Source organism: Diceros bicornis, chromosome 26 (genome assembly GCF_020826845.1).
Source record: "Diceros bicornis minor isolate mBicDic1 chromosome 26, mDicBic1.mat.cur, whole genome shotgun sequence".
Taxonomy (NCBI): Eukaryota; Metazoa; Chordata; class Mammalia; order Perissodactyla; family Rhinocerotidae; genus Diceros; species Diceros bicornis.
Window position 1 is genome coordinate 13,013,051 of NC_080765.1, and position 67,395 is coordinate 13,080,445.

At 59.8% G+C, this 67,395-nt stretch overlaps 3 protein-coding genes across 8 annotated transcripts in view; 2 read left to right on the forward strand and 1 right to left on the reverse strand.

The window, feature by feature from the left end:
- Positions 1-10,389: 10,389 nt before the first annotated feature.
- INTS1 (integrator complex subunit 1) lies at positions 10,390-47,215 on the forward strand. 2 transcript variants are annotated; one of them, XM_058569430.1, is made up of 47 exons: positions 10,390-10,647; positions 11,306-11,596; positions 14,078-14,274; positions 14,439-14,576; positions 14,883-15,042; positions 15,200-15,305; positions 15,449-15,635; positions 15,764-15,909; positions 16,003-16,144; positions 17,257-17,433; positions 18,089-18,197; positions 18,842-18,962; positions 19,471-19,548; positions 20,299-20,456; positions 21,315-21,411; positions 24,383-24,474; positions 24,690-24,750; positions 26,650-26,847; positions 27,176-27,305; positions 27,600-27,779; positions 27,878-28,027; positions 28,488-28,667; positions 28,745-28,849; positions 29,938-30,105; positions 30,189-30,300; positions 31,528-31,689; positions 32,483-32,629; positions 33,009-33,107; positions 33,399-33,523; positions 35,106-35,360; positions 36,008-36,167; positions 36,496-36,636; positions 37,063-37,237; positions 37,315-37,438; positions 38,355-38,485; positions 39,117-39,204; positions 39,310-39,536; positions 39,764-39,887; positions 41,225-41,358; positions 41,967-42,159; positions 42,970-43,097; positions 43,488-43,600; positions 44,470-44,583; positions 45,636-45,706; positions 46,208-46,299; positions 46,490-46,599; positions 46,777-47,215. In XM_058569430.1, exons 1-47 carry the CDS (start codon positions 10,590-10,592, stop codon positions 46,890-46,892), a joined length of 6,570 nt encoding a protein of 2,189 aa, XP_058425413.1. In that variant the 5' UTR covers positions 10,390-10,589; the 3' UTR covers positions 46,893-47,215. The 2 variants fall into 2 exon arrangements, with proteins under 2 accessions (XP_058425413.1, XP_058425414.1); XM_058569431.1 differs by lacking the exons at positions 10,390-10,647; positions 11,306-11,596; positions 14,078-14,274; positions 14,439-14,576; positions 14,883-15,042 and having other exon boundaries at positions 15,254-15,311.
- Positions 47,216-58,342: 11,127 nt separating this feature from the next.
- On the reverse strand, positions 58,343-59,003 carry LOC131422915 (basic proline-rich protein-like). Its single transcript, XM_058570541.1, has 2 exons — positions 58,640-59,003; positions 58,343-58,524 (listed from the first exon to the last, which is right to left on the reverse strand). Exons 1-2 carry the CDS (start codon positions 59,001-59,003, stop codon positions 58,343-58,345), a joined length of 546 nt encoding a protein of 181 aa, XP_058426524.1.
- Positions 58,807-67,395, forward strand: part of MICALL2 (MICAL like 2) — a 24,858-nt gene continuing 16,269 nt past the window's right edge. For 3 of the 5 annotated variants that reach the window (XR_009224060.1, XM_058569433.1, XM_058569434.1), the window contains exons 1-2: positions 58,808-59,144; positions 67,231-67,279. Coding sequence is in view for 4 of the 5 variants with exons in the window: in XM_058569433.1 (XP_058425416.1) it covers positions 59,002-59,144; positions 67,231-67,279 (192 nt within the window). In the remaining variant the exon portion in view is untranslated. Of the gene's footprint in view, positions 59,145-67,230; positions 67,280-67,395 lie in introns of all 5 variants that reach the window. The other 2 variants (XM_058569435.1, XM_058569432.1) reach the window with 2 other exon arrangements.

Here is a 67,395-nt window from a genome sequence, read left to right on the forward strand (position 1 = left end):
CTCCTCCAAAGAACCCAGCAAGACAACTTTGGCATCTCCAAGTTAAGGAGGATCAGAGAACCAGGACGATAGCCTGGATATTTGCATGTGGGTGAAATCAGGTTCACGTGAAAGGCCGGCACAGGTGTTTATTCTGGCCTTATTCATGATCTCCCAAACTGAAACACCCCACGTATCTACCAGCTGGCGGGCGCAGCTCATCCCCCGATGTTTGTGGTCAGTGGCAGGCCAATAGCCAAGTCACCATTTCAGGTCTGTGGCACACTGTATTTTCCAGAGATGGCTGTGACAGTGTCTTCCCACCAAGAGGTGGAGTGTGTGTCCTCTCCCCAGGAACCTGGCCAGACCTTTATGACAGCCTTGGCCAACAGAGGACAGTGGAAGTGACGTCAAGTACCATCAAGGCTAGGTCATGAAAGGTTTTCCCAAGCACCAACCTAATTCTCCAATTCTCCGATGCCAACTTGTGTCCTACAATTCAATTCAATTCTGACACCAACCCCCGGAGTTGGCGCAGACCCCACAGGGGAAGGGCTCAGTCCCATAAGACTGCCCCCACTTCAGATGGCAGTCGCAAGTCCGGGGTCCCAGGTTACCCGCACTTCTGTCTGACTTGGCTACACATTCAGAGGGTCCCACGCACGACCCCCTCTCAGGTTCAGTAATTCCCTAGAATGACTCACAGAACTCAGGAAAGCACAGTATTTAGGATTACAGTTGTATTACAAAGGGTACCACTCAGGAACAGCCAGATAGAGGAGATGCTCAGGGCAAAATACAGAGAGTGAGGGGCGCAGAGCTTCCATGTCCTCCCCAGGATGTCACCCTCCCAGCACATCAGTGTATTCGCCAAACTGGAGGCTCCCTGACCCCGTTGTTTGGGGTTTTATGTGGGGTTTCATTGCACAGGCATGAGCGATTGAATTACGGCCATCAGTGATTGAACTCAGTCTGCAGCCCTTTCCCCTCCCTGGAGGTTGGAGGGAGGGGCTGGAAGTTCCAACCCTGGAATCCTGTGGTTGTTCCTCCGGCAGCCAGCCCCCCTCCTGGAGCTGTCTAGGCTCTCTCCCATCAAGTCACCTTGTTAGCATGAACTCAGGTATGGCCCAGAGGGCTTATTATGAGTAAGAAAAGCCACTCACATCACTCAGGAAATTTCAAGCATTTTAGGAGCTCTGTGCCAGGAACCAGGGACAAAGACCAAACATATCTTTCTTATTCTGTTGTATTTACTTAGCAACACAGCCCTGCCTGGCTCTGTCTCCCGGGCCTCCTGCTCAGGGAACCCAGCGCCATACTGTGAGGAAGCCCAAGTCATGTGCAGATGCTCCCTGAGGTCCCAGCCGAAGGCCAGCTGTGAACAGTCGATAGCATGACAAATGAAGATTTGCACTTGATGTCAAAACACCCAGAAATTGGACCTTCCTGTCCCTCCACTGGCCTTTCTCCAGCCTGATAATGTCACATTGGACTAATCCAACCTGGGAAAATGCCCCTGACCATAATTTCTGAGCCAAAAATTAGGACACACAGTGTAGCATGAGTTTGTGGCGGTATGTCTCAGTGAAAAACATCCACTGGGAACTATGATGAGGACACGGGTTGGAATTTCTGGGACACTTATTTATGTATGTATGTATTTATTTTTAAGAAAAGTGCATGAGGATATTTTTCTAATTTCAAACATAATATATGCTCTTTGCAGAAAACTTGAAAAGCCCAAATGAGGAAACAAAATCCATTGTGGCCCCGACAGTGTCGGGGGCATTCAGATGGTATATAGGGACAGTAAGGCAGAAGAGGTGAGATCGGGACTGCTCTGGATAGGGCAGGAGGGATGTGGCCATTGCTCCAGTGTCCTCCCTTCCCATCCCCCACCCAGCCTTAGGACAAGAGAAAGAAGGTGGGGGTGCAGGCTGAGGGGTTGGGTCTGTTGCCCCCAGAGACCGTCCCCACCCAGACCCCCTTTCAATCCCACCTGATGTTGGCTGTGACCTCCGGCCCACCCAGCCCATGCCCTTGACCTCTGCCCTCCTCTCCCCACCATAGCTGACAGGTCATAAGGTGCCCCTGGGGGCTTCCACCAGCCACCAAAACAGAGAAAGCCTGTACCTCTCCTCAGCCTCAGCCATTCCAGGCAGACTTTTAGAATTTGGTGAGGTACTGGTTGGGAGTGTGGAGTTGGGCTATAGGATTCTCTACTCCTGAGCCATAGCCTCCTTGTACTGGTTCTCAAACTGTGTTCCCCGGGACCCCAGGGTTCCAAGGAGCTGGGCTGGGCAGAGGAGTCCAGGCCCCCCAGTCTGGGGCCCCCAGCTTCTATCTGCCCTGCTCTTTGTGGTTGACACAAGTGTCCTGCCCCCTTGCAGTCTTTCAAAGGTGCAGAAACCACAGCCGTATCAGAACAAGGTGGAATACACTTCCTTCTCCGATGCCTTTTCTCCCTGGAGCCCAGCAGAGGGCCCTGACCTCAGCCCAGCCTGGGTCCTGGAGGCACGGGCGCCCAGTGTAGGGGTCTTCAGAGACAGGGCTGCTGAACTCTGCAACATCAGAGTGTGACAGGCCTTCAAGAGCTGCTAGGCTGACCCTAACTGAACAGAAAGGGAAACTGAGGCTCAGAGGAGGTGACCCAGCCGAGGGGGACATAGTTGTCAGATGGGACCAGAACATCTCCCACCCCCAGTCAGTTCTCTGTTCAAGCATACCCAGGGCCTGGGAGGAAATGCTCTCTCCGAGACCAGCTTTTCCTCCTGGCAGCTCATCTGGGAGAGTGGCACCTGCCCCCCAGGCCTGCTTTCTCGGTTCCATTTCCCCAAACATTTGGGATGGCAGCGGATGAGAAACTGGACGACTCAGGGTCTCTCGGGGTCAGAGACCTTAGACTCCCCTGCCTGCTAAGCAGTCTTCCTGCTCCCACTTGCTCCCTTCCCGTGACGGGGTACTCACTTCCTCGTGAGCTGGCCTGTTCTATTTTCAGACAATTGTTGGAAAGCGCCTCCCTGCCTCCAGCCAGAGGCTGCCTCCCTGGGGCTTCCGCTCACTGGCCAGGGGCTGCCCAGCAAGGTCTCAGATATCAACCCCCAAGGGACCGTTTCAGGCCCTGGGCTACCAGGGCAGCAGCCTTCCTGGGCACTGGTCGACAAGAGGCATCAGCGCCTTCTCCTGCACTGCCAGCAAGCCTCACCCCAGTAGCCTCTCACTGGCGGATTCCAGCCTGAAACGCTCTGCGTAGGAAGGTCCATTAGCAGAGGAAATTCTCGAAACCACCGCTTGAGCGGAGATGGGCTCCAAGTTGCCCCTGCCCAGGACTTGGGCATCTGAGTCCTAATAACCGCTGACTCACAGCTTTGAAACACAGTCACCAGGCTAATGGGGCTTCCAGTGTGGGTGAAGCAGTTTCTAAATTTAGTGGACAAGGTAGTTGGGAAAGGACCAGCCCCCCCCCCCCCGGGCACCCTGTGGTCACTCCACGGAGTATCTCATCTCATACGACCCCCCATGAGTGCTGGGAAGTGCCAGGCCTGGGCTGGGGACACCAGACCCAGGCAAGGAGACCTGGACCCCAGGGAGACATGGCCCAGGTCGGGCTCAGCTCTGGGCCCGGGCCACGCAGACAGGAGCAGCTGCTTCCTGGCCCAGAGGCGGTTAGACCGCATGCAGCTGCAGACCTGCCAGCCTCACCCCTCTCCCCTCGGGGGACCTGGGCAGGTCCCTGCTCACCTCTGTCCCCCACCCTGTTGGCCGCCCCAGGTCCTGGCATTGGCGGGTTCTGGGAGGGGCCACCCCGGCTGGTTCTCTGCTGCAGGCGCCCTCCCTTCTTCCCTCAGCAGTGCCTCGGGGGGGCCTAGTGGAGGCGCGTGTCCACCATGCAGTCACTAGGTCAGGGCCTGGGGGTAAGAGTTCTCATGGTGGATCTGGGGTCACAGCAAAGAGGACCTGGGACTGTGGGGGTCAGAGTCCTGGGCTTGCCAGCCTGACGTATCCCTGCAGGCTGCACCCAGCTCCCCACAATGATGGCTTCTCTAGACGGGACCCTCCTCTGTGCCAGGGCCTCTACACACATTGGTCACTCTTCCCGCCCACGTTTGCTGGGCATGACGTGCGGCTCTGGATCCAGCAGGAGCCGGGCAGACCAGGTGCTGCTGGTGGCTTACATCAGGCAGGGAGGCAGGCCATAAGGAAAGAGACAGATAGGTAAGTAACAGGATTTCAGGGTGATAGTGTTCTAAAGGATGGCGTTAGGGGCCAACCAGGTCCAGTGGGGGCTGGGACTGTGGTTCTGGGGCAAGGGAGGAAGACCACGTTGAGCAAAGACCAGATAAGGGTCAGGAGCCATGGGGGTGCCTGGGGTTCCTGATGCAGAAATAGCACCAGTAGAGGGCCTGAGATGACAGCCAGGTGTATTCCAGAAACAGCGAGAAGGCTGAGGTGCTGGGATGGGCAGTGAGAGGGAAGGCGCAGGTCATGCTACCTGGTGGTCCTCGGTGTAGATTGTAGGGGACTGAGGAATGGCACCACACACGTCCACCTGGACCCTCAGGATGGACCTTATTTGGAAATAGGGTCTTTGCAGATATAATCCAGGTCAGGATCTCAAGACTAGATCATCCTGGGTTAGAGTGAGCCCTAAATCCTCTGACAATAAAGGAGGGGACACAGGCACAGAGAGGAGGAGGCCGTGTGAAGAGGCGGCAGAGATGGAGTGACGCAGCCACAAGCCGAGGCCCGCCCCAGGGCCCCGGGAGCTGGAAGAGGTAGGAAGGATCCCCCCACCAGAGCCTCTGGAGGGAGCGTGGCCCCGCAACACCTGGATCTCGGACTTTCAGCGTCCAGGACTGGGAGGGAATAAATGTCTGTTGTTTAGGCCACCCGGTCTGTGCTATTTGTCACAGCAGCCCCGGGAAGCTAACGCAGCGGGGTCTCAAGGATGTCAGCGTCTGAGGGGAGCCTGTGGAATTCAGGTTCCTGGGCCTGCCCCAAGCCCCCTGGACTCAGAGTTCTGGATGGGGCTGCCTTGGTGTCCCCCACCCCGCTGCCCCCTGCAGCCTCTTCCTCCTTCCTGGGCCCCGCACAGCCAATTCCCCGAGTGGCGGACAGTCCTTCAGAGCTGGTTGTACAATCTGAGTCTCTGGGCTGCCACTGTCCCAGAATCCCAGGAAGGAAAGCTCTGTCCACCTGACCCCATGACCTCTGACCTCCATGACCCCGACCCCAGCATCTTGGGCTTCTCCAGAATGTTCTGGCAGGCAGTCTTTGGTCTGCAAGGGCCAGGCACTGTCCCAGAGAGGCACTGCCCTTGAGCACAGCAGTACCAGTGCACGATGTGCTGTAATGGGGGCACCAGCAGAAGACCAGCCACTGTGTGCCCGGGGACAGGAACCCCCGAGGACTTCACGGAGGAAGGAACTGAGCCAGGAGGCTGGGTTTTGAAGGAAGAAGAGGAGGTTGTCGAGTGTGAGAGCGAATGGAGGAAGCATTCCGAGGAGGGGCCAGTGCAAGCTAAGCGCTGGCCTGGACCCGCCCGTCCTGTCCTGGGCAGGGGGAGGAACTGGAGCCTGAGCAGAGGGGGAGTCTGGGGCCCAAGTGGCCTCCTCGGGGAGGATCCTGTGACAGCCTCACGGACAAGTGCGCTCTTCTTCATTTCCTAATGGAAACTCTTTTTTCTGGGACATTCACATAATTGCAGAAAGGAAACACACAGAGCGGTGGCTTGTAACCACGAGGAACCACTGGGTGTATTATTTTCCAGACTTTTTCCACTTTTAGATAGATGTGGTCACTTCCTACGTACTGGCCCACGCACCACCGGTTGTGTTGTTTCATCACGGACGGCTCCGTATGGTCCTTTTGCAGCAGCTTCTGAGAAGCGCGTTGTCTGGACACCCCGTGTCTGCACTGACCAGTCCAGGTCGCTGGACACTGGGCCTCCATGAGGGTCAAGCTGCCACTGCACATTTGGGGTCAAATCCTAGGAGTGTGACTGTGTGGGAGGGCAGGCACAGCTCACATTCTGACGGCTCTTGCCAGCGTGTGCCGCCCCCGGCCCCATGCTCGGGAGCTCACACAGCATGCGGAGCAGCTGGAGGCCCCGGGGGAGAACAGGCATTGGGCAGTCTTTGCTGAAATCTGGCCCTGGTTTGATGGCTCTCTGACCACTGTCTTCCTAGAACCCTGCCATCTGCAGCAGCCAGCAGCTCTACCGCCCCCCACAAAGGTTTGAAAAGAGGGTCTTCTCCAGTGTTAGTTGGGGCAGCCTTGATGGGGCAGGTTGGGGACAGTGGCAGGAGTCTGATGCAGGGGGGGCATTTCTTTACCCATTGACCCAAACTCATCCCTCAGGCTGTCTACCCATCCCTGTGTCCCTCCACTCGTCTGTCCTCTGGCCACCCATCTTCCCCTCCCAGGTGGCCCAGAACCACCTTCCACCCACTGACTCACCCTCCCCAGCTCCACCCGTTCATCCATCCGTCACTCTTTCCATCCTCCCGCCCAGCCATCCATATCACTTATTTATTCTTGTGTAACAAACAACCTCAACACTTAGTGGCTTAAAAAGTAAGGAAAGGGAAAGAAAAACAAGCCAAGACATGTTTAAAGAATGATGGAGTCATGTCACAAGAAGACAGGAGCCAGCTTGGCAGGGCCCCCACTGACCAAATCTAGGACAATTTGCGCATCAAACAAGCAAAGATAGCAAAGGATTACAATCTACTTAATAAAGCAAGAATCCACGGGTCCATATTGTTTTCCAGTGATGGAAAACAATAAATGAATAAATGGGGAAGAAGGGACATCCCTTCCTGACGTTAGAATGCCACGTCAGAAACGCGGAGGGAAGTTGCCCATCATCATCAGAACTGATTCCAGCTTGAGCCATCAGGAGCTGAACTGAGCGGTAAGTTTGAGAGGATACAGGACACTTACCTAGTCTCCAAGTACGTTCTACTTATTTCTCATACACTTCATCACAAAGGTGGATGGTAGCTTTACAAGGAGACATCGGCAGACACCACCATAACCAAGTAATCAAATTAACTTTTCCAGTAATGGGACAAATTAAAGTTAAATTAAAATCACGTGCCGTCTGATAAGATGCACTGAGAAGAATTTAGCATCAGTGCGATATTCCTGCCAAAAGTGCATAACCTGAACCTCACCAGGAGGCGGCACTGGACAAACCCGAATTGAAGGGAATTCTGCTAAATAACAGGCCTGAACACTTCAAAAATGTCAATGTCGTGAACTACCAAGGAGGCCTCAAGATCTGGTCTAGAGGAAAAGGTACCAGGGAGATATGGGAACAGAATGCAGTGCAGGATCTTGGATTGTCTCTGCCATAAAGGATATCATTGGAACAATTGACAAAGTCTTAATAAGGCCTTAGATTAATGAAGAGTATTGTTTTGATGTTCGTTTCTTGACGTTGATAATTGTACTGTTGTTAGGTTAGATAATTCCTTGTTTTTAGGCAACACACTCAAGTGTTTAGGTATAAATGGGAATCTTCTACACCTTTTCCTTAAATGGTTCAGGAAAAAAATCTGAATAGAGAGAGAAAAGGATGAAACAAAAATAGTAAAATGTTGACATTTTGGGTACAGGGCGAAGGATATCCAGGAACTCTTTGTACTATTCTTGCAAATTTTTCATAAATTTCAAATTATGTCAAAAGAATTTTTTTAAACCTTAGTGACTTAAAGTAACAACATGCAGCATTTTGCTCACCAGTCTGCAGGTTGGCAAGGATGGGCAGGGGCAGCATGTCTCTGCTCCATGCTGCGTCAGGTGGGACAGCTTCCAAGATAGTGCCCTCACACGGCTGCCCAGTTGGTGCTGGCTGTGGGCTGGGAGCTCAGCAGGAGTGGCAGGGCCTCAGCTCCTCTCCGAGTGGGCCTCACATGAGGCTTGGGCTTCCTCAAAGCATGGCGGCCACGTTCCAAGAGGCACCGTCTCAAGAGACAGGAAGTGGAAGCTGCCAATTCTTGAAGGCCTGAGCCCAGAAATGGGCACAGCATCATGTCTGCTGTGTCCTGGTGGCCAAGCACTCGGAGGTACCAGATTGAAACGGAGGTGAAGAGACCTCACCTCTCGATGTCAGGCATCTCAGAGAATTTTGCAGCCATGTTTCAAAACCATGTGCCATCCAAATGGTAACTATGGGATGTGAAGGAAATGTTAATTAGTTAGTTTTTGGTAATCATTTCACAATGTATATCAAAACATCCCCTTAAATACATACAATTTTTATTTGTCAATTGTATGTCAGTAAAACTGGAAAAAAATAAAATAATTTTTTTCTGCCTAAAAACACATACTACATATCATCCATCCATCCTCTCTTTTTTCAATAACAGCTTTATTGAGATAGAACTCACAAGCCACAAAGTTCATGGATTTTTTTGTTTGTTTGGTGAGGAAGATGGTCCCTGAGCTAACGTCTGTGCCAATCTCCCTCTGCTTTATATGTGGGACACCGCCACAGCATGGCTTATTTCACTAAGCACCATGATTTCAAAGTTCACCCATGTTGTCGCATGTGTCAGTGCTTCACTCCTTTTTGTGGCTGAATCATATTCCACTGTGTGTAGGAAATACCCCATTTGTTCATCCATTCATCCATTGATAGACTTTTCTGCAATTGTGAATAGTGCTGCTGTGAACAGCTGCGTACAGGTATTTATTTGAGCACTAGCTTCTAATTATCTTGGGTCTACAGCTAGGAATGGAATTGCAGGGTCCTGTGGTAACTGTGTTTAAACGTGTGAGGAACAGCCACACAGTTTTCCACAGCGGCTGCAGGTTCCCGCCAACTCCACCTCATTGCCAGCACTTGTTATTGTCTGTCTGAGTGGGACAAAGTGGTCCCCCATCCACTCTCAAGTGTTCAGTCAGAAAATCCTCTGTGAGCCCTACTCTGTGCCCTGAGACCCTCCCTGTCCTCTAAGAGCTCACCACAGGGAGCCCAGCCCTGGAGTTCTGCGTTCCCTAGTGGGCCAGGGGACAAGGAGCACATTCTAAGAGCTGGGCCCTTTTGTGCGCTGGGCTGCAGGCAGGTGTGGCCTGAGCTCTTGGACGGAGTCTCCATGGCTGGAAGACAGTGAGGCCACCTGTCATGCCCACCTGCTGTGCCCAGCACCAGGAACAAGGACTCTCAGTTCCCCTTTCCCAGCCTACAAAAGCAGACGGGCTTTGCTGCTGGTTGGGGTAGGATGGCAGAGCAACATCTAAAGGCTTCAGGCAGGGTCCTAGCCCGGCTGCAACGACAGAGCCCTACAGATGCAATCAGCAGATTACTGCTTCCATCGGGTTCTGAGAATGGGGTGGCCTCCACACCCCTGGGGGACAGGCTGGAGTCAGGCAGGTCCCCCTGCACTTCTACTGCCAGCCCCGGGGCTCCCTCCTAGCCCCTATTAACTTGAGAACTTGAGAAGCCTCAAAAGAAGTTTATTTGAGAGTAGCCAAAAGAATTACAATTCAGCACACACATACTATGGTGAACCATAGGCCACTCTGGAGAACAAAGGAAGGGAGCTGCTTTTATAGAGAAAGGCGGAGTAGGGCGGGGCTGTTCTAAAGGAAAGTCCATTGGCAGAGAGTAGCAGTTCAAAGTGGCAACGGCTTCTTATTGGCTGAGCTGCAGCATTTCTCATTGGCTGAGCTGCAGCGTTTCTCATTGGCTGAGCTGCAGCGTTTCTCATTGGCTGAGCTCGGGCATTTCTCACTAGCTGGGCTGTTGCCAGGTGGGAGAGAAGTCTTCCTTCCAGTAGCAAGTAGTTTTACTTCCTGTCAGAGACGCAGGCAAGTTTCTCTTCCTGTTTGGTATAATTGACAATGTGTGATGGGGCGTGAGAGCTCTCCCTGCAGGCTTTCCCAACTCCAGTTTAGTTAAGGTTTCTTTTATCAATTTCCACAAACTCTCCCCCCCAGCCCCCGCAACGGGCCCCCAGAACCTGCCCTCTGATCCATACATAGAGAGCAGCACCCTGAAGGTGCAGCACGTGTGGACTGGAATCCCGATGCCACCCTTCCTAGCTGTGTGTCCTGTGGCACGTCACTAGATAACGTCAGCTTCACCTGCAGAAAGAGTGCGTGACAGCGCCCACTCCTCGCCCGCCCCCCTACCCCGCTCCCCACCCCGCTCCCCCCCGCTCCCCACCCTGCTGTGGCTGAATCGAAACGTAACGGCCCTGCCGGCCTCCCGCCGAGAGAGGGCGCTGTAGGGATCGTACTGGCGCTGCGAGCCCCTCTCGCCTCCCCGCCTACCGCGCTGTTTTCCTTCCGGTTTTTCCGGAAGTCAGGCCTCGGAGGGCTGCACGGCCGCCTTCCGGTTCCGGGGCGGCCGCGGCGGCGGTGGGGCGCCGGTTGCGGTGGGCGGGAGGTGAGGGAGCTTGCTGGCGAGGCTGACCGTCTGTGGCGGAGCCGAGGTGGGGCCCCTGCGGCCCCCTGCAATCGCTCTTCCCGGCGGGGCCGTTCGTCCCCGGCCCCCAGCCCCGAGCAGCCGAGGGCGAATGAATGAGCGGGCGACTTGACACCGGCCTTTCCGCGGGTGACGCGTCGGCGGCGAGGAGAGGCGCGGGGCCGGGGTCGGTATGAACCGGGCCAAGCCCACTGCCGTGCGCAGGCCCAGCGCGGCGGCCAAGCCCTCAGGTGCGCGTTCCCCGCTCGGGCAGCGGGGCGGCTTCGGGGTCTTCCCGGCTAGGTCCTCCGCAGACAGTGCTGCTCCGGGAATCGGGTCTGGACGAGCAGCCCTTGGTCCTGGGAGCCCCGGGGGAGGCGGGACAGCCGCACTGCCTCCGGGACGCGGGCATCTCGGTCCAGGCCGGGCCTCCCAGGCGGTAGACAGTGGCCGAAGGCGCTCCTGCGCGCGCGGCAGGTGGCTGCACAGACGCAGGGCTGAAGGCGCAGACTGCAGCCGGCCGGCCTCAGATCCGGGCTCTGCGGCTACCTGGCTGGTGGCCTCGGGCACGTTACTTAACCTCGCTGTGCGTCGTTTTCTTTGTCTGTAAGTGGGACTAATGATGCGTGTTTCAGAAATTTGTTAGGAATCAGTGAACCAGCTCTTGTCAATCAGAGGCGACCTGGTGTGCAGTAAGCGCCGTGTGAAGCTCAGCCGGCGTGGTTACTAATGCGGTGCTTGTCCCAGCTCTGCTGTGGACTCGCTGGGCGGCGTGTTTCTTGCCTCCCCTGACCCGTGTTTAATCCCTTCTGGACCCGAGGAAGGTTGGAGTGAGTCTCCAACATCCTTCCCGCCTCTGCTGCTGGCTGCTGTGTAAACTGCACGTCTTTCCACCTCTTTTCTCTGCAGGGCACCCTCCACCGGGAGACTTCATTGCTCTGGGCTCAAAGGGTCAGGCCAATGAATCGAAAACGGCCTCCACCCTGCTGAAGCCTGCCCCTTCCGGCCTGCCCTCTGAGCGCAAGCGGGATGCTGCGGCTGCTTTAGCCGGTGCCTCGGCCCTGACCGGTCTCACCAAGCGCCCTAAACTCTCCTCCACGCCCCCTCTGAGTGCCCTGGGACGCCTGGCTGAGGCCGCGGTGGCGGAAAAACGCGCTATCTCTCCCTCGATTAAAGAGCCATCTGTGGTCCCAATTGAAGGTAAGGTCGGTCCCTAGGCTTCCCAGAGAATGTCACCTTTCCTATGCCTTGTTTGTCCACCAGGGGTCCAGTCAAGGCCATTTCTGGGCTTAGCACCGTAGGTGTAGTGTAGGTTCTTTGGAAAGTGAATGAGAGGTGTCCTCTGAGCGTTTGTCCTTCAGAGGACTTCTCACGAAGCTGCCTTTATCTCACTGTGCTTTCGAATTCTGTGACAGGGTGGGGGAGGGACTAACGTGACCCGGGGAAGATGGTGCCGGGGGGTGTGGGCCCCAACGTGCTGCCACCACGTACGTGGCAGGAGCAAGCGTCGACACTGGGCGCCTCACTCCAGGGAGCCAGGTGGCCTTCCCTGTGAGGTTGGAATGAAGTAATGCTCAGGCTTGTTGTCAGTTACGCAGACAAAGCACGGCCAGCACTTCTTCCACTAGAGAGTGTTGATGGATCTTAGTCGTCTCCATTTTGGGGAGGAGTGGTGTGTGCTGCACTCTTGGTGGCCTGCCAGCAACTGTCCTCTGGGAACGGGTCGTTCCTTTGTTCAGTTGTCCGTGTGACATGTTTACTGAGCACCTCCTTTGTGACAGGTTCTGCTCTGAGCACTGGGGATAAACAGTCACTGTGACAGCCCAGGTCCTTGTTCCCATGGGCTGTGCGTTCTAGCAAGTTCCTCTCTCTACCTGGGGTGAGGAGGTTGGCTTCCGTTTATCCTTTCTCCCTAGTTAGTAACAACAAAGAGTTTCTCTCTCTCCTTTTTTTTTTTAGCTGGGAAGGTAATATAATAACGTTAAAGGAAAACATAAAACGTATCTGTAATTTTTTTGTTTACGTGAAAGCTTTTGACTCTGCGTGCATCTTAAATTGCCCCTACTTTGGTGCATCGTCTTCCCATGGGTTATTTCTCGTGGCTCCACAATCTTCTGTAGAGCAGATCTGTTAAACATCAAACCGGTCCCCCGTGTTGAGCACGTACGTGCTCATGTGACAGCATCGGGAGCGAGAAGGCTCGTCAGGGAATTGTAATATGAACTTGGGCCTTAAAGGATGGTTGAGACTTTGACAGGCAGTCCAGGATGTTGGAGAAGAAACCACTAAGCATTGGCCTGTGTCCTGGAGAATGGAACTGTGCCCAGGGACCAGGCGAGGGCTGGGAGCTCGTGCTGGTGAGAGCTGAGGTCGGCAGTGGGGAAGATGCTCGTGCCGGATGCAGTTAGCAGTGGGGCACCTGGGGGCCTGCAGAGCAGAGGACACAGCTGGAGCTGTGTTTTGGGAGACAAGTAGGCAGCAGCGGCCTCAGACCTTGGGTTCCGGTGCCTTCCCCTGGGCAGCCAGTGCCAGCGACGACTGGAAGTGCTGCTGGGGACCGAGGTCCTGACTTGGGCCTGATTCTCTCAGTTACGAGCTGTGCTCCGTTATTTTTTTAGCATCACCTCCGGTAAAGGGGGGTTTGACAATTAAACAAAATACAGCTGTGAAAAGCATAGTCTAAATGATAAAGTACTTGACAAGTTTTTCTAAGCACAGCAGAGAAAAGGGTGAATTCAGCTATTACTGTGTCTGGCGTTTGGATCTCTTCAAGGCCAGGATCTTGGTCATTCCGGTCCATCCATCCTGCCCGTTTGTCTTGTTCCTGGCACCTAGAAAGCATTCAGTACATATTGTTGAATCCCCTGTTCTTGGTGCAGTTATGTTACGAATTGATAACAACCCTTTCTGCATATGTTTGGATATTTAAAAACCCAATCCTAACAACTTTTGGGTGAAAGAGGAGATCATGTTGAAAATTAGAAAACTTCTAGACCTGAGCGTGTGACACAAAGACAAGAGTGATGTTGCTGAGCGCTTCTGAGAGGGGCGTTCGGAGAAGCCCGTGCCAACTGTTAGGGCAGGTTGACGGGCTGAGCGTCCAGCTGAAGGAGGAAGGCGACAGATAGGTGAAACCCACAGGACATGGAAAGGAGGAATACGGAAGGGTGGAAGTGAATGCAGGAAGGAGGGTCAGGACCCACAGTTGGTTGATTGCAAAGACTATGAAAACAGAAGCCCTTGGAAGATAGATGGAGGAAGAGGGAGAGAAGGCACGCCCAATGGGATGAGGGGGGGCGACTAAAGGGGCAGAGCAGTTAAATAGAGAAAAGTGAGATGGAGTGGCATCGCACCAGTTCATTTGAAAACTTAAGAAAAAATTCACCAATTTGTAGAAAAACAAACGTGCTGTGGGACCACATACCTCCAGGGTAGCCATGCAGGATTCAGCAGAGAGGTCTGGCGTGACTGGGTCCTGCGTGTGGCCCGTCAGTCCCTGCCCTGCTCCCACTCCCTGTTAGCATTGTCCTCCTTGGAGCCCAATCAGCTGCAGCACAACCCTGAGACCCTCGCTTGGTGGGTTTCTGATGGTTTGCCCAGTTGTCCCATGGCTTTGGGGGGCCCAGTGGGCAGTCTCTGCTCATGGCTGCCCACTCTGACGGGTCCTGCCTGCACCGGCAGTGCTGCCCACAGTGCTGCTGGACGAGATTGAGGCTGCCGAGCTGGAGGGCAATGACGACAGGATCGAGGGCGTGCTGTGCGGGGCCATGAAGCAGCTGAAGGTCACCCGGGCCAAGCCGGACAGCACCCTGTACCTGAGCCTCATGTACCTGGCCAAAATCAAGCCCAACATCTTCGCCACGGAGGGTGTCATCGAGGTGAGAGCTGAGTGTCCCCTTCCTTTGTCCTGAGAAGGGGTGGGCAGAGGGAGGTGGCCCTTGGCCCTGTCTCTTCTCTCTCCCAGGCAGCCTCCCCTGGAAGCACACGGCTCTGCCCTGTGCAGGGTGAGGCTTCCCCTGGCGACGTGCGCTGTCTCCTACAGGCTCTGTGCAGCCTCCTGCGGCGGGACGCCTCCATCAACTTCAAGGCCAAGGGGAACAGCCTGGTGTCTGTCCTGGCTTGTAACCTCCTCATGGCCGCATACGAGGAGGACGAGAACTGGCCTGAGATCTTCGTCAAGGCAAGTCAACCTCTCCTGGGAGGCTCGGGGAGGTCACTGCTTTGGAGTGAACACAGGAGGGGGTGAACCACTGGACTCCCATAAGGAAAAAGAGGCAAACAGTGTGTTTTGTGTGCATCTGGTAGCCCTGGGGCATCTTGTCCCTCCTGCACTGAGTCCTGGGAGGTCCGCCTAGGAGCTTTGCCCCCGGCAGCTGGGAACCTCGGGGGAAGCACTGTCTTGCTCCTGCCGTGGCCCAGCTGGGGAGCAGGCTAGCAGCCCTCGAACAGCAGAGGGCAGGCAGAAGACGGCTTCTGTCATGTGCAGGTGTACATTGAGGATTCCTTGGGGGAGCGGATCTGGGTGGACAGCGCACACTGCAAGACGTTCGTGGACAACATCCAGACGGCCTTCAACACCAAGATGCCACCCAAGAGCATGCTCTTGCAGGGGGAGGTGGGGCGCAGCGGAGGGGATCTCAGTGCTGGTAAGGGATGCCAGGTGGCTGGCCTGGGGAGAGGGCAGGATTTCCAGCATGACGGGGAAGGCTGGGGTCATCTCCTCCCTCCATGGAGCCCAGCATAGGGGGGCGGGTGCTCGTGGGACAGGTGGGTGCGTGTGTCTATGAGGCGCTCTATATGCAGGGAACAGCCCTCACCCCTCACTCACTGAGGAGGAGGACAGCCAGACGGAGCTCCTGATTGCCGAGGAGAAGCTCAGCCCTGAGCAGGAGGGCCAGCTCATGCCCAGGTAGGCGTGCCGCGTGACCCCCCAGCTAGCACAGGCCCCCCAGCTGGCACAGGCCCCTGTCAATGGCTGGAAGGCAGACAGGTGGGCCCCACAAGGAGAGCCTGCCTTTCTCCTTCCTTCCTTCCTTCCCCCCTTTGGCCTAGGTATGACGAGCTCACGGAGAGCGTGGAGGAGTATGTTCTCGACATGCTCCGGGACCAGCTCAATCGGCGTCAGCCCATCGATAACGTCTCTCGGAACCTCCTGCGGCTCCTCACCTCCACCTGTGGGTATAAGGAAGTGCGAGTGATGACGGTGCAGAAGCTGGAGATGTGGCTGCAGAACCCGAAGGTGAGGACAAGGAGGTGCTGCGCCCTGCAGTGCACGTGGGGGTCACCCTGCTGGGTCGTGCCGGTGCCCAGACCCGGTCGGCCCGAGGCTGGGAGGCTGCTGGGGTCATCCTCTGGCCTTCCCTGCAGCTGACGAGGCCAGCCCAGGACCTGCTGATGTCCGTCTGCATGAACTGCAACACGCATGGCTCTGAGGACATGGACGTCATTTCCCACCTGATCAAAATCCGCCTCAAGCCCAAAGTTCTCCTCAACCACTACATGCTCTGCGTCAGGTCCGGCTGGTTGATGGGGGAGGAGGGAGGGAGGGCAGCTGTGGAGGCGGCCCCAGCCCACACAGGCGCCCCGTTTGCTTGGCTTGTGTCCAGGGAGCTGCTGAACGCGCACAAGGACAACCTGGGCACCACCATCAAGTTTGTGATCTTCAACGAGCTCTCCAACGCCCGGAACCCAAACAACATGCAGACCCTCTACACCGTGCTGCAGCACAGCCCGGAGCTGGCGCCAAAGGTAGGGAGCCTGGCAGCTCTGTGGTCACTGGGCCAGGGCTCCCTGGGCTGGAGGGCGGGCCCTGGTTCAGGGGGGCTGGGACTCCCACACCAGACTCAGGCTCAGGGCAGAGAGGAGCACGTGGCATCACCCTCAATGCTGGGTGTTTAGGTGAAGTGAGTGGTGTGGTGCCGAGCCATGTGGAGAATGCTGTGGAAGGGGCTGACAGGGACTGTGCCCCGTGAACTTTTGAAACACTGGAGTTTGGCTTCTGGTCCGCCTGCAGTGGGTGCAGTCACCACGCGTGGCGTCTTTTTTGGGAAGTAAAACCAAAATTGTCAGGAGGGGGCAGCACTGAGCCCTAAGGCAGGCTCCGGTTTCCAGGCTGAGGTGGTCTGGCTGTCCTGACCGAGGGCTTTCCCAGACGAAGCAGACGCCTCCGTGGCCCTTCAGCCATTGGGCCCAGCCACGAGTCCCTTGAATTCAGGGTCCCTTTTGAAGAGAGAGCCGAGTACAGCACTCCTGTTGTTATTAACGCTAGCTAGGCTCTCAAGCAGCTTAGTTGTATGTAAAACCCCAAGTAGACGCGGTGCCAGTTCTTGTGGTCAGCCCTCTGGCGTCTTGTGGCCCAGCATTTTAGGAAAAGTGGTAGTGGGTCAATTGTCCGGTTTGAGGTGGGGGGTAGGGCGGGGCTGAGCCATTGTTTGTCCCTGGGGATTAGGTGCCTGGAATTGAGCACGCGTGCACACGCACACCTGCAGGCAGGGTCTGTTAATTGTCCTGTGCCCTTGTTTATCGAGGACCAGCTCCCCACGAGCCAACTGCCAGGAGAGTTAAATGAGACACAGCCCCTGCTGTCCGAGAGCCGGGCTGGGAAGAGGGCAGGCTCCCACCCACCGTGGGGAACGGTCGGTCTCTGAGCCGTGCTGCAGTGTGCTTGTGCGCTGACGCACCTGCTGTGCTTCAGGAAAGCTGTTGGCGGGACCTTTTCCTGGGAGGGCTCAGGGAAGGCTTCTTGTAGGGCCGAGGGAGGGCCTGATGGCGGGCCTGTGACAGGACAGAAGCGGCTGCTGAACGGCATGGTCCTGGACAGCCGTGGTCACAGCAGCTGGCTGTGTGGTCTCTCCGCCCAGTTCCTGGCCATGGTGTTCCAGGACCTGCTGACCAACAAGGACGACTACCTGCGGGCCTCGCGGGCTCTGCTCCGGGAGATCATCAAACAGACCAAGCACGAGATCAACTTCCAGGCCTTCTGCCTCGGGCTCATGCAGGAGCGCAAGGAGCCCCAGTACCTGGACATGGAGTTCAAGGTGTGCAGCTGTCCCGCCCCGCTCGCCTTGGTGGTGGGGCTGCAGGCATTCTCTTCACTCTCATGTGGCTTGTAGCACGTGGGGCACCATGTGCGCAGTGGCCAGCCCCAGAGGGTGGCATAGGCTCCATCCCGCATGAGGACGGAGGAGGGAGTAGCCGGGTGCACCCAGGATGTGGAGGTGGGGCAGAGTCGGAGCCTGCAGCACTGGGGGAACTGAGGGGTTGGCGGGGAGGAGGTGACGTGTGTGCACAGAGGGGCAGGTGGTCTGCTCTGGGGAGGTTTCAAGTTTGCGAGGGTGCGGAGGGAGATAACACGGACAAGGAGCGATTGGGGCCGGTTGTGGAGGATCTCCAATGCCATGCAGGCAAGTTGGCAGACGGCCCTGTGTGGTGGTCCGGTTCTCGGGAGCGTGGGCTCTGTCCAGCTCTGTTGGCTGAACCTCCTTCGTGTGGCTTGACCCGGCCTTGCTGCCAACCAGCTCTTGGTGCCAAGACCTCCTGCCCGGCCCTCTCCTGGCTCGGTGGTCCCTGGGTGCCCTCCGAACCCGGCGTCCTCCTGTCCCAGCTGCTTGTGTGCTAAGAAGCCTGAGTAAGGCCCCTCGGGTGCAGGCCCCTCCAGAACGCAAACCCCCCTATGTCGGCCTGTGCTTGCAGGAGCGCTTTGTGGTGCATATCACAGACGTGCTGGCCGTGTCCATGATGCTGGGCATCACGGCGCAGGTGAAGGAGGCTGGCATCGCCTGGGACAAAGGAGAAAAGAAGAGTAAGTTCCAGGACAGGCTCGACTCTGCTCAGGGGTCCAGGCCTGGCGGCAGTGGGTACTCCCGTGGCTGCCGACCATCCCCCAAGGCCCAAGCAGAGAGCGGGGGAGGGGCAGTCCCACGACATAGCCAGAGACTCGGGGAGCTTCTGGAGGCTACCGTTTCCTGTTCTCCCACCTGGGCTGAGAACACCAGCTCCAGGTCCGGGGCCCATTCTCTGCTTGGATCATTTGCTCACTTGTGTTCTGGTGCCTGTTGTGGGGCATTTCAGGCTGTGGCCCTTCAGCCAAGGGCTGGAGGGGGAAGAGGGGAGGTGGTGTCTAAACCAGCCTGTTTCGGGTCATTTCAAATCCTGCCAGAAGGTCTGGCTGTAGAGGCTCTTTGAGCGATTGGCTGGAATGAAATCGTTTGGAATTGGAGGGTGTCAGTTCCCCGGGCTTTCCTGGGCCTGCGTGAGGGTTGTCAGAGTGTCGTTGCAGCTGCACTGGCGTGCCCCATCCCGTGTGTGTGTCTCTCTGTAATCTGTAGATGGTGCAGAGATGGGGGTGCTCTGAGTGCTTCCCTCCCTGCACCAGCCTCGAACTTGACCCTGAGAGCCCCTCAGGCTGCCGTGTGGCCCACCGGTAACCCTGCTCGTTCCTTTCAGACCTGGAGGTGCTACGCTCTTTTCAGAACCAGATCGCCGCCATCCAACGGGACGCTGTGTGGTGGCTCCACACCGTCGTCCCCTCCATCAGCAAGCTCGCCCCCAAGGACTACGTGCACTGGTGTGGCCCCCGGCATCGTTCTGCCCAGACAGCTCTGGGGAAAGATAGGCAGCTACTTCCTTGGGCTGACTTGTGACGAGTGACAGGGCTTGCCCAGCAGGAGCCTGTCGCCCCTGGTTGTGGTCACCGGCTTACGCCAGCCTCTTAGGAGCCAGAGGTGCCAGTGGGCAGTGGTCCCTCATGCCATGTGACAGAGGATCACCTTGTGTGGTGTCAGCATCTCAGGCAGAGCCTTCCCTTTGTGGAGGCGGAGGTGGGGTCCCGTCTGGCTGGGGTGGGGGTTTGTAAACACCGCTCTGTCGTCTGTCAGCCCCCCCAATCTTATTGAGGGGTTGCTGGAGACTCTCTGGAAGGTGCCACGGGGAGTCTCAGAGCTTAGGAACTAGGCATTCCCTCTGAGCACGCAGCTTCCCAGCCTGTGGGAGACGTATGTCTGTCTCGGGGCTAACAGGGTAGAGAGGGTCCCCTGGGCCCCCACACCCTGATGGTCCTCTCTGCCTCCCTGCAGCCTCCACAAGGTACTTTTCACAGAGCAGCCGGAGACCTACTACAAGTGGGACAACTGGCCGCCTGAGAGTGACCGCAAGTGAGCACACCTGCCACCTGGCTCCTGTGTGCGGGGTGGGGGTCGTCTGCTCCTGTAAGGACCGGTCGAGTCTGGGGTCCACTGGAGCCTGCCCAGTACCACCATCTAGTTTTCGTGGTCACCGTCCCTGTCCACCCGCAAACCCTGGGTGCTGTTCTTCCCGCGTGTGCGGTGTCTCTGCCAAGTCACCTCCAGGGGCGGGGGTTCAGCCAGTGCCAGTGCCTGTTCCTGCAGGACTCTCAGACTCACTGCCCGCTCCGTGCTTCCAAACTGCCACAGACATGTCCTTCCTCCCTCAGCCAGTGTCGGGCCGTCTTCCCGAGCCCACGGTTGCCCTGCCCCGTGCATTCTGAAGGCTCGCTCCCACTGACCCACCTTTGGGTCCCTGCTCCCAGTCCAGCTTGCTCATCTCGCACCCACCTGAGCTCTGCCCTTTTCATTTCATAGTCGGGCAGGCTGTGACTTGCCGATCTGCCCCCTGGCTCTGAGCCCTCTGAGGGCCGGGCACCTTCTCATGTTCCTCCTTGGGATGACCGAGTCTCGTCCACAGAGGCATTGGAAACAAGTGACTGCGGGTGAGGGTGGGCAGCTGCCCTCCTCCCTATCGGGATGAGACTTGGAGCTGGGGCTTTTCCTACACTTGGGAAGGGGACTGTCCCCACCTCCAGCCTGTGGCTCTTGTGTAGGAAGTCACCTGTGGGCTTGGGGTTGGCCCCCACGGAGCCCAGCCTCTCCCTGCTCTGCCCACAGCTTCTTCCTCCGCCTGTGCTCCGAGGTGCCCATCTTGGAGGACACGCTGATGCGCATCCTGGTCATCGGGCTGTCCCGGGAGCTGCCACTCGGCCCTGCAGACGCCATGGAACTTGCTGACCACCTGGTGAAGCGAGCTGCGGCCGTGCAGGCGGATGGTAAGTGTCCCTTGGGGCTTGGTCCTGGCCCGCATAGGTGACAGCCTCTCCCCGCTGGGCTTCGCTCCCCTCACCCCTGCAGGAGCTGTCTGGGCACACGCCCTCTGGCCTGCTGCAGTGGGCCTGCCTCCGCTTGGTGGGCCTGCCTCTGACAGTGCAGCCAGATTTCAGCTCCGTCTGGTGGCCCCCACTCGCTGTACCGGCTGGTCTCGGGCTCTGGGAACGGGACAGCGCGTGTCCTTGGCGGTAGCTCAGTTCTTACGCTACTTCTGGAGGTCACCCTGGGATTTGCATGCTTTCACTGGGATTGAACTGCGGCGGGTGCTCCTGCTGCCTACTCTTTAAGGAACTGCTACAGTGGTGTTAAATAGAGCGGTCCCGCTTCTGAAACATGCGTGTCTCCCCCTGCCACGGGCTGGGATCTGACCCCTCAGAATGGTGGGCGAGCCCCCGTGGTCAGGGCTTGCTGTCTCCCACCCTCCTCCCACCCTGGCTGCACCGGGGCCTCTGCCCCAGACACGCTGTGCATCCTCCCGTCTCTGCTCTTCCCTGTGCTCCGCTGTGCTGCTCTCCCTGAGTCCTGCTTGGTCTCTGAAACCCTACTCAAATGCCACAAAGCAACAACTTGCCTCAGTTTCCCCAGGCCAGCTCACTGGCTTCTTATACCTCCTTTGCTCGGGAACGCTGGTTGCATTTCATCTGCATCCTGTCTTGCGCCTGAGTCAGTCTCCTGCCCCACCCCTCCACTTCTGGAGAGCAAGGCCCATCCCTCTTGCTCTCTGATATCCACGGCCCGAGTCCTGTGCCTTGATGTCCGCTGGGGGAATCTGAACGGGCTTCTGGAAACCTGTGTCGTAGATGTGGAAGTGCTGAAGGTGGAGAGGATCCAGCTGATCGATGCCGTTCTGAACCTCTGCACCTACCACCATCCAGAGAACATCCAGCTCCCCGCAGGGTAAGACGGGTGCACCCCACAGCTTCCCCCAGACCCGACCTCCTCTTCCCCTGTCCCTGGGGCTCGCCGTCCACAAGCCTCCTGCTCCCTCCTCCGGCTAGAGCTAACTGCCCCATCCTGGCTCCCCACAGGACAGCTCTTGGTGGCCTTCCACAGACCCCTGGGAGACCAGCCTGTGCTCAGTGAATGACCCGAGGCTGCTTCTCCCACCGTTATCTGGGTTTTAGTGAATCACTCCTCTGTTGTCTTCACCTTGTAGCTTCTTTTTTCCTACGTTTATTAACATGCACGCTTTATTTTGTAGACAGCAATGAGTTTACACTCAGTTTTCTTCACCAGTTTATTGAGATATGATTCATGTATGCTTCACTCGTTTAAAGTTTGTGATTCGGTGTTTTTCAGTATATTTACAGCATTGTGCAACCAGTACCACAGTCTAATTTTAGAACATTTTTATCTCCCCAGAAGAAGCACATACCCATTAGCTGTCACTCCCCGATCCCCCACTCCCTGCCGCCCCACACACAGCCCTTAGCAACCACTGATCTACTCCCTGTCCCTATAAATTTGACTTTTTTGGACATTTCATGCAGTATGTGGTCTTTGTGTCTGGCTTTTCTCACTGAGCATCATGTTTTCAGGGTTCGTCCACATTGTAGTGTGTGTCAGTGCTTCACTCCTTTTTGTGGCTGAATAGCGTTCCATTGTGCAGACACACCGTGTTTATCGTTCACCCATTGATGGATGTTCAGGTTGTTTCCACTTTTCGACTACTGTTAATGCTGCTGTGCACGTGGCCATACGTGTTTTTGTGTAGACACACGTGTTTAGTTCTCTTGAGCGGATGCCGAGGAGTGGAATTGCTGGGTAACATTTTTGAGGAACTGCCAAACTTCCCCACAGTGGCTGCACAAAAGCACATACCCAACAGCAGTGTCCGAGGGTCCAGTCTCTCCACATCCTCGCCCGCCCTTGTCATCCATCTTTCTTATTTTAGCCATCTTAGTGGGCGTGAGATAGCATCTCGTTTTGGTTTTGGTTTGCATTCCTCTAATCACTAATGACGTTGAGCATCTTTTTGTGTGCTTATGTTCTGTGGAAAAATGTCTGTTTGAGTCCTTTGCCCATTTTTAAGTTGAGTTGTTCGAATTTTTGCTGTTGGATCGTAAGAGTTCTTTATATGTTCTGGATAGTAGACCCTTATCTGTGATTTGCAGATATTTTCTTCCATTCTGTGGTTGTCTTTTCACTATCTTAATAGTGCCTCTGAGACACAAGAAGTTTTAATTTTGGTAAAGTGCAGTTTATCTATTTTTCTGTGGTGTCTTCTGCTTTGTGGTATATTTAAGAAACCATTGCCTGTGAAGATTTACTTCTATGTTTTCTCTTCTAAGAGTTTTGTAGTTTTAGCTCTTACATGTGATCCATTCTGAGTTAGGTTTTGTGTGTGGAGTGTGGCAGGTGTCCCAGTTCATCCTTCTGCATGTGGAAGTCCAGTTGTCCCAGCACCATTTGTTGAAAGACTTTTCTTCTCCCATTGACTTATGTTGGCACCTTGTTGAAGATCAGTTAACCATGTGCGTGTGGGTTTCTGGACTCTCAGTTCTGTTCTGTTGATATAGGGGCAGCACAAGAATCTTACTTCTGATGAGGTCTGATTTCTCTCTCTCCTGCTCGGGCTTTACTGTCCCACCTAAGGAACCACTGCTCCGTCAGATGTCACGAAGATTTACTCCTGTGTTTTCTCCTAAGAATTGTATAGTTTTAGCTCTTAACGTTAAGGTCTGTTGTCCACATTGAGTTTATTTTTGTATATGGTGTGAGGTAGGGGTCCGACTTCATTCCTTTTCATGTGAATATCCAGTTGTCCCAGCACCGTTGGTTGAAAAGACTATTCCTTCTCCCATTGACAGTCTTGGCTGCCTTGTCAATAATCAGTTGACCATAAATGTATGGGTTTCTTTCTGGACTTTGACTTCTGTTCCATTGGTCTGTGTGTCTGTATTACTGTAGTTTGTGCTGAGTTTTGAAATTGGGAAGTGTGAGTCCTCCAACTTTGTTCTTTTTCAAGATTGTTTTGGCTATTCTGGGTCCTTGCATTTCCATATGAATTTTAGAGCGAGCTTGTCAATTTCCAGAAAAAAGCCAACTGGGATTTTGATGGGGATTGCATTGACTATATGGACCGATTTAGGGAGTATCGTCATGGTAACAGTATTAAATCTTCCAATTATTTTCAACAATGTTTTGTAGTTTTTAGTGGATAAGTCAGTCTTGCATTTCTTCTGTTAAATTTATACCTAAGTATTTTTTCTTTTTGACTCTGTTGTAAATGGAGTTTATTTCTTTGTTTCTTTTTTGGATTGCTAGTGTGTGTTCTGCTTCTCAACTTGATCTTTCTCCCTCAGCAGCCTGTTTGCACCTTTCTTCAGGTCAGCATCTCAGATTTCCTTCGTTCTTTCTAATAGCTGCGTTCTGTGTCATCATCTGAAAGGACTGTAATTATAATTGCATTATGTGACTTTTAAATATTATTACAATTACATATCAGTGGATGCTGGGGTCTTTCTGGTTTCTGATGGAAGGTTGAGAATGATAACTAACACTTACTGAGCATATGTTACTTGCCCATTGCCCGCATTTTGTAGGTGACAGACTGAGGCTTACAGAAGGAAGGACCTTGCCCGGAGCTCAGAGCCGGCGGGTGGGCTTGGTGGTGAGCCCTATGGCTGGGCTCTGAGCAGCGCCATGCTTACCTGTGTGCACTGCCTGGGGGCGCAGGTGTCGCTGGAGGACCGGTTCTGAGGAGAGAGTTAGTGAGGCACAGATACCCACGTTCCCACCTTTAAAGCAACAGCTGAGTCAGGCAGTCACTGCATCATCTCTGTGCTGCTCCTGCCCTGCCCGGCCCATTTCTTGTCATTGACCCTAGTACGGCTGAGACTGAGCTGTCAATGCCTTTGCGTTTCAGGTATCAGCCTCCGAACCTTGCCATCTCAACCCTCTACTGGAAGGCCTGGCCCCTCCTGCTGGTCGTTGCTGCGTTCAACCCAGAGAACATTGGTAAGCTGCCACTGGCCAGCTCACGGTCATCTCAGTGTGGACATTTCTTACTTTTGGGACGTCTTGCTTGTCAGGACCTGGAGTAGAGCCTTGCTGGGGACTGGATGATGAGCCAGGAAGAGGGTGGGTCTCGGGCCTAGAACCCTCGCTGCTGGTGGGTGGCCGGGGGGGAGTGCTATGTCCTGGCTGCCACCCGCTGTCTCCTTGCTCCCTAGGCCTGGCCGCCTGGGAGGAGTACCCCACGCTGAAGATGCTCATGGAGATGGTGATGACCAAGTGAGTTGGCCCCTGCTGCTAGGACCAGCACACCCGAGGGCAGGGCGCGGCCTGTGCTGCAGTGGGAGGCAGAGCGAACTCTGGAGCTCCCTGGCTGCTCTGAGGCTCTTGTCTCTGCTGCCTCCGGGGTTTCCTTTATTTGTGGGCGTGACTCTCTGAATCTGAGTCTTCTGAGCTTTAGTCTCTTCCCCCTTCTGGGGTGAGGAGGGAGTGGGGTTGAGGTGGCGCTGTGGAGGCTACGGGGCCCCCAGGCCATCCTGGGCAGCACTCATGCCATAACAGGAGTGGGGACAGTTGAGGCTGACAGTGGTGTGACAGTAGGAGGGATGGAATGGAAGAATCAGGAGGCAGATGTGGTTTTGACAGAGTGGAGGCATGAGACCAGGACAGGCGATTTGGGCAGGTGCACACATGGAAGCTGCCTGGGATCAGCAGCAGGTGAACTGCCTGTGTCCATGGTGGGCATGGGACTTGGGCACAGCCTGAGTGCCCGACACCGGGGCTGTTGGGACTGCGCCTCCCTGCAAGCCGTGTACTTGCTTCTGAGGCAGAGCCAATAAAGCAGTGTTGACACCAGACGGGACGGTGTGTGTGTGATGTGCTCCAGTGCCTATCATTGTGACGGGAGACGGGTCCAGTTAGCTGGTGCGTTCTAAGGGGGTTGGTGAGGGTCACTTGGCAGAGGGCAGCAGCTGAAATGGAGCAGAGCCTGAGGCCGTGGCGTGCGTGTGTGCACAGACATCTGAGGCCGTGGCACACATGTGCACGGACACGTGAGACTGTGGCGTGTGTGTGTGCAGGAACACGTGAGGCCGTGGTTTATGTGTGTGTGCACGAGTGTGTGAGGCCGTGGTGTGCATGTGCACGAGTGTGTGAGGCCATGGCATGCGTGTGTGCATGAGTGTGTGAGGCCATGGCGTGCATGTGTGCACAAGTGTGTGAGGCCGTGGCGTGCGTGTGTGCACGAGTGTGAGGCCGTGGTGTGTGTGTGCACAAATGTGTGAGGCTGTGGTGTGTGTGCATGAGTGTGTGAGGCTGTGTGTGTGCGTGAGTGTGTGAGGCTGTGTGTGTGCACGAGTATGTGAGGCTGTGGTATGTGTGCACGAATGGGTGTGGCCATGTGCGTGTGTGCACAAATGTGTGAGGCTGTGGGGTGTGTGTGTGCACGAGTGTAAGGCTGTGGTCTGTGTGTGCACAAGTGTGTGAGGCTGTGGTGTGGGTGTGTGCATGAACATGTGAGGCTGTGGTGTGTGTGTGCACGAATGTGTGAGGCTGTGGTGTGTGTGTGTGTGCACGAATGTGTGAGGCTGTGGTGTGTGTGTGTGTGCACGAATGTGTGAGGCTGTGGCATGTGCGGCCCAGGCTGGAGACACAGCTGCTCCCTTTGCACCTCTGAAGGGCTGTTCTATGGCTGACGCAGTGGATGGACTTTGGGGCCTTAAGAACAGGCCTGAGAGGAGTGGGAGTTATAGGAAGAGCGATCAGATTTTAGAACACGTGAAAGGTGACTGATCCCTCGTGCCTCCTGGGTAGCTGCCTGGGCCTCGGGAAGCAGCGAGTCTGCCTCGGGGTGCCCTGTGTGCGCGAGAGCCGCCTGGCTTGTTTGGAGGGGATTCCAGTGTGGAGTGTCCTGGACGGACACAGCGCTGGGTCCAGGATTCTGACACCTGTCAGGCCTGATTTTGGAGGTAGCTAGCGTGCCGTTGTGCGGGTAGCCGGGCTCCCTCGCAGAGGTCTGACTTTGATAGCGTTGCTGATGGCCCCGCCGGGGTTCCCTAATGTGGCCTGACAGCTCAAGCTGTGTGCTGGCTGGCAGACGTCATTATGAGTTGTGACCCTCCTTGGCCCCGTGAGCCCCTGACGGACACAGTAACCGGTTCCTCCCTGTGTGGCTCCCAGTAATTACTCCTACCCGCCGTGCACCCTGACGGACGAGGAGACTCGGACAGAGATGATTAATCGGGAGCTGCAGATCTCCCAGCGGGAGAAGCAGGAGATCCTGGCATTCGAGGGACATCTGGCAGCTGCTTCCACCAAGCAGACCATCACCGAGAGCAGCAGCCTTCTTCTGTCTCAGCTCACTAGCCTGGACCCCCAGTACGTGTTGCATGGAGCCCCCAGCCCCTCCCACTGGCTCACACGGAACTCGAGCCTGGACTGGCAGGTGGGAGGTGGGGTGGGACGAGGCCAGAGGAGCAGCACTGAGACACTGTGCCCAGGCCCTAGGCTGCTGTCCTAGTTCTCCGTGGAGCCGGACCTTGGCTCAAGCTGAGAGCGCTTGGCAGCAGGGGTAGGGGAGAGAGGGCCCGCCGCCGGCCTTTGGGAGGCCGGAGGCAGGCAGTTCCCCTGCCCTCACCCGCTGCTGTTGCTCTGGGGGCGCTGCACTTGTGGCTTTCTGACAGACTCTGTCCTCTGGGACTTGCAGAGGGTCCCCCCGGAGGCCTCCCCCTCACATCCTGGATCAAGTGAAAGGCCTTAACCAGACCCTTCGCCTTGGGCACCTGCTGTGTCGCAGCCGAAACCCAGACTTCCTCCTCAACATCATCCAGAGGCAGGTGAGCTCTGCTGTCACTCTGGGAGGAGAGGCTCAGGGAGCCTTCCAGAAGCTTCAGTGGGCTCATAGCCAGAAGAGGGCTGAGCATGCTGGAATGAGAGGGCTGCATGAGGACTAGCTCCTTGGTGTGCAGGTAACTGCCTGCCCATCAGCTGGTAGATGTGGCCTGTTGGCCTCGGGGTGAGCGGGATGAGCATGTGGGCACAGGGCTGCCCCAGGAGGGCTCGAAGGGCAGGCGGAGGGGCCGCGGCAGGTTTACGGTAGGAGGAGCTGAGTGTCTCGTCGCCCTGCCCAGGCCTCCTCGCAGTCCATGCCTTGGCTGGCCGACCTGGTGCAGTCCAGCGAGGGCTCCCTGGACGTACTGCCCGTGCAGTGCCTGTGCGAGTTCCTGCTGCACGATGCTGCCGACGACTCCACCTCCGGGGAGGAGGAGGAGGAGGGCGAGAGCAGAGAGCAGAAGGCCAAGAAGCGGCAGGTCTGTGTCCCTAAGCCCCTGGCCCCTCCCACCCCCGGATGCCCCGAGCCCCTGTCAGCCCTGCAGGCCCACCCTGAGGGTCCCCCTTGTCCCTGCAGAGGCAGCAGAAGCAGCGGCAGCTCCTGGGCCGCCTGCAGGACCTGCTGCTGGGCCCGAAGGCCGATGAGCAGACCACGTGTGAGGTGCTGGACTACTTCCTGCGGCGTCTCGGCTCCTCCCAGGTGGCCTCCAGGGTGCTGGCCATGAAGGTGAGGCCGGGGCTAGGCCCGCACGTCCCTCTGCACCTGCTCCCTGGCACACAGTCCTCTCTTCTTCTGAGAAAAGGAATACTTCACTCCCAGACTCTTTTCTAGCTGATTGTCATGCACAGAAGGGATGGTACTAGTAGGATTTACAAGGACCAGAACCCTTTTTCACGTGTCTCGCATTCCTTCCCTGGGTGGTGACGTGGGATACCCCAAGAACGACTTAATCACTGGTTCTGCTGTGTTTTATCGGTGCTGAATGACAGTTTTCTAAAGACGCCGCTCACGCGGCTGTTTTCTCCTGAGAGTCGTAGCAGCTCTGACAGGACGCAGCATTTGCCTGCCGGACCACCCGCGTCCTCCCAGGGCTTTGAGGGCATGAATCTGTCCCCAAGGTCGGGTGTGGACTCTGGCGGAGGCATGGCGCATGGTGGCCCGGCCCAGCACACGTGTCTGCTTGCAGGGCTTGTCACTGGTGCTCTCGGAGGGCAGCCTGCGGGACGGGGAGGAGAAGGAGCCCCCCATGGAGGAGGACTCAGGGGACTCAGAGACACTGCAGGGCTACCAGTGGCTGCTGCGAGACCTGCCCCGGCTACCTCTGTTTGACAGCGTCAAGACGACCACCGCCCTGGCGCTGCAGCAGGTGAGGGCGCGAGCCGGCTGGGAGGGTGGGAACAGCGTGCTACCCTGCGGAGCGCGCTCACACAGCCTTCTCCGCAGGCCATCCACATGGAGACCGACCCACAGACCATCAGCGCCTACCTGGTCTACCTGTCCCAGCACACGTCCGTGGAGGAGCAGGGCCAGCACAGCGACCTGGCCCTGGTGAGGGGTGGGGGGCACACAGCAACCCCGCCCTGGTGAGAGGGGTGGGGCTCCATGTGCCCAGCTTACTTCCCGGTGGTGACCTACCCAGAGCAGACATTGAGGGCACAAGATCCAGGTGCCGCTTGGGGCCAGAGTAGCTGTTGTCACCAAGGTCTGGTTGCCCCTGTCGCTCTTTGCCCCCAGGATGGGACAGTGGCACCCAAGCACCGAGGGGTGGTTGGGCCTTGCCCAGGAGCGCTGGCTCAGAATGGGGAGGGTGAGGCACAGGGCCGCCCCTGCGGGCTGGGCTGTGGTGGCAGCAGGTCTTCAGTCCCTTCTGGGGGGGCACATGCCCCTTCTCTTCTCCCTCTGCTGTTTCTGGTTGGCTTTCTCCTGGCCTTGCTTTCCTGTCGGCTTCTTCTCAGCTCACGGTGATCCAGTGCGGTTCCTGTGGGCCAGGTTTTGTAGGATGAGTGAGTGAGCAGATGAGCAGAGGTCACTGGGGGTTCCTCACCAGGGGCTGGATCAGAATAACAGCCGGGTCTCCAGGCCTCGCTCTTCGGAGTCTCAGGTGTGGCGGCTGGCCTGGGGATGGCTCGGGTCCTGCGTGCCTCATGTTACTGCCGCAGAATTCAAGTAACCGTGTCAGGCTCTTTGTCGATGGCCTTCCACTTTGGGTCTGAGAATCACATCCTCCTGTTGCTCACGGGATGATGTCAGCACTTTCTCCTTGCCGGCCACACAGTCCTTTCCTCTCCGTGCTGGCCGGTGGTGACAGCCACGTCCACTGTCAGGGCCGGGTTGTGTCCCCTCCAGGGAGTCCTGAACTGTTCCTCCTTGCCTGTTCCTCCCAGCCCCCTTGGTGGGTCCTGTCCCTGTGTGTCTGAGGGGGTCCCAAGTACCAGGGGCCCCTTCCCTCCGTCATCAGCACGCTGCATGCCATTGAGTCTTGGCCATCCTGGCTGGGTGTGTGGCTGTGCCAAGCGTGATTGGGGGCAGCCTCACGGTGGTGCCGCAGGCTCGTCAGCTGTTGGCCTGGTGTGAAAAGAGGAGGCAGGCCCTCCCATGATCCTGGGAGCCCTCTGACACCGTGCTTGTGCCCCCAGGACGTGGCCCGGCTCATCGTGGAGCGCTCCACCATCATGTCCCACCTCTTCTCCAAGCGCTCCTACGGTGCTGAGTCGGATGCTGTGCTGGTGGCCCTGCTCTCCATCTTCTCCCGCTACGTGAGGCGCATGCGCAAGAGCAAGGAGGGGGAAGAGGTCTACAGCTGGGTAAGGGGTGTGGTCTCCCCAGAATCGGCGCCCTGGAGCCCTCGCCATGGCTGCATTCACCCCTCACCCCTCTTCCTTTCCAGTCGGAGTCGCAGGACCAGGTCTTTCTTCGCTGGACCAGTGGGGAGACGGCCACCATGCACATCCTGGTGGTCCACGCCATGGTCATCCTCCTGACACTGGGGCCGCCCCGTGGTGAGCAGCGTGTGGGCTGTGGAAGGGGCAGCTCCCAGGGTCTGTCCTGGGCAGGCTTTTTTCTTTACCTGATTATCTCCAGCTCCTCCGGGCAGGGTGTGTGCAAAATGAGAAGAGCCCCCGCGCCCACCCTGGCTTGGGACAGGTCCCTGTACCGGTTTGCCTCACTCCCCTTCTGTAGAGTAGAGATAGGTGGTTCTTCCGAGAGTTTTGGGGGAAGCAGTCGATGTCCTCTACGTGGCGGCACCTTGTAGACTGTTGAGCTCCTGAAAATGGATGGTCTGTAATGAGAGCCTGGTTTCCAGTGACTCTTCACTGCCCAGTCCACACACTGTCACGTCATTGTGAGATGGCCACAGGCAGCACCTGGGACGCCTTCCTGTGCCTGCTGTTCCTTGTCCTCACAGCCCCGCCAGTGAAACTCTTGGTTTCTGGAGGTGGACGTGTAAACATGGGGCTGGCCGTTGAGGGGATGCGGAGACCCAGAGCAGTGAGCTCCAGGTCCTCCATAGGCCTGGGGTACGTGGCCGCCCTCACCTCACTGGCCGTGGGCTGTGTCCGGAGCCGGGTGGTCCTCCGGCTGGCTGAACCCTCTTGGGCCTGGCAGCCTTCCCTTGTCTCCTTCCCGGCTGACCGCCGTGGACTGCTCCACCACTTACTTGATTGTGTCCAGGAGTGGTGGGAAGGGATGGGTCCCTTTGCTGGGATGGGTGCCCTGTGGGCTCTGCCGGGATGCTGACCCCTGTCAGGAAGGCAGGTGGAGACACTGCCATGGGGAGGAGGCCGCCCCTCAGGAGGGTGGGAGTCCCAAGCATGTGGACAGTGAGGGGAGGTTGGCCTGGGCCTGGTGGGCTTCGCGGGACCTTATGGAGCCTGAGAGCTGGCAGGAGCTGATTCAGCAAGCACACGGAGCCTGGGGGCCTGGCCCTCGGGGAGCAGCCAGCTGCTTAGCATCTCCATCTCCTCAGTTGTAAAAGGGGTGCCACAGCGATTGTGAGGGTCAGATAAGTGAACTCTGCAAAGCCTGTGGCCCGGAGGACGTGCTTGCCTCACAGGGATTCTCCCCTGTTCCTGCAAAGCCTTGATTCCCACTTAAAACACGAGGGAGCGCACTGGCTCTCCAGCCTTGGCATCGGGACAGTGTGGGCCAGGGACTCCTCATGTGGCGCGGCTCGGAAAGGCCTGGTTGAGCCGTCCCTGCTGCTTATGCCCTTATCTCTCCTGGAGCTGGTGACAGTGAGTTCCGTGCTCTGCTGGACATCTGGTTCCCAGAGAAGAAGCCCCTCCCCACGGCCTTCCTGGTGGACACGTCGGAGGAGGCGCTGCTGCTGCCCGACTGGCTGAAGCTGCGCATGATCCGCTCGGAGGTCCCTCGCCTGGTAGACGCTGGTACGGGCTCGGGCTAGGCTGGGCTGGGTGAGGGGTGAGCTGCAAGTGAGGGTGCACCAGGCCTTACACCTCTGCTTGTGGGCCCAAGCCTGTTGTAGCTGGTGCACATAACAGGACAGACCCGCGAGCTCTCTTGAGTTCTGGGGGGCTTATTCAGCAGATGTTTGTGGAGTTGCTGATGTGCATGAGGCACCGTGCTGGACTCTGCAGGGAGCACCAGCACCTGCACTGACCCTGCCCACCAGCCCTGATAGTCAGGTGGTGAGGCTGAGGGCCCCCGAGTGAGCAGTCGGTGCTGGAGAGGGATAAAGAGAATTTGGAGGGGAGGAAGGAAGGGCTGGGGGCCGCTGGGTTGGTTCTGGAAGACTGGGGAGGGATTTGGGTGGCCTGCACTGAGGAGGAAGGGCGTGCCAGCAGGGCCTGTCCCAGCTTCCAGCGCCTGGGCAGGACGAGAGCTGCTTAGCAGGCCTTTGGTGAGCACTGGGGTTGGCTCGGGAAGCACAGGGAAGGACATGCTCTGAGGAGTCTGGGCTCCTTGTTGGCTATGGGGAGCCACTGATGATTCTAAGGGAGCTCAGAGGCAAGAGGAAAAGCCAAGGGCCTGCCCACAGCCTCAGAGAGCGGGCTGTGTGCCGTGAGCCTCTCTGAGGGTCCAGCAGTCACACCTTGTGCTGCCATCCGGGGCCGGGAGGGGCCTGGGGTCTAGGGAAGGCTCAAGGCCATCCAGGCCCCGGCCAGCCTCCTGCGGGCCCAGCTTGCCAAGCGGTGGTTGCTGAGTGAGTGTCGCCCTTAGCCCTGCAGGATCTGGAACCCCAGCAGCTGCTGCTCTTTGTGCAGTCCTTCGGCATCCCTGTGTCCAGCATGAGCAAACTCCTCCAGTACCTGGACCAGGCTGTGGCCCACGACCCCCAGACCCTGGAGCAGAACATCATGGACAAGAGTAAGATCCTGGGGGTCCTCGCGTGGGCGGCAGGCTCTGGCCCAGCCCCTGGGCCCACGTGTGGCTCGGGGTCAGACAGGATGGCTCTCAGGGCAGCAGCTTTGAGCAGGAAAGTCGAGGGGCTGGTGGTCAGGATAGGCCCTGCCTGCTGCTGCCCGCCAGCACGGCCTGAGCGTGAGTCAGCACCACCTGGAGTTTGGGGTCAGCGCTAGCTGATCATCTGCTGAGAGACCTTGTGGCTCAGCTCCTGAAGTCTGAAGGAAGCTTTGAACTCCATGGGAGCGTTGGGTTGGGTGTCCCCACTGTAGGTTTCTGTGGGACGGGGAAGCATTTGCTCTCTGTCGCCTAGGTGTTTAACTCTCTGGCTGCTGTTTTGCAGATTACATGGCTCACCTGGTCGAGGTTCAGCATGAGAGAGGAGCGTCTGGAGGCCAGACTTTCCATTCCCTGCTCACAGCCTCCTTGCCTCCCCGGCGAGGTACCGCCCCTCCCCCTGTCTCAGCACACGGCCACTTGGGGCCTCCCCAGACCCAGCGGAAGCGTTTGTCGCTGACTGCTGTCCAAGTACCTATTTAAAGGCCCTGCTCCTTAGAGGCCTCAGCAGGCCTGAGGAAGGCCAGGGGTCCTCGGGGTGCAGCCCCTTCTGCAGGGCCAGCTCTTCTCTCCAGGTGATGGGCCCCTGGGAGAGGCTGGACTTGGTTTGCAGAGTCCCCCACTGAAGCCGGCCAGGAAGAGTTTTCAGCTGAGGCCTGTTCCCCTTTCTCCACAGACAGTGCGGAGGCGCCGAAGCCCAAGAGCAGCCCAGAGCAGCCTCCAGGCCAGGGCAGGATCCGGGCTGTGACGCAGGTGCGGGTGCTCGGCCCCGAGGACGACTTGGCCGCCATGCTCCTGCAGGTACTGCTGCCTGGGACGGCCTGCCTGGGGCCATCCAGTCCTTCCTTCCGCCTGGAGAGAGGGGGTTTTACCCTGAAACTTCACATCGAAGTTGAGAGAGGGCTCTGGAGCCAGCCGCCCGTGTCGGAACCCTGGCTTACGGGTTAGGGGGTTAGGGGACCCTGGACGAGCTACTTACCCTCCCTGTGCCTCTGGTTCTTCCTCCGCACAATCGGGCTCATGCTATTGCCCGCCTCAGGTTGTTGGTAAGATGTGTTCCACGTTGAGGGCAATGCCCAGAGGTGCCATCACCCCCACCACCATCCTTGCTTCTCACTGGCCCAGCAGCAGTGGCCCGGCCCCTGTGGGACTGGCTGTAGTCGGCACATGCCCTGGCTTGTGTCCAGTTATGGGAAACAGGCAGACTGGCCTCCGTTCTCACACACACAGCCCTCCCAGATGTGGCTCACTGCTGACCAGCATGTGCTTTTTACGTCTTGTTGAGATCGGATTCCCAGGCCGTGCAGTCCACCCACTGGAGTGTATGGTGCACAGTCTTCAGCGTAGGATTCACGGGCTGTACAGTTCAGGGCCTTCGTTGTAGGATTCACGGGCTGTACAGTTCAGGGCCTTCAGTGTAGGGTTCACGGGCTGTACAGTTCAGAGCCTTCAGTGTAGGGTTCACGGGCTGTACAGTTCAGGGTCTTCGGTGTAGGGTTCACGAACTGTACAGTGCACGATCTTTGGTGTAGGGTTCACGGGCTGTACTACACACGGTCTTCAGTTAAGCATTCACATGCTCTACAGTTCACGGTCTTCACTGTAGGATTCACGTGCCGTACAGTGCATGAGCGTGCTCACAATTGTGCAGCCGTCACTCCGCCTGAGTGTAGAACATTCTCATCACCCTCAAGGAAGCCCTGTGCCCTTCAGCACCCACTCCCCATCTCACCAGCCCTGGGCGCCACTGCTCTGCCCCTGCTCCTGCAGCTTTGCCTCTTCTGGACACACGTGCACATGGAGTCTACAGCCCGTGGTCCTCTGTGGACATGCGATGTTCTCATCCCTTCCTTGCACACATGGCGAGGTTCACTGCAGAGCACTCGTGCTGTCTTTTCACACTTACACGCTTACACACACCCCCAGAGCGTGTACACGCTGTTCTCACGTGTGCGCACACATGCCTTCTCTCCCAAGGTTTCTCTGGAGCCCGAGGCCCAGCCCTATAGTCCTCTCATGCCCCTCTGAGGTCAGGGCCCTGGGTTATAAATGGAGAGGTCGAGATTGTGGGGTTAGGGGCTCGCCTGTGGTCTCCCGTCTGGAGTTGGGATCCCTGTGCAGGTCCCGATCCAGTGTCCTTGCACCCACTGCTCTCCTCCCTGGGTGGAGAGTCTTATGGGGACTGGGCCCCTGGTGCTGGCTCCTGGCAGCTCCGGGAGGGGTTGGTCCCTTGCTGCTTCAAGCCCAGGGTCTCGGGCCGACCAGGGGAGTGTGGTTGTGGCGGGAGCATGGAGTGAGAGGAGCTCCCACAGAGGAGGGAGGGGCAGGGCGCTGCCTTCCTGCCATGCTTGCCTCCCGATCGCTGCCCTCTGCTCCACTCCAGGTCTTCCCGCTGAGCCCGGGCCCACGGTGGCAGAGCTCGAGCGCCCGCCCTGTGATCCTCGCACTGCAGCAGGCCCTGGGCCAGGAGCTGGCTCGAGTCCACCAGGGGAGCCCCGAGGTGACGGGCATCGCGGTGCGCCTCCTACAGGCCATCGCCACCCTGCTGAACTCCCCGCACAGCGGGGCCCTGGTGATGTCTATGCATCGGCACCACTTCCTCGCCTGCCCTCTGATGCGCCAGCTCTGCCAGTACCAGGTGTGTGTCCTTGGGCCGTGGAGAGCTGGATGTGTCCTGTGGCAGAGCCCTGTGCCCAGGGGTGGCTGCATGGAGAAGGGGTTGCCCTGCGTGTTCTGGAACATGGGGCTCTGCCCCATGCAGTGAAGGCCTCAGTCTTCAACCTAGTCCCCCCAAGGCCTGGGGCTTCTGCAGCTGGGCCTTCCTGGGCCCTGGCCGACTGGTGTCCTGATGCTGTCCTTTGTTCTTGGTTCTTGAAACTTCTCCCTACGGAGCTGGGGTAGAGCCCCACCTTTTCTGTGGGAATTTTCCAGCACGCAGAGAAGGCAAGAATGGTATGGATTTCACTGTGTGCCTACTTTCTAGGTTCAGGAATTTTGCCATATTTGGTTTATCTGTTTACATTTATGTGTGAATGTATTTTGTTTGTGTTTCTATGTGTATATGTGTGTATTTCTTTAATGTTTTCTCTCTGAACATGTGAAGATAAGTTGCAAATGGTTGGTCCCCTCGCCTGCTGTGGAGTGAAAGGATCTCTGTGAGGTCCTGGTGCACCCAGGGGGCCACTGTTGAGAGTGGCAGTTGTGACGGTGTTCCCCGGGCTGCAGGGTCAGTGGGTGTGGCCCCCACTGAGCAAGCGTAGCCACGTGCCACCAATTGTCCCCCAGCGCCGCGTGCCCCAGGATACCAGCTTCTCGTCGCTCTTCCTCAAAGTGCTCATGCAGATGCTGCAGTGGCTGGACAGCCCGGCCGTGGAGGGGGGGCCCCTGCAGGCCCAGCTCAAGCTGTTCGCTGCCCAGTACTCAGCGCGACGCAGGATCACCGATGGTGAGGGACCGGAGAGGGCCAGCCAGCCCCTGCGGGGTGGGGTCTGGGCTTTCTGCCCTTCTGTCAGGACGGCCTGGTTAGCACAGAGGGTCTGTTGGCCCTCGGAGGTCTGCGGGCCCTGGATGGGCATCTGTGTAGCCGTGGCTGAGAAGTTTAGTGGACAGGGCTTTGGAGAGGTTTCTTAGGGAGGAAAGTGCACGAGGGGACTGAGGGGCATCTCCCGTGAGTTGGCAGTTGAGGGACCCCCTGGACTGGGTGGACTGACAGGAGGGAGGGAGGGTTCGAGGCCAGAACCAGGCCGGCAGGTCACACGGACACTTTCCTGCAGTGCGGAGTGGGTTCCTGCACCTGGCGGAGGCCCTGACATTCCGTGGGGACTTGGAGGTGGTCAGCTCCACTGTCCGGGCCCTCGTCACCACCCTCAAGTCTGGGGAGAAGTGTGGTGTGGAGCCCGAGCTTGTCGGCAAAGGTACCTCGGGGCCCCAGCGCTGTGAAGACCCCCAGTCTTGCTGCCCGTGCAGGGGTCCCTCTCCTCGGTGCCCCACGTGAGGGCCTGTGAAGAATAAAATGCAGTTTCCAGGGAAGCCCCCACCCTAGCCTAGTGGGTCAGGTCCTGTGGCTCCTCCAGCCTCATCTGGGGTTGCTGCTGGGGTTTCGTGCACTTGGTGATCCCCCACCAACTGTTGAGCAGCCTTCTCCCACGGCCTCCCTTCACCCCCAAGGGAGATCCCAGAGCCACTGCTTGCTGCTGGCTGGTCCCCGTTTGGGCACACTGGGGCACCATTGGCCACGGGGCATGGGGGTGTGTGTGTCCTAGAGTCAGGTAGTTCGAGGGCTCACCCGTCTCCCTCCCAAGCTGGGATGACGTGGAATACTTTTTCTGTCTCCTCCACAGTCCTCCGGGGTCTGATCGAGGTGAGGTCTCCTCACCTGGAGGAACTGCTGACTGCACTCTTCTCCGCCACGTCTGTGTTCCCGGCCTCGAGGCCCATCGTGGTGGTGAGCTCTCTGCTGCTGCAGGAGAAGGAGGAGCCCCCAGCCCCGGGGAAGCAGGATGCTGATGGGTGCAGGTGAGCGGGCGGGACAGGGCCAGCCTGATAAGCTGCCCTAGCTTGCCGTCTCTGAGTCCACCCCGCCTTCCCTTCAGCCTGGAGGCCGTGCGGCTGGGACCTTGCTCGGGGCTCCTCGTTGACTGGCTGGAGATGCTGGACCCTGAAGTGATCAGCAGCTGTCCAGACCTGCAGCAGAGGCTCCTGTTCTCCCGCAGCAAGGTGGGCTGTGCTGAGCTGAGGACCGACAGCCGGCCCTGGCCTTGGGTGTGGCGGGTGCTGGCTCTGATGTGATGCTCACGGTGGCTCCAGCAGTCCCAGGCGTTCCAAAACCATGTGTCTGCCTAGCACCTCCAGGGGACGACTGTTTCTTTCTGTTGGTTCCGGCAGAACCCTGGGCCTGACTATCATCAGCCCAGATGGATCCCATATCCCCTCTAAGCCAGTCATTACAACTGGCCAGGTCTGGTTCCTGGGGCAGGCGAGTAGGAGTAGGGTCTGCGCTCCGTGGGCTCAGGTCTTTGCAGAGGGGCCCGGAGGCACTGTGGTGAGCAGAGGGTGAGTGAGGCACAGCCCCTGACGAGGAGGCCATTTCAGGGCCCTGCAGGGAGGGGCTGGGGCACCCTGCTCCGTGCTGCCCTGGCTCGTCTCTCCATGGAGAAAACTAGAAAACACTTGACAGTGTCGCTGGGGAGGAGTGACCCTCCTCCCGTCCCCCCAGCATTCCCTACAGTACACATGTGTCTGCCTTTCCGAGAGCAGCAACCACTCCCCTTCTTCTGTAAATCTCCTTCAGTGCTCCCGTGGCCCCTGGCTGTCTGTGGAGAAGATGCCCGCCCCAGGGCTCTGTGAGCAGGAGGAGGTGGTTCTGGTTTGGGGTTGTTGTTTTGCTCGTGTGTGTGCCCCGTGTCTGAGGAATGGGTTCAGCTCCATGCACGTTTAATCTGCAGTTGGCTGGCTGGGCCTCGGCCTGGTATGCACGCTGCAGGGCTGCTGCTTGGGCAGGAGTCCCAGGTCTTCCTCGAAATGGCCCTGTTTCTCTGCTTTCCGGTGGCTCCAGCAGGGCATTGTCCGCTGACTCAACTCAGCAGAACTGGTTGGTCTAGTGGGGACCATCCCAGGTTTCCTTCCACCCCAGGGCAAAGGTCATCCTGGCCCCCAGGTGCCATCTTTCAGACCATACCTCCTGGCCCTCCTCACACATCAGTCCAGCTGGTCCACACTGCACCAGTGTATCCACATGCTGCTGGGCAAGAACCGGGAGCAGAGGTGAGCGCCCCCACCTCCCTGGCACCTCTGGCTCCTGTGGCTTTGCTGCGGGCAGTATGGTGGGCCATGTGGCTCCCTTCTGGCAGCTGCCCGCTCCAGCGCTGCCCCGGGTAGCTGAGTTCAGACAGCGATATTGAGGGGGCCTTCCCCTTGGCTTCCTCGGGTACCTGGGGCTTGCCAGGCAACCCACTGGGGCTCTCGTTGCCCTGGGAAGGGGGCTCTGTGGTGGGCATGGCATCCTTAGGGGTACAGCGCCTGCCTGGCCCGTGTGTTCCTGCCTTGGGTGACCGTCAGGGCAGAAGGTCAGGGATGGAACGGTCCACTCACCTGGGATCATGTGAACGGCTGTTGTCCATGCTGTGCTGCAGGGGTGCCAAATGCCCCCTCCGCGTGGCCGGCAAGCCCAGAGGATGGGTGGGCTGAAGGGATAGGTGGCCTGCGTCCTCCAGTGGCTGATCCGAGCCCGTAACCAGAGAGCTCCTCGGGAAGGGGCGTGCATGGCCTAAACCTTCCATCACCAGGGCTTCTCCCCCATCTTCTCTGTTTTATCTTCACATCTCTGCCCGTATTCCGTGTTTGAAAACTGAGACAAGCTTCTCGTGCTCAGCCAGAACTCCTTGCTTTTTTCCAGGTTTGACCCTTCTGCTTCTCTGGACTTCCTCTGGGCCTGCATCCACGTTCCTCGGATCTGGCAGGGAAGGGACCAGCGCACCCCTCAGGCAGGTCTTGGGGGTGTACCCCACCCCACAGGGTGGGGTGACACATGCTTGAGCCTGTCACCTCCCGTCCCGTCCCGGGGCTAACTCATGAGTGGCTGGTTTCAGAAGCGGCGGGAGGAGCTGGTGCTGCGGGTCCAGGCTCCAGAGCTCATCGGGCTGGTGGAGCTGATCCTAGCAGAGGCAGAGGCCAGGAGCCAGGATGGGGATGCCGCTGCCTGCAGCCTCCTCCAGGCCCGGCTGCCCCTGCTGCTCAGCTGCTGCCGTGGGGATGACGAGAGCGTCAGGAAGGTGACAGCGCACCTGACAGGCTGCATCCAGCAGTGGGGCGACAGGTGAGGAGCCGATGTACAGGTTCAGGAGCCCCGCCTGTCCCCTTGCTGACGTGACCAGAGGCCGGCCCTCCCATGCCAGCACTGTGGGAGTGAGCCCAGGCCTGGGGCTTGGCTTCCAGTAGCAGGAGGGGTACATGGCCCGTCAGGGGGGCAGCAGCTGTGCCAGCCCTGCCCAGACAGTCCTCGGCCCCGTCCGCCCCAGCAGCCCTGAATCTGGTCTCTTCCAGCGTGCTGGGCCAGCGCTGCCGCGACCTCCTCGTGCAGCTCTACCTGCAGCGGCCAGAGCTCCGGGTGCCTGTGCACGAGGTCCTGCTGCACAGCGCAGGCGCCACTGGCAGCAGCGTCTGCAAGGTGAGGGGCCAGCGGCCCAGGCTGCAGGACCACTGCTGTCTTTTGCTTGTGAGGTAGAAACCCTGTCTAGGAAGTAGAGAAATGCACCTTTTCAGATTTAAACACACAAAAAGAAACGGGGGGAGGCGATGGTGAAGGGCTGCCCCGACAGTCCTTCTCCTCATCGCCTGAGGGAAGGGCCTGGCCCACCACCCTCACCTGTCTGAACTCTTAGAGGATCTCGAAATTATCTTCCCTCCTTAAAGAATCCGTCTGGGCATGGAGCAGAGAAGAGAGGGTGTCTGCCTACATCCCCCCACATTTTCCTTCATAAGGGACTGTTGACATACGAGCTGTGTAGTGCACAGTGTGATCAGTTTTGACATTTGTGTGCACTGTGAATCCACCCCACGGCCGAGACAGTGAGCGTCTCCATCCCCCCAGAAGTGCCCTGTGTCCCTAGCAGTGCTCTCTCTTGCCCCATCCCAGGCAACCGTGGGCTGCTTGGTCACCACAGATTACTTTGCACTTCCTAGAGTTTTCCATTGATGGACTCACACAGCGTGCACTCTGTTGGGCATCTTTCACTCTGTAGTTATTTCGAGATCCTCGTGTGCTGCAATGCGTGTGGATAGCATGTTCCTTTTCATGGCTGTGTGGTATTCCACTATGCAGCTAGGCTGGCTTGTTTGCCATCCTCTTGCTGGTGGTCACTGGTGGTGGTTCCAGCGTGGGGCTTGGACAACGACACTGCCATGTGTGCAGGTCGTGTGGCACCTGCCTTCACTCCTCGTGGGTGGATATGAGGGGGTCAGTGCGGGCCTGGCTGGCCTTCTGCACCCGCCTTCTTTTGGCTTGGCCTTGAGTGGGATCTGCTGCCTTCCCTGCTTCCCAGTACAGTGGAGAGAAGTTGATTTTTTTCTAATGTGTTTCCTCCCATTTTTATGTCTTTATTTATTGTTTTACACAGTTGAAATCATACTTTACGTACAGTGTTGGCTTTTCTCCAGCTCAGCGTGTCACTGTGGCATTTGGTATTGAGAGCTTTTCTTATCTGTGAGATAAACATTGACTCTGAACGCTGTGTGTTTGAGATAGTCTGCACACTTTGGCTGCAGCCTGTTTGACCTGCGGAAGTGCCCGGAAATCATTGGGGGGAGATTTCTCTGAGTCACTCCATGGCCATGCCAGGTCCTTGGGGGATAGGGACCTTGGCCCCAGAGACCTGCACACTGCCCCATTGAGCCCTGTCGCAGCCCCTTCAGTGGTGGGCAGCAGACTCAATGTGGAATGGGCAGGTGAGGCGTGAATGCTGTGGGTGGGCGGCTCCCCCACCTCTGACCACCCTTTCCTCTCAGCTGGACGGTCTCATTCACCGCTTTATCACCCTCCTTGCGGATACCAGCGACTCCCGGTCATCCGAGAACCGAGTGGCTGATGCCAACATGGCCTGTCGGAAGCTGGCAGTGGCCCACCCCATCCTGCTGCTCAGGTACTGCCTTGGCCCACCCCGCCTGCAGCCCGGGGCGGATTCTGTTGCGGAGAAGCTCAGCGGCAGAGTGCCCTTCCCACTCACAACCCAGAGCAGGCCCTCCAGTGGGTGCTCAGGTCCTGTCTCCACTGTGCGTGTTCCTTTAGAATAGCTTCTGCAGCTAAAAGCTAATGTATGCGCATGCAGAGCCCCGGCCCAGGCAGTGGTAGCCCTCGAGGGGCAGTGATGGTCTTTGGCTTCTTGACTAGGTTGAGGCTCCGGTGGGAGGGGCCAGGCAGACCCCAGGAGAAGGTGGGTCAGTGAGTTGCCACCCCCTGAAGCCCAGAACCAGGCGTAATGGTAGAGGCCAGTTCCCCGCCCCTCAGAGAGTGCGCCCCGACCAGCAGCCTCAGCGTCACCTGGGGCTTGTTAGAGATGCAGCCCCGACCTGCCAACGGGGACAGGCACTTCAGTGAGCTCCCCGGTGATGTGTGTGGGAGGCCCAGCATGGTCTGTGTGTCAGAGCTGAGCGTTTCTCGTGGGGTTGGGGTTGGGTCTCTGGGTGGGCACACCTGACTTCAGGAGGACCCTGGGGGAGATGGGCCACGAGTGCTCTCGGTCATTTCCAGGCATCTGCCCATGATCGCTGCTCTCCTTCACGGCCGCACCCACCTCAACTTCCAGGAGTTCCGGCAGCAGAACCACCTGACCTTCTTCCTGCACGTGCTGGGCGTCCTGGAGCTGCTGCAGCCGCAGGTGTTCCAGAGCGAGCACCAGGGGGCGCTGTGGGACTGTCTGCTCTCCTTCATCCGCTTGCTTCTGGTGGGTGCCGCCCTGGTTGGGGACCTGACTGTGACATGCTCAGCCTTCCGGAGGGAGAGCAAAGGCCGTCCTGTCCTGCTGGCCTCTGCCCTCCAGATGCCACAACCTGGGCAGTTGGGCCCCTTCCAGGTTCAGGGAAGGTTCCCTGGGCCCCAGGCCCAGGAGTGGGGACCCCAGGAGTCGTGTGACCCCGTTCTCATCCCCCACTATTCTGAAATCACTCTCCATTTGGCTTGTCTACCTCCTGCTCCCCACGGCCCTGGCCAGGCCCGTCTTTATAACCAGAACTGCAGGTCCCTCCCCCTCTCCGCCTGAGGCTGTCGGGTGAGGGCAGACACGGGACGTGGGTTCTTCAGGGCTCCTGGGACCCCTGCGGCAGAGCAGAGCCCCTTGGCCTGCAGCAAGGACAGGGCCAGGCTGCCTATCCGGGAGCTTCTGCTGCCTGCCTTGGGGACCAGCTGTCACCCTGGGAAGGCCCCCAGCTTCATATGTGCCTGGGGAGACCCCACTTTCTTCATAATCCAGCTCAGAGCCCGGTTGGGCTTCAGTGCAGCCTCCTCTGTCGAGCCTGTGACCCCTCTTGTCATGAGTTCCAGCTGGATGTCTACCTGTCTATACTGGGGATCGTGAAGGACAAGAGGGCCCTGTAACATACTGACCAGCGGCCAGCAGAAGCTGGTGGCGTTGGTAGTGTCCGCTGGTCCGTTGTGAGACCTCTGGAGAAGCAACATCAGCAGGATGGGGGTACAGGGATCTGTTTCAGTGCAGCTCAGGGTCTGAACACTGCGTTGCACGGCTTCCCCTTTGCAGAACTACAGGAAGTCCTCCCGCCACCTGGCCCCCTTCATCAGCAAGTTCGTGCAGTTCACCCACAAGTACATCACCTACAATGCCCCTGCGGCCGTCTCCTTCCTGCAGAAACACTCCGATGCGCTCCAGTGAGTGTGCACATGTGTGTCCGGCCCGCACAGGCTCCTCTCCAGCAAGGGTCCAGCTGGGGGGCTGCAGGGAAGGTGGCTGGGAAGGCCACATCGGTGCTCAGGCCTGAGAGCTCCTGAGGCAGGGGTGGCAGCCAGGAATCGATGCTGCCTGCAGCGCTCGGGCCCAGGGGGCGGCAAGGGTGGCTCAGGCCGGAGCTTCCCACCCCTGGCCGCAGAACCGTGGCCGTAGATGCTAGGTATGCGCCATGACGTTCTCTATTGGCTGACTGTGGCTCCTGCCTCCTGAGCATCCTAGGCTCCCCTACGTCACCGGGGTCCGCCTCCCTCCCCATCCCCCGCCTTCCATCTGTGGCAGCGTCCTCACGGTGAGCCTGTGCTCTTCCCCAGTGACCTGTCCTTTGACAGCAGTGACCTGGTGATGCTCAAGTCCCTCCTCGCGGGGCTGAGCCTCCCCAGCAGGGACGGCAGAACTGACCGAGGCCTGGATGAGGAGGGCGAGGGTGAGTGGGGCCATGGGGTTTCTGCTGGGAAGGGGCTGCAGGTCTGGCCTTCCCCAGCAGCACGGCAGCCCTCGGGACTGTCCTGGGCGTCCCTGGGGCGTCGTGGGCCCAGGGCCATGGCCAGCGTGACCACACAGCACCCCTGCCCCTCTGTGGGAAGCTAGCCGAGTCCCTTTCTGTTCTCTGTTCTTGTTCCTTGTCTCTGTCCTGTGGTCCCTACTGCCCCAGTGGTGACCTTGTGCCCATAGGCGGGGCCGTTGGCTGCTCTGGCACAGTGAATGGTTGGCAGATGAGCAAGCTGAGTGGCCAGAGGCAGGTCGGTTCCTGGCCCTTCGTGGCCATTCTGCTGCCCCGGTTTTGCCGAATTGTTTATGTTGGGTGAGGCTCCTGGCAGTCCGTGGAAACACTTAGCACAGTGTCTGGCACACAGGCACCTTTCTCGAGCACCTGCTGTGTGCCAGGGCTGCAGCAGGCAAGGCCACGGCTGCTGCCTTGAGGTTGCACTCAGGCTGGCAGAGAAAATCCACGCTCACGGTGCAGCAGGTGCACACGGGAAGGGAACAGAGCAGGTGCGGGGCTGGAGGCAAGAGTGCCGAGGCCCCCGGGTGGCTCCCAGTGGGCCTCTTGTTTCACGTTCACTGAGTGCCCACTGTGTACAGGCACCGTGCTGGGCCCGAGGCAGTGGCCACATCTTCCGGAGTCCTGATTCCAGGGGCTGCTTGGAAGATGGCCTCGCCTACACGCACGGCCTCTGCAGCCCGGGTGTGAAGTGTTTTCCAGGCCGACCTCCCCCGAGCCCTTCGTGGACGGGCACTCCTGGGCGGGCTGTCTTAGTCTCCAGCGGACAGCACTGGCTTCCTGTCTTGCAGACGAGAGCTCAGCTGGCTCCCTGCCCCTGGTCAGCGTCTCCCTCTTTACCCCTCTGACGGCAGCTGAGATGGCCCCCTACATGAAGAGGCTTTCCCGGGGCCAGACGGTCGAGGGTGAGTTTGGGAGTCTGGCTCTGCTGGGCCAGGTTGGCCCCGCCGTGGGTGGTGGGCTCCCATTCTACGGCTGCAGCGCCCTGGGTTCCATGGGAGCCCTGGCCATCCAGGCTTCCACTCCGGGGCATCCAGAAGGCAGCAGGGCCCTTGCTGGGCCGTGAGAGGGGCTGGGCTTCCTAGGGGCGGCTTGAGGCAGGGGAGGGCTGTTGTGCTGGCCAGTTGTACTGGGGAGCAGGCTCCAGATGAAGCAGAAGATCGGGGAGCCCCTTGGAGTTGTGGGGACACTTGGAGAAGGGAGGCCTGGCAGTGGGTAGATGCCCGGTGGTCTGTGGGAGAGCTGAGGGTCTGAGGAGTTGGGCGGAGTAGGGCTGCTGAGTGCATGCGTTGCTGAGGGCGCCTGGGAGTGTGTGTGCTGTCCGGGGATCAGCCCCCCTCACCAGAGACGAATGCCTGGGGGCTAGGCAGCGACCTGGCGGGAGGGGTGTGCTGTGTTTCCACAGCGTGACTCTGGGGCGGCGCGGGACAGGCATCGGGAGAACGTGGTACAAACGCAGATCCCAATCCCCTCAGGTCTCCTGGAGAAGGGTCCTGGGGGTGGGTGTGCTCCTCTGAAAACTTCCCAGTTCACCACCGCCCACGGTAGGGGGTTGCTAGCCTAGCAGAATGGAGAAGCCAGGAGAACTCCTGGGGCTGTCCATCCTGAGGTGCTGGGGGGCTCCTGGCCTTACCAAGCGCTAAGGATGGTACAGAAGGTTCCAGGAGGCACTAGTGCCAGTGTTCTGATCAGCCACACTGCACTTGAAGAGCTGGGGTCTCTCTGGCAGAGCCCCCTTAGAGACTAGACCAGGGACCCACCCAGGGGTCTCCATGATGCCCCTGATGTCTGTCCCTGCCTGGCAGGTGTGAGGGGCAGCACAGCCCGGCAGTCCTGCTACACAGGACCTGGCCCAGGGACTTGCCCCCTCCTGCCTCTGGGTCGCTCTGGGAGACCGAGGTTCACCCCTGAGCCCAGCAGCTGTGCTTTGGCCCTCATGTGCCCGTGCCTGTCTTAGATCTGTTGGAGGTTCTGAGTGACATAGATGAGATGTCCCGGCGGAGACCCGAGATCCTGGGCTTCTTCTCGGTGAGTGGGCTGGGGGCCGGGGAGGGCTGACCCTGCAGCCCGGCCCGTCAGCCTTCTCCTGTGGGGGTATGTGAAGCTCATGCCACATACTTGGAGGGACTGGGACAGCATTTCGGAGGCCGTGGCAGGGAAGCCCGCCCACACACCCTCATTCCTGCCATGAGCCCCGCAGAGCCCTTAGCGGCCAGGCTTCAGCAGGGTGAAGACAACACGTGCCTGAACCAGACCTGCCCCACATGCTTGCAGTCCAGCCTGGAACCAAGGCAGGGCTACCCTCTGCTCTGGGCCAGAACTTGCTGACAGCGAGCGAGTGCTTTCCGTTCACAGGCCCTGAGGTCCCAGAGCCGTCCAGCGATGGGGAGTGGGGGCTGGGGAGCGAGGTCTCCTGCAGGCCCTCTCTGCTCTTGCCACTGGCCATCACGAGGCCGAGAGCCTGAGGGTTTGAGCCCCTGGCAGGAGAGTCACTTTGTAACTACCTGCCCGTCCCCTGCCCCCCCGCAGACCAACCTGCAGCGGCTGATGAGCTCGGCCGAGGAGTCCTGCCGCAACCTGGCCTTCACTCTGGCCCTGCGCTCCATCCAGAGCAACCCCAGGTGAGCCCGGCACCCCAGCCTGTGTCCTGACGCCCCGCGGGCTGAGGGCTGCACGCTGGCCTGCCTAGTGCCTTGGGCCAGGCTGCTGGGCAGGTCAGCTCGTCCTGGCTGGCGGGCCTGGCCATGCGGCTCTCGGGCAGAGTCTGGGGTGCGGGGAGGAGGTGCCCACCTGAGCACATGGCTCTTTCAGCATCGCGGCTGACTTCCTGCCCACATTTATGTACTGCCTGGGCAGCCGGGACTTTGAGGTGGTGCAGACGGCCCTCAGGAACCTGCCAGAGTACACCCTTCTCTGCCAAGGTGAGTCCCGTCCCCAACCCTGCCTAGGGCGCCTGGTGCCTCTGGAGCCCTCCGTCCCCATGAGGCTCCACTTCTGAGCTGCCTGATGACCGCAGCTCTTGGGAATCCCTGGGCCTGGTTGCCGCAGCCGGGATGTCAGGCCAGTGCGGCCTGGCAGGGTCCTCATCTCTCCTGCAGAGCATGCAGCCGTGTTGCTGCACAGGGCCTTCCTGGTGGGCATGTATGGCCAGATGGACACCAGCGCCCAGATCTCTGAGGCCCTGAGGATCCTGCACATGGAGGCGGTGATGTGAGCCTGTGCAACAGCCCGACCGCTCGACAGTTCTGGGCCTCTCCACTCGTCAACTGGAGTCCCCTAGACCCAGCCCAGGAGGCCTCTGATCCACTGGTGGCCTCTTCCTGGAGGAGAGCAGGGCACTGAGCAGCCCGAGGCTATGCAGGGGAGGGGACCACACTCAGAGCTCACTGCCAGTGTCTGCCAGCCAGCAGCTGACGGGGGTGGCCGTCTGCCCTGGAGGCTGCCCTGCCTGCAAAGTGACAGGGACGTGGCCCAGCTGGGAGGAGATGCTGATGTCCTGGCAGGGGGCTGGTTCTAAAAGAAACGTGAACTCCCTGAGTGCTGGCTGCTTGGTGTGGTTCGCCTCCCCTGCGACACCTGGGAGTTGAGCAGGACCCGGGTGTTGGGAGCCCCATCTGCCAGGCCTGGGGAGCCCACCTCTCTCCCATGGGCCAGCCTGCTCCCGGGTGGGCAGGTGGAGGTGACGTGAGAGTGTGCATCTGGAGACAGGAGGGCCCCTGCCTGCACACACAGTCTTAGCCCCTTCTCCCTCCTGCTCCCCCTGAGGCAGAGTGAGAAGAGAGAGGTGACAGTTCCGGGGCCCATCCCTGGCCCCCAAGTTCTATGCCATGGGCTCAGCCTCTGTTGAGTAGGAGCCATGAGGCCTCATCAGGCTGTACGAGGGAGCAGGACTTGCTCGGGGTCAACCTGTGTAGCAGCCCTTCGGGGCTTGGGCAGACCAGTCCCCCTGCTACCCCAAAAGGGACCACAGTGTCCTGCGATCTTTGGCTGTGGGCATCGCTCCAGGAAGCCAGTGCCAACTGGGCCTGCCTCAGAGTGCAGGGATGAGGGATGAGGGCCCAGCAAAATTCCCACCCACTAGAGGGGGAGGGGAGCACCCCTGAAGGATTTGGGGGCAGCAGGTGTCCCCCAGTGAGGCTGCAGGTGCTGGTATAGGGGTCTCTGCCCGAGAACTTGGCCTGGGGCTACCAAGAGGGGCGAGGGGCAGTGCCCCAGGAAGTTAGCCTCTAGTGAGGGAAAGGGGTCCCCCCAAGCTGCACTGGTTTCTCCAGGCCTATTTCTTCACTTTTAATTGGGGGGAAAGCCGTCCCCACCCCGTCCATGCTCACAGCAGCCGGAGGGTCTTTCCAACACACAGGTGTCACCCCGTTTTTCCCTTCCCCCTCTCCCCGCTGGCCCAGCACTCAGCGGACTCCCTGGTCTCCCTGCTGCCTGGGGCTTTCAAGATTCAGGCGTGGGCCCCCCAGTCCTGGTGCACCCCCACGCAGGGTCCCCTGCCCACCCCCCAGCTCCTGCTCAGCTGGGGCCACCAGGGGGCACTGTGGCTAAAAACTGACCCAGGCCCTTCCCAACAGCCTCCAAGTGGGTGGGCTGGCTTGAGGCTGGATGGGTCCTCAGGAGGGGGCGGGAGTCGCCTCCACTCCCAGCGGCTGCAACACTGTGCTCCCTGCCCCCCAGAGGCTCCTGGTGATGCGAGCCAGTCCCTGCGCACGGGCCACGGCCTCACCCAACCATGGGGACATCAGCAATGCCCCTCCCAGGGTGGAGCAGGCTGATGCTCAGTCCCTCCCTTCTCCCTGGGTCCTCCCAGGTCCCCTGCTCTCCTGGCACGTCAGCCGCCATGTCACTGCCATGGACAGCCCCTTGGTGTCCAAAGCCACATTCCTTGTGTGCTGCCCTCTCCATGGAGCCTCAGCATCCCCTGTCTGTGGGGCTTTTTTCTCAGCCCCTGTTGTGGCTCCCAGTACCTAGTTCTGGGGCATGTAGCTTGGCCTGATGACCACTTCTGGGGGTTAGAGTCCGAGCCCCCACCCCACTGCAGCCCTGAGACTCAGAAAGGCAGGCTCCAGGGCTGCACCGCACCGGGTGTGGAGCTGAGGCCCCATCCTGCCTGCCTGAGTGCCCTGTGCACAGCATCCCTCCACCCTGCCCTATGGGGGCACCGAGCCTGGCTGCCAGGAATTGCCACGTCCAGAAAGCCCCTTTTGCGTCATGTCACTTACACAATGCCACACACCGCCACTTGGGCTTGGGTAACAGCTATTTGGACACGTGCGCCCCAAAGTGCTGCCACCTCCCCCAGGGCCCCGGAGCCACCGCAGGTGGGTGGTACATTCCCACGTTAGGGGTGAGAGCACAGACTCCTGGAGTTCAGGAAAGGTGGGGTGGAGTGTTGTACCCGGGACACCACGTGTGATGGCCCAGGGGGCAGAGGCAGGCTCGGGGGGCCCCTTGGCCCCCTTTCACCAACATCAGGGCCGAGGCTGGATGCAGCCTGGGCCTCTCGTCCACCGTGGCCTGGCCTTCCCTTGCTGCTGGCTCCCTTGTGGCAGGACAGTAGCCTTGGCACCGTTTTTAACCATGAGACACAGGAGGGGTGGAGGGCGGGACAGGTGCGTAGGTGGGACGGGCTCAGCCTTCCTGTGAGGGAGGCGGGATTCCAGCAGCCCTGAGAGACCGCCTTCCCCCTCAGGGTGGTAGATGGCCGTCCTGGCAGGGGTGCGGGCAGGCAGACGGCCCCACCTAGGATAGGTGGGCAGCGCCTACACAATCCATGCTTGACAGCCGGTTGCTACAGCATTAAAGGTGGTGGCGGGAGTGGAGAGAGCCGGCGTGACCCGCAAGGGGACCGGCACGTGTGGCAAGATGCGTTACGTGAGGGGAGTCAAGGCAGGTGCGCGGGGCTGCGCTTGCCCATCTCGTCACGTGGGAGGTGCTCCTGAGACATGCACTGTTACTGCCAATGCTGGCCGCCTGCGCTGCGAGCCAGCCCCTGGTGACACGTGGAAACTGAGGCCCGGGGAGCTGGAGGCTCCCGTCCCCCCCCTGCTGGTACTTGGCAGAGTGGAGCTTGGGGCGCTGGAGCTGCAGCCTGTGTCCCTGAGCACTGACCACACTACCCCTCACGTGGGGAGATGGAGGCCCCGGGCCTCGTGGTCTGTGCAGGGAGAAGGGCCCCAAGAGGCCCAGCAGATGCTGGGCAGGGGTGTGGACACCTCGCAGGCCCCGGGTGTGTGGGTGAGCGAGCACAGATGAGTGTAAGGGTGAGTGAAAGCCGGTTGAGTTGGACAGAGGGGCGGAGGGAGCCCCCCCTCAGCGTCCCAATGTCTCACCTGGGTCTCAGAGGACAGAAACGGCAGGGGTGCCTGATGTGCTCCCATCTAATACAGTGTGGGCAGGAGCCAGCGGGACCTGGCCTAGAGTCCCCGCTCCACCCCGCACCCAGACTCCAGAACCCAGGTGGCAGCTGCCTCCCAGGCCTGAACGTGGCGCCTTTGCCCCCACAGACCACAGTGGGGCTCGGCTGCCGAGGGGGGAAGCCCAACAAGTACCAGGGGCACAGCCCATTCAGAACCTTCCAGGTCCTGACCTTTTGCCCCAAGCATAGTGCCCCAGCCAGGTCACCTCTGAAGCCCAGATTCTCCACACTCCCTCTGCCTCAGGGCCTTTGCACAAGCCGCTGTTCCCTCTCACTACCCACTTTGCCACTCCCATTCCATCCTTAGCTCTCAGCTCCCGTGGCACTTCCTCCAGGAAGGCTTCCTGCACCCACGGTCAGGTGCCTTCCTGGGTTCTGTGTGCTCTCACTGCTCATCACTCCACGCCAGACTGGGAGGTGGGCGTCTAGCTGTGTAGTCAGAGTTGTCATTCCAGCCAGGGTCTGGCTGGCCTGGGGTGTGCCAAGCAGGTGAGGGAGGGAACGAGGTCCAGTCTCCAAGAGCCCAAAGCCCCAGACCTGGGGTGGGAGCCAGGGGACGAGGGGGCACTATGGCAAAGCCTCTCGGTCAGCCCTCAAACCTGGGCTCCCACAGGGGCTGCTCAAGGCCCGCTGAGTCCTGGGAGGTTGCGTCATGGACGGGTTTGGGGAAGGAGGTCCCTGAGTGTCCGGAAGGTGGTGAGGTGGGACGGGCAGGGCTGCTAGGGCTCCAGTCCTGGGCTGTGACCTCTGGCAACTGAGCTCTCCTCTCTGGGCCTCAGTGTCCCTCTCATTAGGAGGGGCTGCACTCCCCCTGCCCCTGACAAGGAAGTGGAGATGACATGAGCTGAGGTGTCCCATGTGCGCTACCTGGCCGGGGTGGGCGGGTGGCAGGGGAGTGTCTGCTGAGCGGTGAGGGGATGCTCTGTGCATGCCAGGTCAGGCACTTGGTGCCTCCTGGTTGGGGCGCCCGTGCGTGAGGCAGGTGGGGACGACACACACACACACCAGGCCCCTCGAAGAGGCACTAGCCACAGAGGCGGCGTGGGGTCTGGCGCCTGCTGCGTGGCCAAGCTGGGATCTCAGCCTGGGTCTGCTGCCCTGTCTCCCAGGGGGCCGTGCGGCAGAAGACTCCGGAGGCCTGGCTGAGCCTGGGCAGATGAACAGGTACACTGGAGATTTGGAATCTGCGCAAGAGGGGAGCACGGCCGTGGGGGAAACTGAGAGCAAAGGCTTGCAGGTCAGACTGATGGTGCAGCCCCAGGATGGACGGAGAGCATGTGGGTGGACTGGTAGCCACCAGAGTCCCGCCATGATCCATGCCCCGGCCTCCCTCTGATCCCCCCACCAAGCTCCTTACCCATGGCCACCCCCAACAGAGCCGTTAGGCCCAGGGGCCTTGGGGACCGGTCTCGAGGAGGGGACAGTCCACAGGATCCTTGAGGACGGGTTCCTGCCTATCTGTTCTGGGGGTCGGTCCCAGGCCCCGCCGTCCCCTTCACGCTGGGAGGGAGGGGAGCCCCAGGGGGTGAATTGGTGCTGAGTCCAGGCAGGGTGAGAGGCAGCCAGGCACTGGGCCGCCTTCTCCAGGTGGGGAGGGTGGGGCCAGGTGGGGCGTTGCCATGGTGATGAGCTCACCTGCTTCCTTGCAGCCTCCTAACAAACACCTGGTTTCGTTTTCAGTTTTGGGGAGGGGTGGGCCCTGACCTTCAAACAGGCCAGACAGCCAGCGGGGCCGGGCTGAGGGCCGAGGGCCAAGGGAGGCGCAAGCAGCCTGGGGCCCTGGGTTTCTCCACGAGGGCTCCCCGGGGCGCATGCCCCCATGTTCATCCTGGCAGGGCTGGCCTACGGCCCCTTTCACAGCTGGTAATGAGGCCAGACAGTTGCCCACAGTCACACAGGGTGGAGCTGCTTAGGGGTCCTGGGCCAGGACCCCCCCCCTTCCCCCTATTCCTTCCTCGGAGCAGCGTCACGCTCTGACCCAGTTAGGCCAGGCCTGGCGGGTGGGGTCATTTCAAGTGTCTTGGCAGGGGAGGCTGTGGCTTGAGGCCACCTCCAGGGCCTGCCACCTCTCTCCTCCTTGGAGAAGTGACCTGTTAGGAAAGCTCTAGGGGGGCTGGCAGGCAGAGCTAGAAGTCTAGTTATAGAGCCCTCTCATGGTCCAGACCCCATCCCAGCGCCAGGCCCCGGCTGGGCCCCCAGGGCATCAGAGTTCAGATCCCACTGGGCCTGTGCCTGGGGGAGTCGGGAAGGGCTGTTCAGAGCAAGTGAAATGTCAAGTGGGTCTTGAAGGACTAGGAGTTCCCCAGGTGGGGACTCTCCCCCTCATCAACCTACCTTTGGAGGCCCAGGGCTCTCGCCTGCTGTCCCGTGTAGGTGGTGAGCCCACAGCCCTGGTTTCTTGCCTGTGCCCTCCTCGTATAAAGTCTGGCCTGGAGGGGACTGTGGGGCTCCATGGGAAGCAAGGGTAGGCCTGGCACATGGTGGGGCTCCGTGGGACTTTGTCCAGTGAATGGTGTGGTCCCAGCTGCTCCAGGTAAGGAGAGCAGACCCCAAGAGGAAGATTGGGGGAGCAGGCCCCTCAGTAAGGTTTGGTTCCTCCCCACCTGCCCACACGCAGGGAGAGGAGTGGGGTTAGGGCAGGACTTCTGGCTGCAGAGCCCAGGGCCCCACTGGCCCCTCTGGTGGAGGGAGCAGCTGCTGACTGCCACACGTCTGGGCTGCCGCTACCGTCCCCAGCCTCCTGTGGGCCTCCTGAGGACACAGAGCTGGATCTGAGGGGCCGCTGGGTCCCCAAGACCCCTCGGGCCCGTTCACCCCCCATCAGCATTACAGACGGTATTCCAGGTGCCCACAGCCAAAATTCCAGCCCAGAGAGCCACTGCGATGGCAAAGCATGCGGCTGCAGGAGCCAAGGGGCTGCCGGGTCAGAGGCCAGAGTGCGGGTGCACCAGCCCAGGCCCGCACCCGCCCTGGGTCTCCCCATCCCAGGGCCCCCACCCAGATCCTCCTCGTCTGAGTCCCCCACCCCGAGTCCTCTCACCCTGAATTGTTGTCTGAGTTCCACTCCCTGGAGTCCTCCAGTCCTGCTCCTTTGAGGGGCGGGGCAGCCTCATCTGACCTCTGGCCCCCAGCCCTGGGCCAGGTAACACAGAGGCACAGACAGACACCCCTGGGCTCTAATGCCACTCAGCAGGCCCTGGATATGGCCTTGTACAAGTCACTCCCTCTCCCAGCCTGTTTCCACATCTGTAAATGGGCACGAAAGTGATGCCTAAGTCCCAGGGTGGCTGTAAGCAGCACCTGACACACAGAAAGGGCTCGACAAAGGGCATCTGTCACTGTGACCTGTTTTGTGAACAGAGAGGTGCTGTGATCTGGTCCAAGACACACAGAGATCAGAGGCAGGGCCGGGCTTCCGTCCGCCCTGGTCCTGCTGCCTGGCCACCCCCGCCAGCCCCTGCATGCTCTGTTTACCAGGAGCCGGGAGGGCCAGGCCCCATTACAAGGGGCTCCTATAAGTGGCGTGAGGAGGATTAATAATGTATTTTTAACACATCGTCGTAGTAGCTGAAAATGATCTATAAATGTGCGGTAAATGTTTTATAATGTTTTTGTAACCCGTTATAAATGATAAATGGCAGACTATAGATGCTGAATCAAATATTTATAATGCATTGTGTGCGACGTTGGGCTGTTACAGTTCAGGAAAGCCATTAATAATAAAGTGGATGGAAATGTAAAAGTTACCGACATGCCCAGCAAAGCCATTTATAATGAAATGTAAAATTTGGCTGTTGGAAGCAACCCACGAGCCCCAGCTGAAGCCCCGGCCAGGTTCTGGAGCCCGGGAGAGGAGCAGGGTCGTGAATTATTTGTGAGGTGTTCAGACGAGGACGTATACTATCCATAGCACACCATATAAATATGCTATTAATATACTGAGGTGGCATGCATTATTCATCGGGCCTAATTAATGGGCAGCCCCTTAAAATGGGGTGTTGCAGTGTCCAGCTCCCTCTCCTGCCTAGGGCCGAAGGGATGGCGTTGGCATCCACGGACACCCAAGTGAGCCACTGGCTGACCTGACTGTGGCCTTGGGAAGTGGGGGAGGAGGGGACATCCCTTGGACGTTCTGCTGTGAGGCCAGTGTGACCCTCCAACCATCCTTCCTGTGCAGACGGTGAGGGGGCTGGCATCCACTCCAGGGGGCTCTGTTCACCTCTCCCCCTGAGCATCCATCTCTTACAACCATGATTGCTACCGTGGGTTGGGCAGGGAGCTGTGTGCCCACAGGTCAGCCCTGGTGCCATCCTCCCTAAACACCCGGGGATGAGAGGCCCCATGTTACTGTGAAGATGAGGAGGCTCGGAGAAGTGAGGAGCCTTCTGTAGGGTCACAGGGCCAGCCAGTGTCTGAGCGGGCATTCCTACTCAGGCTGCTGGTCTGACTCCTAGCTGTGCCTTTGTGCCAGCCAGGGCTCCCAGTTCTATTCCACGGGACTCACATCTTGTGAGACGCTCCTGCAGTGGAGGTTCTTCAGGGAAGTCGGTTTGGGAACTGCTGTGCAGTGCGGCCATTCCCTTGGGAGTCACAGAACACATCAAGAGATGGAGGCTCTGAGAAGTCCCACAGGAAAGGCTGCACGGGCCAGGGCACCTCTCTTTGTTTTTTCTCTCGCCCCCCAATTCCCTCCCTCCTGGTTCCTCCCTCTGCCTCAGAGGCTCAAGGCACTGCCAGGTCTGCTGCGTTTGGGCGAGCAACCCCGATTCTCTTCGGACTTGGTCCAGCAGCCTCAGTCCAATCAGTTACTGGGGGCTGAATCCACCAGTTGAAAGGTCTACCGACCCCACCCCACCACGCCAAAGTCCCTACCCGGTCCCCACCATGGAGACCCTCCTGGGGTGCAGTAGCCATGGCGTCCTCCAGGAGCCAAGCTGACGTGCAGCTGGAGCCAGCGTTTTGGATGAAAGTTGGTGATGGCTCTGGCCCTGTCCCTCCCTGGGTCCCCAGCCCTGTCCCTGCCAGCCCGAAGGGCTGAGGCCTCCCCTTCCTCCCAGGGAGGGCCCCTCCATCATTACCAAGAGGTCAGACACGTGCTGGAGGCAGGAGGTGGGGAAATTGAGAACGTCCAGCCTGGAAGTCCTGTCCCAGCCCAGGTGGCCACTCAGCAGGCAATAGCCTGAGCTGACCCAGGCTCCTTGGGCCCACCTGCCCCCCTGCCCCGCTGCTGGGCTGGGCGGGTGGGCCCCCCTGTCTCTCGGAACTTGTTTCTCCGGCTGCAAAACAGGTAGGGTCAACCCACTTTTAAAGGGTGGCTGTAAGGACTAACCGAGAAAATGGGCGTGAGAATTGATAGAAGAGGCTGGAGTAGGGCCCTGGTGGGGCCTGCCCCCTCCTCTCTGCTCCTCTGCTGCGGCTGCACTAGCCTCTCACTCCTGTCTGTGCCGTCGTTCCCCTGCGGGGCCTCTGCCTGCGCCACGCTCTCTGCTGGGGAGATCCTTCCCTTTCCTCTGATGAGTTAATCCCCATTCTCCCTTCAGATCTCAGTGCTCATGTCCCCTCCCCAGGGACGCTATCTCCGGCCTTTTGCACCAAGACAGGGGTTCCTCTTTTACCATCGAGTGGCACTGAGTCCCCTTGGAGGGCTGTCACAGGTGCAATTTTGCATCTGTGTGTGTGTACCAGCCAGGGTGAGACCCTAGCTAGCTGCTGTAACAAACAAACCCAAAGTTCCAGCAAGCGAACCCAGCTCACATTTATTTCTCGCTCACCCACAGGCCAGCACAGCTGTTCCTGGTCAGCGGTGGCCACCTGCCTGACCCTGCAGTGTCCAAGCTCCTCCATCTGTAGCCCCATCATCTGGTAGGTCCTTTGCACCCAGCCAGCAGACTAGGGAAGATGGAGAGTCTGGAGGTGCACACATCACCTCCATCAGCCAGAACTCAGTCACATGGCCCCCAAGGGAGGCTGCAAGGGAGGCGGGAAAACTTGGTCAAGGCAGAGAAAACAGTGAGTGTAAAGGCCCTGAGGCAGAAACATAAGCATGTCCGAGGGGCAGTTGTAGGAGGGAGGTAGGAGAGGTAAGGAGTGTGGGGAGGGTTGGACGGCCCATTATAAGGACTGTGCTTTCCTCCTGAGGGTGATGGGCCCAGAGGAGGGGTGTGAGCAGGGGGTGGCAGGTTGTCACTCCCACTGTTAAAGATTTTGTGTTGAGAACAGAGTGGGTGGCAAGGCAGAAGCAGAGGCACGGTTAGAAGGGTCCTGTGGAGATCCAGGCTCACCCCTGGTGGTGGCTGTGGAGGTGGCCAGTGGTCAGTTTCCTGTGGGACTGGATGTGGGCAGTGAGAGGACAGGAGGCTTTTGGCCTGAGCAACTGGCCAGGTGGAGTCCCCATCAGCAACTGTGTGGCCGGCTGCGGATGGGGCTGGTTTGGGGTCGTGGAGGACGCAGGGGACCAGCGGGGCGGGGACTCTGAGGCCAGAAGGGGCAGGGCAGGCAGGGAGGGTGAGGCCAGGGTGTGGCAGGTGCAATAAGGGGTGGGAGGTGTGATAAGGAGCCTGGACTTTATTCAGAGTGCAAAGCAGGGAAGGGCTGGACCAATTGGCTTTCTAGAAAGATCCCTCAGCTGCTGGGGAGAGGTAGACCATAGTGGCCGGAGTGCAGGAGGGAGCCTAAGGGGACTGGCACAGCGGTCAGGGGCGAGGTGACGGTGGCCTGGACGGGAGGGTGGCAGTGGGGAGAAGTGGGTGGACTGGGTGTGTCCTGGCTTGGGGGTCCCTGGAGAGGAGCCGAGCTGACAGAAGGACATGCTGTGTGTGAGGTGCTAGGGGGAAACCACCATACGTGCTGTGCTGCCTCCCAAGTCACTGTCCCCAGAGGAGGCCGCATGGTGACCGGTGGGCAAGAGTGCAGCTTAAACTCCTAAGCATCAGAGCTCCAGCCACCTCCCACTTCCTTCCCAGGGAAGTGGGTCTCCAGCCCTGTCCACCCTCGTCCACTCTCTTCCCCCACCACTACTTCTTGGCCTTTCCCTTCCTCACCGGCTTTTCCAGTTCTCCTAACTGCTGCCCTGGGGGTCAAGAAAGCCCGGTTGGTTCCTGGTTCCGGGACGAGCCACCAGCCTGGCTGAACTGGAATGACATCACCCTTTGTCCTCTGGCTGGGAACCCCCAGCAGATCAGGGCAGCAGCCGTGGCCAGCGGTCATCCCAGGTCAAAGGGAATCCCTGTCTAGCACCTGTTTGCACGCGCCCTGCGACGGGGAGCTCACTACCTCCGCACAGGCCTCACTCACTCTTGGGTAGCTGGGCATCCACACCTCAGGATCCAGCCACAGGAAACAGCTGGAATGCCACGTGCTGGCTCTGGGCTGGAAGACTTTAGTTTCTGCTCCTTCAAGTGGGTGCAGAGAAGCTGCCCTGTCTCCCTGCCAGGGGCTGTTCTTGGGAAAACACCTTCCCTCTTTCCCTAGGGCCTTGTCTGGACAAGCCCTGGGGCCAGGTGGCCAGGCAGGGGGACCATCTCACATTTCTGGTGTCAGTGTCTCTGTCCAGGTGGCCACAGATAGAGTTCCACAAGAAGAATGTGGAGGGGACCAGCCCTGGGGTAACTGAGGGCCCCACAAGAGGTACTTTTCCTTAATGATGTGTGTCACAGATGCTCAAAGTGGAAAACTGGGAAACAGAACAGATCACCAAGACCCCTGAGGGGTCTCCTGCCCCAGGAGGACCCTTCCCTCCCCTCCCCATCCTATGGGCCACGCCAGGCAGGGCAGTGCAGCGCCCAGCCTCAGTTGTCCCTTCTGTAAATCGGGTAGTGATCCCTGCCTTGCCTGCCACTCCTCCAGCATGAGAACCCCGATGGGAAAGTCCTCTGAAAACCCAGAAATGCCAGGGGTGTTCCTGCCGTGCTGGGGGTTGGGGGAGCCTCCGGAGAGGCCACGGCTGCCCAGGGCCACAGGCAGGCCGGGGTCTATCTCCACCATTTCTTAGCCACGTGACCCCGAGCAAGCCTCAGTTTCCCCGTGTGTAAAGTAGCGTTGTCTTCCACCTCTCCATGACAGGGGTGGGGGGGTGGGGGGGGGAATGCGGGTGAGGGACGTTGAAAACAGACAATGCCAAAGCCTCCCGGGAGCAGTGGAGGGGGGGACCCCAGGCTGGGCGCCGCCCCTTCCCCTGCCTCGGGGCTGCGAGGGGAGGGAGGTGGGGAAGGGCGGGGCCTTGGCGGATGGGCGCGGCTTCACGGAGCTCAGCCTGGCCTGGGGCGGGGCTGTGATCTATCCGAGGACGGGGTCTGTTTGGGGGCGGGGCCTGGGCCAATGGCTCTGTCCAGGGAGGGGGCCTGAAGTGGGTGGGGCTTGCGGGGCGGGGCCGTGGTCCGGGGCGGGGAGGCCTGGCGGGGCGGGGGCGGGTTCTTTTCGGGGGAGGAGCCTGGAGGGGAGGAGGCGGGCTCTGTTTTGAGGCCAGCCACGGTCTGGCCGCAGCGGAGTCTGTTTGGGGACAGGGCCTGGAGGGGGCAGGGCCGTGGGTGGTCGGGCGGGGCCACGGTCTGGCGGGGTCTGGCTCTGCCTGGGGGCGGGGCCTGGCTGTAGCGAGTTCTGCCCAGGGGCGGGGCCTGGCTGCGCGGGCTCTGCCTGGGGGCGGGGCTCTGTCCGGGGGCGCGGCCTAGAGGGGGCGGGGCCTGGCGGGCGGACTCGGGCCGGCTCTCGCCGGCTGCGCGGCAGCTGCTGCTCGTCTTCCACGGGGCGCTGCCGCCGGGCGTCGGTCCCCTTGTCCTCCCGGGCTCGGGCTGGGTTCGCCCTCCGGGATCGGCGGGTCTGCGGTCCGCGCGAGCGTCCGTCCAGGGCGGCCGGGCCGCGGCTCGGGGAAGAGCGGTGGGAGCGCGGTGCGCCGGGCGCCGCTGCCCGCATGGCGGCCATCCAGGCGCTGCAGCAGTGGTGCCGGCAACAGTGTGAGGGCTACCGGGACGTGAGCATCACCAACATGACCACGTCGTTCCGCGACGGCCTGGCCTTCTGCGCTATCCTGCACCGCCACCGGCCCGACCTCATGTGAGTGCCCTCGCCGCGCCCCGACCCCGCGGGGAAACTGAGGCCAGACCGCTCCGGGCCGGGGGAGTGGGCACCGAGTCAGACCTCCGGGACCGCGGCCCTGGGGGGACGACCTCGGGCCGAGCAGAACCGGGTCCGCAGGTGCAACCCATTGTGGCCCCTGCAGGCTACCCCATGGCCTCAGTTTGCCTGTCCACCAAGTGGGGCTGGGCCGGAGCCAGGACGTCCGGCCACCCCCGCTGGCTTAGTCAGTCCGTGACTCAGGCCAGCGTCCTGGGCTCTGGCCACAGCCACCCATCCCCCTCCGTCTCCCTAGGAAACGGCCGGCAGAGCTGCCTTTCTGGGTCTTCTGCGATCCCCACTGTCCTGGGACCTGCCCACTGGATTGGGGGGGGGCTTCATGTGTGGAGCTGCGCCTCCCCCAGCTTGTCCAGGCAGCTTTAGGAACGCAGCCCAGGGTCACTATGGGGGAGGGGCCAACACAGAGCAGGAAGCCTGAGACCCCCCAGGTCCTGTCAGCCAGGCCTCCATACCTTAGGGTGATGGGGGATGAGATGGAGGCTGGGCCCGGATCCCTGGGAGCCGTGGAAAGTGGGCAGCGGAGGGGGTTAGGTCATTTATCCCTGTGGAGGGTCTTGGAGTCTTGGCTGGGACGCTGGCCCTGCCTTGCCAGATCTTGTCCCCACCCTGGACCCGCTCCAGCCGTTGTTCACTCAGCAAACACTCTTTGCTGTGACTGGGACCGGGCTTGCTGGGACAGAGCTCTGTGCAGGGAGGCCCCGGCCCCAAGCCCCGTGTGAACTTGAGATGGGGAAAGCTGCAGGGAAGAGTGCTGGGGCTGGGTGGGCGGAGGCTCAGGAAGGGTGTCCTTGGAGGGCCACCTGTAGCCCAGGCGCCTTCTAGAGAAAGCGTGGTGTTGACAAGCTTTCTCCTGAGAAGTGGCGGCTGGACCTGGGGTCGGTAGGGGTGCGCTTGCTAGGGAGGTCTTGGGGCTGGGAGAGGCCAGAGGGGGCACCTTCTAGATACTGACCAGTCAGGCCTTTTGCTGTACAGAGGGGGAAGCTGAGGCCCGGAGAGGAGACACCGTTGTTCAGGTCACAGCACACGTCAGGCACAGCCAGGGCTGGCTCTTGGGGCACCTCCCCTGCACCCAGATGTCCCTTGCATCCTCAGGGACTGTCCCCAAGCACCCCTCTGTGCGAGAAAGCTAGCCTTGAGAAAGAGGCCTGCAGGTATTTCCTCTTCCTGCCTGAGGTTGGGAAATGCATGTTTGGGGCTCCGTGGGGAGTCCTCGTGTGGTATCTGGGCAGCAGCTTCTGCTCCCCACACAGGGATGTGCCTCAGTCGCCCTTAGAGGCAGAAGACCGGGGCAGAAGATGCTTCCACGTTGAAACCCGAAGCTGAGCCTTGATGGGGGTGGGCTGGGGATGTGGAAACTGGGAGAGGGACCAGGAGTGGAGGTTGGCAGGCTGAGCCCCATGGGGGTGAATGCGGGGGCCCTGGTAAGGCTGGCTGGGGACCGAGCCCCACGGGGGTGCATGCAGGGGCCCGGGTAAGGCTGGCTGGGGACCTAGCCCAGGCAGCCTGGGTGGGGTCAGCATAAGTTTGCGATTGGAGGGAAAGATGATGCCGCTGTCTGTCAGTGCAGCAGCCTCAGGACGACGGCACAGGTAGAACTGAAGATTTGGGGCTTTTCCGAGCCCCCGGAGCTTGCATGTGCTCCCAGCTGTGCTGAGACCAGAGGCCTGGGTGTGTGTGTGCGCCTGTCCCAGCACGCACTGACGCGGTGAGCACAGGCGTGCACATATGGGTGTGTACACGTGCTGGCACAAGCAGGCATCCTATTGCCGTTCATGTAACCGTTATTGAGCACCTGCTGTCTACTCAGCACTGCGTAGTGTACAAGATGGACTTGGCCCTTGCCTCAGGGAGTGACGTTTTAGTCACAGAGACAGACAGTGCACAGATGAGTGAGTAAAAGCTCAAGGTAGCTCCAGAGGGTGTGAGGGCTGGGACAGGGAGGAAGAGGAGGCTGCCCGCCTGCCCGCAGTGACGTGTGAACATCCAGTTATCTTATTTACTGCTGACTCGGTTATCGTCTCGTCCGTCTGCCCACACTGGACCTTCAGCTCCAGAAGGGTGGGAATGTAGCTCTCTGTGTTGTCCACTGCTGGATCCCCAGTGCCTGGAACTGTGCCTGGCACAGGACAGGCACTCAGTAGAGATCAGCACGGAGTTGGAGTTCTATAGATGAGGTCGTGCACTTGGGGCTCAGTAGATGTGGTAGGAGTTCGGTAGCTGTCATTGCAAAGGGCTCTTCAGGTGCACAAGTGCCGTAGGGAGGAGGAGGAGGAGGCCTTGTGACTATGGAGGCAGAGGCTAGAGTGATGCTGCGGCCACGAGCCCAGGAACACCTGGAGTCACCGGAAGCCGGAGGGGCAAGGAATAGCATCTCCCGCAGAGGCTCTGGAGGGAGTGTGGCCCTGCCGACACCTTGATGTCAGGCTTCTGGCCCCCAGAGCTGGGAGGGAATAATGTCCGTGGTTTTAAGCCGCCTGGTCTGTGGTCATTTGTCACGGCAGCAGCAGAAAACGAGCACAGCCTTGGATACATGCCTCTGCCCCAGTGGTGAAGGACCTGCGGGGTGGCTGTCATTTCGGGGGAGCCCCCCAATTCCCCATCCTGGTAAGACCCTCTGGCAGCAGGAAAGTGGACATCCTGTCTCCACGTGCCCCAGCTTTGCCACCAGGAATTGCTTCCCTTGTCTCATCTCGATCCTTCCTGCTGCATGCGGCTCCGTTTCCTCTTGGCGGTGTGCGGGGAGCAGCTGCGAAGGAGCAGACTGGGCGCTGAGCCGGCCAGGTCGGGGCACAGGTTGCCTGACGCTACTTCCTGGTTCCGTCTCCGCCGCCCCATGTGGCCCTGCTCCCGGGGGCACGTGTGACCTGCGCTGGTGGCCCCCTGGGGACCCTGGGAAGTGAATCTCCGCTGGAGGTCGGGAGATGGGCTCACCCAGCGATGCCTGGCCGAGAGGTCAGCCTGCCGCGCCCACCATGCCCACCGTGCCTGCAGCTGCAGGTTTTCTGCAGGTTTTCTCAAGGGTCTGTTTCCCGGTGACGCCACGTCTGCTGAGCAGCCAGGTGAGCTCAGGAACCGCCCAGAACAAACAGCCCCTCCTGCCTCCCTGGGCAGTCAGCCTGTCAGGGCTGGAGCCGCTCCTTCCCCTTCCGGCCTGATCTGCCGGGACTGAGGTTCCAGGGGAGGAGCCCGGAGGAGGGCTGGCTTCCTGGCTGCCTTCTCCAGGGACAACGGAGGCCGGGCCATTGTGGGAGTTGTGGCTGGGCCAGGGGAGGGTGTCAGGAAATGGGGGTTCTGCTGCATATTTGCTGCTCTCCTCGCTCAGTCCTGTGGTGCAGTGACCTGTCCTTTTCTTCCAGCTCAGGGGCCGATGGCGGGGCCCGGGCCAGGAACAGGGGCGTCTCCCTGACCGCCCTCTGAGACGCGCCCATTGTGGGGGGTCAGGAGAGACTCACTCCAGAGGGCCCCCGCCCAGAAGCTTGGAGGCAGCCCTGTTCCCTGGGCTGGAGCAGAGGGTGGGGTGGGCCTGGGCGGCGAGGCTGACCTCCCCTCCCACGCCAGCCTCGCGGTCAGCAGGAAGCCGCCTGGGGACAGAGGCCTTCTGTTCTCTGGCCTGAGGTCCTGCTGCCCAGGCCCAGCTGCCGCCTTCCGGTGGAAAGGGGCCGCCAGCCCACCTCCCTGGGGCAGCCCAGGGCCCAGCGCCCCTGTGATGCCCCCCCAGGCCACCCCAGAAGCCCCCGGGCTGACCCCTCCTGGCTGGGCCCTGCTCTGAGGCCGGGGTGGGGGTCAGAGTCTGTTCCAGCCTGCGGAGGCCGGCAGCTGGGCAGCCGAGACCGAGGCGTCTCATTTGCCCACGAGAAGGTTGGGGCCTTGGGATGCGGCGCCAGCACCTCTTCTCCCTGCCTTGGGCCCCCGGCATCTCCTCATGGCCCGTTCCGCACCCAGCGCCATCCGCCCTTTCCCAAGGGCTTCCTGTGTGTCTGCCGGGGTGTGTCTTTCCTTGGAACCCCTCTCTCTGGACCTGTGGCCTCTCCTGTCTCATCTCTGGGCTTTTCGGTACCATTTCTCCCTTCTGTGTCTCAGCCTTTCTCCGTCGGTCTGTCTGTCTGTCGCCCTCTCCCGCAGGCGGGAGTGACTCCAGATGTGCTGGAGGTGCCTACAGCGCTCCCCCACCCCACCGTCAGCCCCCCTCCAGGCCCAGCGCCCACCCCCCACGGGGCGCATTCTGTTCCAGGAAATAAACAGCATGAGGTCAGCTCTCCAGGAATTTGGAAGGGGGTCCACATTCCCAAGAGCCCCTGAGGAGCTGGGCAGGAGGCTGGCTGCTTCAATGATCTGAGGTCCATGGTCCTGGTCAGCTGTGGCTGGTGAGGCAGGCAGGAGGCCGTGCCTCAGGCTCTCCCAGCCAGGCCAGGCGCCGGCCGGGGCTGCGCACACGTTGGCACCGAGCAGACAGTGGACGGGTGAACAGTCGCACAATGGACATATAGACCCAATGAGTTCATTCACCCGGCCAAGGTTGATAGGATGAACAAATGCCACAAAGGTCCCCTGGCTCGGCCAGCATTGGATGAATTAATTCATCAACAAGCATTTACAGAGCGCCAGCTGTGTGCCTGGCCCCATGGCGGGTACCTAGGAGTCGTACCAGAACATACCAGATCTTAAATTACGAGAATTCGACCGAGAAATGATGTGGCTGGGGAGGGTGCCCCAGGCCCCAGCCTGCCTGGTGTGCAGGCTCACAGCTGAGCGAGGGTGAAGCTAGCGCATTTTGGTCCAGCAAGGCCCTGAACGAAGCCAGCTGCCTCCCCGCGGGTCAGCCAAAGCTGGGCTATCAGTCTGCTGGGGCTGCGGAACACAGTCCTGCAGCATGGGCGGCTTCGACATCAGAATACGTCGTCTCACGGATCAGTGCAGAATCCAAGACCAGGGGACCGGCGTGGCTGGCTCTGGAGGCAGAGGGAGAGTCGGCCCCAGGCCTCTGCCCTTGCCTGTAGACGGCCATCTCCTGCCTGTGTCTTCATGTTGTCCTCCCTCTGTGGGCATCTCAGCATCCAAATCCCCCTTTTATAAGGACACCAGTCATCTTGAATTAGGGCTGCCCTGGTGACTTCATTTTAACTTGATTCTCTCTGAAAAGACCCTGTTTCCAAGTCAGGTCATGTTCTGAGATCCTGGGGTTAGGACTACAACAGATCTTTTGGGGGGCACAATCCAGCCCGTCACCCCAGCAGTCCCCCTGCTGGTGGAAAGTTGGTCCTGTTGGACTTCCTGAGAGGGCCGGGTGGGGTCCCTGCTTGGCGCTCTCTGAAGGGACTTGCAAGGCGGCTGTGACTCTGACTGATTTCCGCCAGTGCCCTGGCCTCCACTCCGAGCTGTGCAGCCCTCGGGGACTAGGGCGATCCCAGCTCAACCGCATGCTGCAGGGGACATGAGCTTGTGCGTTGGCCAGCTGGAGGCAGAGAAGCATCCCCCCGGGGACCTGCAGGGTGCCTCTAGGGAGGGGGCCTGGCAGGTGTGCTAGGCAGAGATGGGAAGGGGCATTCGGGCATAGGGAACAGCGTGTGCAAACGCTTGGAAGCTGGGAAGGGGTATACTAGGAGGAGGCTTGGTCTGGAGGGGTGTGGCAGCCGTAGGACTGACCAAGGTGGTCCAGCCCAGCTGTGGAGGCCTTGAGGGCCTAGGGAAGCAGCTCGGACTTGGTGCTGAGGGGCGGTGGTCCTTGAATTTGAGTGGAGGGCAGTTCTGCAACCTCCAGCCTGCGCCCCTTTGACACTGCTCAGTCGTGGGTGCCCTGATCCCCCTGGAGCTCTGAGATGCTCACTCTGGGTCTGGAGGGTGAGAGGGCCCTGTGGGCACCTGGCCGCCCCCAATCACAGGACAGAGCCGCTGCAGCCCCAGGGTGGACGGAGGCAGCGCGGGGGGGTGGAGGGCCTCTTTCTCCACTTGTTTGGAGACAAAACAGAGCCTGTCATCCTGCCCTCCGGCACTGGGCATCTTGCTGAGGACACGGCCGTTTGGGTCAGTGACCCGGGGCAGGTCTGGAGAAGAGATTCAGCTTTCAAAGGGATGGGGTCGGGGAGGGAGAGGGGGACTCCGAGCCCCCAAACGCCAAGGACAGAGGGGCCAGCATACTGAGAGCCCCCTGGGGCGATGGATGGAGACCGGCCGCTCCATGTGTCTGTGGACGTTGGTGGGATCCACCCAGGATGGACGGTGGGTGTGCGGCTGCGCTGACAGGCATCGTCTGGCAAGTGGGCCCCACGCCCGCCCTTCCCGCTCCTTCCGGTCATTTGTCCACCGGAGACAGATCTGTCCCCTGTCTTGTCCTCTGCACAAAAGCACCCTCTGTGCTCACGGGGTGGTCTCAGCATCTGGAACTCGTTACCTGGGAGGTGGTCTGAGCGGAAACGGTGTGGTTTCCCGGAGAGCTGGGCAGGTTGATGAACGGCGGGGCTGGGGGCCAGTGGGGGGCCTCCTGCGGAGGGCAGTGGACCAACCACAGCCCCGTCCTCCCCCCACTCCCCACCGGGTGGTGAGGGCCTGCTGCTGCACCCCCCCCCCGCCTCAGTGTCCTCATCTGTGTAATGGGCCTCCCAGGGATGTTATGGGGTCAGGGAGGCCGGGTCAGTGCAGGTCAGGGCTGGGGCCAGGCCATCCCAGGCCAGGTGGCCACAGGGTCTCGGCTCCCCTCTCTGTTTGAGACCTGCCCGGCCTTCAGCCAGGGCCCTCGAATTCACCATCAGAGGCTGCAGTGGAACTCAGACGGGGACGCTGAGGCCTGGAGAGGAGAGAGAGCTTGCCCAGGATCAGACAGCACGGCCAGTGTGAGTCGGGACTTGGCTCCCAGCCTGAGCTCTCTCCTGTGCCGAGAGACTTCGGTGAACAATCCAGTTCACCCTGAGGTGGCAAGACTGCCGTTCAGGACCCCACAGACACCTACGAGGACAGACAGATCAGTATTTAACCAGCGCTCCTGGGAGTGTCTGTGGCTGGGCCAGGCCGTGTTGCCTGCTCAGAGGTCCTTGGGGTGTGCGGGGGCCGCGGTGTGCCGCGCTGGGGAGTGCGCGGAGTCCCGGGCCAGCCTGGAGCTGGTGCGCAGCTCCTCCTGACTGCGGAATGGCGGCTGCGCCCTGGCCTCTCCAGGAGGGCCTGCCGTACAGGACCCTGTGGACAGGACCCAGCGCACCCCTGTGGTCAAGAGTGTGTGGAGGGTGGGGGCTCTGATCTGCCCCCTTGGGAGGAGGCTGGACACTGGTAGGTGTTAGCACCACTCCCCAAACGGTAGAACCTCTAATGCCTGGATGCTGGGGCCGTGGCCTGGCTTTGGCTCCTCTGTCTTCCTCGCTGTGTGACCTCGAGCAGGTCACAGCCTCTCTGTGCCTCAGTTTCCTGATCCGTGAGAGGCGGGTGTGATAGCGCCTGTGGGTGTAAAGAGCTGAGAGCAGCAGCGCTCGCGGGGGCTGCCGGGTGAATACAGTGACGAGGGAGGGAGGTGGGGGGAGCGAGGGCTCGGCCTGCCCGGACCACTGGGCTGCTTGGAGCTCCGTCCCACATGGCACGTCGGCTCCGTCCCCTGCCCTGGGAGCCTCATGTCCACTCCGTGGTCTCACCCCCTGGATGTCGGCCTCCCGTGACCACCAGACCCATGAGCTTTGCAGGGTTTGGAAGCAGCCCACTCTGGGCCGTGCGGGCTGGCACTCTGCCTCCCTGGGCCAGCTTACGGCCACCCCTGAGGGGGGCAGGGGCAGAGTAGGGCTCAGCCCCTGCAGGGTGCGAGAGGCTGCAGCCGCCAGGGCTGACTGTGGCTGTTGGGATGACCAAGGTGCTGGACGGCATCCCTGTGCCCAGCCCTGCCCTCATCGCGGTTGCTCTGTGACCTCGCTCCTTCACAGCCCCACCCCTGGCCTCAGTTTCCCCATTTGGGCAGGGTGACCTCAGGCCCTTCTGGCCCCTCCTTTCTTGACTCTGAGCTGCTTTGGATACTTGTATCTTTATTTTTCAGAAACTTCGATGCTCTCAGGAAGGAAAACATTTACGAGAACAACAAGCTGGTGAGTCCCCCGTTCCTCCTCCCGGCTGGTCTGCCCCGCGGCCCCAGCCCGTGTGTCAGGGGCCGCCCGCCTTCCCCGGGGCAGCCGCAGGAGTCGCTGCCTCTTTGCAGACGGGC

Bases quoted from the DNA above. Each gene is read 5' to 3' on its own strand.
- LOC131422915 (XM_058570541.1), bottom strand. From the start codon at position 59,003: ATGCGGGCAGCGGCGCCCGGCGCACCGCGCTCCCACCGCTCTTCCCCG. The intron at 58,525-58,639 runs GTGGCCCCGCCC...CCTCCCCTCCAG, and splicing joins GAGCCAGACCCCGCCAGACC to GCTCCTCCCCCGAAAAGAAC.
- INTS1 (XM_058569430.1), top strand. From the start codon at position 10,590: ATGAACCGGGCCAAGCCCACTGCCGTGCGCAGGCCCAGCGCGGCGGCC. The intron at 19,549-20,298 runs GTGAGCACACCT...CTCTGCCCACAG, and splicing joins CCGCCTGAGAGTGACCGCAA to CTTCTTCCTCCGCCTGTGCT. The intron at 24,751-26,649 runs GTGAGTTGGCCC...TGTGGCTCCCAG, and splicing joins ATGGAGATGGTGATGACCAA to TAATTACTCCTACCCGCCGT.